The sequence below is a fragment of the Eretmochelys imbricata genome, chromosome 2, assembly GCF_965152235.1.
Source record: "Eretmochelys imbricata isolate rEreImb1 chromosome 2, rEreImb1.hap1, whole genome shotgun sequence".
Lineage (NCBI taxonomy): Eukaryota > Metazoa > Chordata > Testudines > Cheloniidae > Eretmochelys > Eretmochelys imbricata.
Window position 1 is genome coordinate 168,405,461 of NC_135573.1, and position 72,089 is coordinate 168,477,549.

Genomic DNA, 72,089 nt, shown 5'->3' on the forward strand with positions numbered 1-72,089 from the left:
TATGGCATGGGGACATGATCATGTTGCATCAAAAAATAATGTCACAGCACGTATGGAACAATGATGAAGACAAAGACAAGCAGCTCAGTAGAAAGGATGAATATTAATAATATTATGGAGGAAGACACTACAAGATTTAGGAGATTCTGGACCTGAGAGAAAAGAACAGAAAGAAGTTGAAGATAACACCCAATTACTTATGTTTTTCTACTGTGCTCATAACCATGGTATGGAAATATCTGATGTGGTAGTGATGTTGGGAGATGAGAAATCATGAGTGATAAATCCCTTTAGTCAGAGAAGAAAGCTTGGAAAGAAAATTGAGACATTCTGGTTTGGACCTATCTGACAAATCAAGCCATGGTATAATTGTCGTAACTTTAGTGGAATTATACCCAAAATGAATTTGGCCCATTGAGGACTGCTACCGGATTACCAGATAGCATCTGAAAAGCAAAACTGAAGAAGTCAGCGATATAGAGGTAGTTTTAAGAGTTATCTGCATAGAAATATTAGCTGAAATCACTGAGGTGGATGAAATCACCTGTAGAAAGTGTTTAAAGAAGTGAGATGAGGGGAATGAGCAGAGGGCAGTATACCAAGGAGGGGAAGTTGGTAGGATGAAAAGCTACCGAAGGAGGCAGTGATTAAAGTCGGGAGACCCAGAACAGAGTCACAAAATTTGGGGAAGAGAGCAAGTCGAGGAAGAAATTATCCATAAGGTTGAAAGTTCCTTCACATAAAACAAAAAAAATCAGTTGAAATCCCAAGATTTTTAATGGGACTGCTGATTGCTGATCAGATTTACATTAAAATTTTCTGATGAAAACCAGTATGTTGACTTAATTATCAGCCTAATCCTATTTAAAACAGCCAACATGCATCATTGTGAATCCCCGAATCAGCACTGACAAGGGAAACAATGACAAACCATCAACTAAAGTGACACTATTTTTTAAATACACAATTCTAACATCAGCAGAAGAGTCCTTCTTTTACCACCTTTGAAAAATGTCAACCGCATGTTAGTCATGGTGGGCAAAGAAGAGCCTTTCCTCTCTTCAACTGAGCATTATTTTGATTTTCTCTATCTTTTCAAGGTAATGGCCAGCTTTCTCTGCTTATTTTAGTTTAATCAGATGAACCAGAGCTTATTGAGAGAAAAAGGAGGAAAAATATTTCTAGCTAATATTTGCACTCTGCTGCCCCATATCTTGTTTTAAACCCTTTGTAGGCTACATTCTGATCTCAGTTACAACAGTGTTCTCTCACTGCACCTGAAGGACAAGTGATTTTCATCCCAGGAGTGTCACAAGCACCAGTACTGCCCAATGATCCAACGTGGCTTCTCTGTGTCTCCTCAAAAGCATCTAAGCGCTTTCCTTTAGAATTTGCACACTGGAAAGTGTTGATTTTTCAGCTATTTCAGTGTTAAAATGCAAGGTTCTGCTCTACTCCTCTTTTAAATCAGAAACTCAGAGGCAGAACATGAAGCGTTTGCAGCCAGCTGATCCTTATTATTCTCTAAGGCAAGAGTCGAAAGAACAGACACACTCGCTTCCACAGAAATGCAGGGGAGAAAAAAATCCCTGTGTTAAGCATTTGCCAAAACTTACCGGTTGTCTCAGCCGGCAGAGCCAGTTCTTCCAGAACAGCGCCTTGAACTGGTGAACAGAACGCCCCATATTGCTGTGTCTTTTTCCCCAGCCACTTAAAGAGTGGGTATTTAAAGACCTTTAACTCTTAGTCACCTGACCAGGGACTAGTTAATTCCAGCACCAGGAAAAGGTGCGAGAGGTGTGTCTGTTTAGGAAGAAAAGATTAGATTATGTTTCTGCCTTTTGTTCTGTATTCACCAAGGAATCTTTCTACTTGCTGCTCCATGTGATGAACAGCAAGTGGATGCTTTTATATAAATGCCTTCAGGGTGTTTTAGTATGCACTTGCTTTTACTTTCGAGAAACAGACATAACTGCAAACCATTACAATAAACAGCATACATTTAACATTAGATATTTAAGTCTCGTTTCCATTTTCATAGCTAGGTTACTTTTCCACCCCAGGCTCTGGCCACAATGGTTTGGTCTCCATTTCCCTGCTTGGGGCTTCAGGCTCTGGCCCCTAGCTCTGGAGCTTTGGCCTCCAACCCTGGTTTCCAGCACCCAGTTCTGGCTACGGGGCTTTGGGCACTGACCCCCAGCTCTGGCCGTGCGTCTCACCCACCCCCAACACTCCTGGCCTTTGCAGTTATTGCTATTTCAACTGAACAAAGAATGGTTGTTTGTGTGTGTGTGTGCGTGCTGGGGGGAGGTGTGTTATAGGAGAACAGCGGCTGAGGGAGGTGTGAGAATAATAGTGTGTAGTAACACTGGGGAGAAAGCCAGAGCAAAGGTGGACAAGCCTGTAGCTAGAGAATATATTCAGATAGATCTTTATTCATTTATTTATTTCTGTGGTTTCTCTTAATTCATTTTTCAGCACAAGCTACTACTTTGTATGTGATGTAGAATATGTAGCTGTAAACATCTAACAGTGGGTTATTCTTTCAAATGAACTTGTTATGACTGAATGTCAAACTTTCACATTCAAACCAGCACAATCTAAGTCATGACCAGAGCTAAATTAACTCTCCTCTGAGCTAGGGGCTATTAGATTTTGTGGGGCCCCTATATACAAGTCTTTTTCCTAATTTAAAACAAAATGATCACAATTATGGCATTGAGACTATTAACCTGCCAATACAGCAGGGCTCAGGCAAGCTGCCTGCCTGTCTGTCATAGCCCCACGCAGCTCCTGGAAGCGGCCGGCTGCTGGCACATCTCTGTACACCCCTGGAGGGAGGGGGAACAGTGTGTCTCCGTGCACCGCCCGCAAGCGCCACCCCTACAGCTCCCATTGGCTGGTGCTGGGAGTGGGGGCAGCACTCGGAGCTGCCTTCCCCCACCACCAGGGGCCGCAGCGACGTGCCAGCAGCCAGCCAGCCGATTCCAAGAGCGGCATGGGGCCACGGCACGCTGGCAGCCTGCCTGAGCCCTGGTGCACTGAGGCCCCAGGCTGCAGCCCCTAAAGCCCCTGTGTTAATCCGGCCCTGGTCAAAACAAGTTTAAATTTTAAAATAAAATAATTGATTGAGCCTCAGCAGCTCTTTCATTACAAATTAGATACTTCCTAAAACTAGCGTGAAGGACATACATTTACTGGGCCTTTGGGTTTTTTTCAGGAACATGAGAGCAGTTCAGGAAGAGACAACAAAAACTAATCCAAACTAAAAATGTTAGGACATTTTAAACATTTATTTCATGTCTACACAAAACAAGTATTATATTAGCCATGGACATGGACCCCAGATTTTAAAACACCTGAACTTATTTTTGAGAGAGAGAGAGAGTGTGCAAGCGAGCTGTAAAACAATGAAAATAAGGTTTGTCAGTTTACCATATTTTACATTAATTTTTTTCGTCACATTCACACAAAGAAATTATATTTGTGCATGTTCGCAGTGCTGTTTGCTCTGTCCATAGAGCCACCACCTTATCCTCCCTCAGTTCCCTCCTCAGAACTTGCTTCTACACAGGGGCATGTGCAGGAATTTAAATTCCACCGCATTTGGAGGGGCACCTTCTGTACCTCTGCTGGGGCCCCAGGACCGAAGGAGCTCGCTCTCCCCGCCTGAGCTTGGGGCTGGAGGAGCTCTCGTGCTCTCCCCACCAGGGACCTGGGGCCTGGAGGAGCTCTTGCACTCTCCCCACTGGGGCTCTGGGAACCTCTCGTGCTCTGCCCGCAAGGGCCCCTGGGAGCAGAGGAGCAATCATGCTGTCTCTGCCGGGGCCCAGAGATGCTCTGTCAGCTCCTGCCAATTATTGGGGGAGGGAGCATGCACCTGCTTCCCCTCTTGCACATGCCCCTGCTTCTGTTGCATGCACAGAACTACCATCAGATAACATTTAAGTAGATGACAAGTTGTGATCATTGTTTACGGCTGGCAAAGAATTGCACACACAGCTATCCTATTTGTTGTTATGTTATCCTTCTGTTGCAGTAGCCAGGCAAGGTACTAACAAACTTCAACAGACTTTAAAAAATAAAGTGGAAACCTCTTTTCCAAGCTGCTGCTGCTGCTGCACTCTCAGTAGCTCTCCCTCAGCCTCTTCAGCTCCTCCCCCTCCTTCCTGTTTCCTGTCTTTTCAGACACCCAACAGCCAGTGCTCCCAATTCTAATAATTACAAGCAACATCTAAACACCACATTCCCTCCTCTCTTAAGAAACTCTCCCAATTACAAAAAAAGCTTGTTCTAACCACAGGAACAAATAGGAAACAAGTCACTATACTGTTGACAGAAATATTACACTAAAAACACTGTAGATACTATATAACATAGTCTCCAGTCCAGACAGGTGATCGTCTGGGTCTGACAGGCCGTCTCTCAAGCCCCAGTTCCAGTGCAATGTCTTCTTGTGTTGATACTATGGTGAAGTCATCCAATGCAGACGAGGTGTTGGCATAATCTCCTCTTGGTGCATAAGCAGGTGCAAGACAAGAAGCATGCCATACCCGCCCATCAGAAAGTCGAGAGGTGTAAGGTCCTTTCTTCTCTATGATTTTAAGAGGAGTTGTGAATTTATGGTCCCCTTTGTGTAAAATTCCAGGTTTTCATATTCTAACGAAGGAATCACACTGAAACTTTGGTTCCTTAGCATCCCGCCACTTGTCTGTGAAAGCCTTATACTTTGCTTGGTTCTGTTCAACTGTTTTTCTCACATCATCTTCGGGTGGGGCATCAGATCGTGCCTTTAACAATCCAGCAATGTTCAGTTTAGTATTCATCTGTTTCCCATGCAGTAACTCTGCGGGTGATCTTTGCGTTGGGGCATGTCATGTAGCCTGGTATGCTTGCAAGAAATCAGTAGTAAAGGTTATCCACAGTCGCCCTTCCAGTTTAAAGAAAAGGAGTACTTGTGGCACCTTAGAGACTAACAAAGTTATTTGAGCATAAGCTTTCGTGAGCTACAGCTCACTTCATCAGATGCATGCAGTGGAAAATACAGTGGGGAGATTTTATATACACAGAGAACGTGAAGCAATGGATGTTACCATACACACTGTAACAAGAGTGATTAGGAAAGGTGAGCTATTACCTGCAGGAGAGAAAAAAAAAACCTTCTGTAGTGATAATCAAGGTGGGCCATTTCCAGCAGTTGACAAGCACATGTGAGGAACAGTGTGGTGGGGGGAAGGGGGAAAACATGGGGAAATAGTTTTGCTTTGTGTAATGACCCATCCACTCCCAGTCTTTATTCAAGCCTAATGTAATGGTGTCCAGTTTGCAAAGTAATTCCAGATCAGCAGTCTCTCATTGGAGTCTGTTTTTGAAGTTTTTTTGTTGAAGAATTGCGACTTTTAGGTCTGTAATTGAGTGACCAGAGAGGTTGAAGTTTTCTCCGACTGGTTTTTGAATGTTATAATTCTTGACGTCTGATTTGTGTCCATTTATTCTTTTATGTAGAAACTGTCCGGTTTGGCCAATGTACATGGCAGAGGGGCATTGCTGGCACATGATGGTATATATCACATTGGTAGATGTGCAGGTGAACGAGCCTCTGATAGTGTGACTGATGTGATTAGGCCCTGTGATGGTGTTCCCTGAATAGATATGTGGACACCGTTGACAACGGGCTTTGTTGCAAGGATACGTTCCTGGGTTAGTGTTTTTGATGTGTGGTGTGTGATTGCTGGTGAGTATTTGCTTCAGGTTGGGGGGCTGTCTGTAAGCAAGGACTGGCCTGTTTAGCCATTTGAAAACTCTCTTTCAAACTTCTGTTAAACTGTTCGATTTCCCCATTGGCTTGAGGGTAGTACAGGGATGACCTTCTGTGTAAAATGTTCCTCTCGGCTAGAAAAGTTTCAAACTCCAAGGAAGTAAATTGACTACCATTATCTGAAACCAGTTCTTTGGGGTTACCTTCCCTGCTAAAAACTGAAGAGAGGAACTTAATTACTGTAGCAAAGAGATTTGTGATGTAAACGCTACCTCAGACCATTTACTGAGATAGTCTATTAAAGTGATGGCACAATGGCAGTCAATTGAAGCAGTGTCAAAGGGTCCTACAATATCTATCGCCACTTTTTCCCATGCAGATTCAGGAAGCGGGAACAGGCTGTAATGAAGGGGTACATGTCACTGCTGTCTTATCATGTATTTGGCAAGTGACACACGATTTTATGAGTGCTTCAATTTGAGAGTCCATCCCTGGCCACCAATACAGATCCCACAGTCGTTTGGTTCTGACAATTCCTTGATGAGTCTCGTGTGCCAGGTGTATGAGTTTCGACTGTAATTCTTCTGGCACAAGTAGCCGGTGTGTACCTCGTAGCACACAGCCATCAAGCAAGAAAGTTTATCCCGAACTCTAAAATAAGGCAGCAAAACTGGGTCAAGGTTTTTAGGGTTACTGGGCCATCTTTGTCCGAAATTCACATAGTTTTTGTTGAATTGGACACGCTGAAGAAGCAGCTTGAAATTGTTCTCTTGTAACTGCAGTAAGAGTGCTTGTAATAAGCGCAACTACTACATCCTCATCCTCCGGTGGACCATCTGGTGAAGGCAAAGGCAGGCGAGAAAGGCAATCAGCTACCACATTTTGGTTTCTAGGCTTATATTCCAGTTCATAATTGTCATAAATATAAAGGGAAGGGTAAACCCCTTTAAAATCCCTCCTGGCCAGAGGAAAAATCCTCTCACCTGTAAAGGGTTCAGGAGCTAAAGGTAACCTCGCTGGCACCTGACCAAAATGACCAATGAGGAGACAAGATATTTTCAAAAGCTGGGAGGAGGGAGAGAAACAAAGGGTCTGTGTCTGGCTGTGTGATGCTTTTGCCGGGGACAGAACAGGAATGGAGTCTTAGAACTTAGTAAGTAATCTAGCTAGGTATGTGTCAGATTATGATTTCTTTAAATGACTGAGAAAATAGCTGTGCTGAATAGAAGTAATATTCCTGTCTGTGTGTCTTTTTTGTAACTTAAGGTTTTGCCTAGAGGGATTCTCTATGTTTTGAATCTAATTACCCTATAAGGTATTTACCATCCTGATTTTACAGAGGTGATTCTTTTTTACTTCTATTAAAAGTCTTCTTGTAAGGAAACTGAATGCTTTTTCATTGTTCTAAGATCCAAGGGTTTGGGTCTGTGGTCACCTATGCAAATTGGTGAGGATTTTTACCAGACCTTCCCCAGGAAGTGGGGTGCAAGGGTTGGGAGGATTTTGGGGGGAAAGACGTGTCCAAACTACGTTTTCTCAGGAACCCAGATAAAGTTTGATGGTGGCAGTGGAAGTCCAGGGGCAAAGGGTAAAATAGTTTGTACCTTGGGGAAGTTTTAACCTAAGCTGGTAAAAGTAAGCTCAGGAGGTTTTCATGCAGGTCCCCACATCTGTACCCTAGAGTTCAGCGTGGGGAAGGAACCTTGACAATAATTGAAAGAGTAGTCTTGCAGACCATCTAGCAATACGATATCCTGCTCTTCCCAGTCCTTTCGTGGTGAGCAATGTCGTCAAAGGGCTGTGGTCTGTGTGCAACTTGAACGTGCGGCCCCACAGGTAAATTCTCCATTTTTCAGTAGCCCAGACACAAGCAAGTGGTTTTTTTTCGACTGGAGAATATTTTCTCTCCACATTACTTCATGTCCTTGAAGCAAATGCAACAGTCCTCTCTGTGTTGTCCTCATGAAGCTGTGTGAGGACAGCCCCAAGTCCACAATCAGAAGCATCAATAGTTACAATTGTGGGCAATGCAGGACTGAATAGTGCAGGTACTGGATTATGTACAATCAGGTCTTTCACAGTTTCAAAACTAGCTTGTGCATCTGTTGTCCACACTAAGGTTGAACTTCCCCATAGTAATTCTCGTAACGGTTCAATGACAGAAGCATAATTGGGAATGAATTTTGCATACCAGGAGGTAAGACCCAAGAAGGAACGTAAGGTTTGCAAATCTGTTGGAGGAGGAGCATTTGAAATTGCCAGGATATGAGCCAGATTAGGTTTTAGTCCAGCCTGTGAAATTGTATGCCCCAGAAAGGAGAGTTCAGTTTGTCTAAACTTGCATTTGGACCTATTGAGCTCAAGGCCTGCTTTGCTGATGCAGTTTAGTACAGACTACAGGTTATTGTCATGATCCTCCGAAGTATTTCCAAACACGATAATATCATCCAGATAGCACTGAACTCCATGTTGATTCTTCAAATCAATGACATCATTTTTGGAAGGCACTTGGTGCAGATGCGAGACCGTATGGAACATGTTTAAAACGTAATAGTCCCTCGTGTAATAAATGCTGTGAGGTCTCTGCTATCTTCATGCAACATAACGTGGTGGTATGCGCTCTGCAAATCAAGAGTAGAAAACATCTTTGCTCCATGGAGTTCTGCAAATACTTCTTCTATGTGAGGAAGAGGATGGCTGTCAATCAAAATAGCTTTATTTGGCTCCCTTAAGTCCACACAAAGGCGAACGCCTCCACACTTCTTCTGCGTCACTACTATAGGTGAAACCCATACTGAGGAGTTAATCTCTTCAATAATGTCCTCTTGAACAAGTTTTCTAAGTTCCTCTGAAACAGCGTCCCTGACTGAAAATGGTAAGCGCCGTAACTTCTGTCGTACAAGTATCACATTATTCTGCATTTTAACTTTATGCAGAAACCCATAAGCACAGCTGAGTTTCTCCTCAACCTGGTGTTGGGTCCCAGCTGAAACTGGTGTGTGTACCGCAAGAGTGCTTTGTTGAGGAAGATCAATTCATCCATTAACTACCCTGAGATTTAAAGCAGCCAATAAATCTCTGCCAAGCATAGGAGTGCCTTTGTGGACAACGTAGAACGCTGCAGTTACAGAGCAATTACCAAAAGTAACTATTGCTGGCAGGCAGCCATGTCCTGGAATATGGTTTTTCAAATAGCACACCAAGTGAAGCTTGGGTTCAGTAAGAGGCACATCTCTAAAGTAATGCAAATAGATGGAATCAGGTAGTATAGATACTGCTAAGCCAGTGTCCAACATTCGCTGAATAGAGTGTGATTTCCCTGAGGGTATGGCAGAAACGTTTACAGTGCACTTTATTGGTTCTGGAATATGTGCAGTAGTGATTTTGTCCACACTCAGCACAGTAACATCTGGTATTGTAACTGCATGCACCTGTTGGTTGAACTGGCTGCTGAGACATACTTCAACAGAATGTCCAATCTTTTTGCAATGATTGCACTGAGCTACTTTTGCCAGACATCCTGTGTAGCTTGCAAGGTGTTGTGGGGATCCACAGCAAAAGCATGCTTTTACTGTATTTTGAATTTGCTGATTTGGTGGTTTTTCATTAGTTTTCTTCTTGCAATTGTTTATCTGCAGTGATAGTGAACTTTTCTGCAAAGGAGTCACAGCCTGGACTGTGCCTCCAGTATCCATGCTCATTATTTTGGCTTCACCGGTAGCTGACTCAATCTGGGTTGCAATGGTTATTGCTTTTTCTAGTGTAAGTTGTGGTTCTAGAAGTAAACTTTCTCTTACATGAAGCATGGTTGTTTTCTCAATGAGCTGGTCTCTAATCATCTCATCTGCCATATTCCCAAAGTCAAAAGTTACAATCAGATTCCTCAGGGAAGCAATATACTGCATTATAGTCTCCCCTGGTTTCTGTTCACACTGGCGAAATCTGTAGTTATTAGCTACTACATTCACTTCTGGTACAAAAAAGTTCTTTAATGCCATAAGTGCAGTCTCGTATTTATCGTCTGCAAGGGCAAAAGTGTAAAATATACGCTGCCCTTCTGTTCCAAGGCAGTGGATTAGCAGAGCACTCTTTCTTACTTCAGAAATCTCTGTAGCACTGATTGCAAGCAGATAAGTCTCAAACATATGGATCCAGGCAGTAAAAGCAATTGGATGCTCATCTGGGCTTTGTAGAAAGGGTGCAGGTGGGTTCAGAGGCAGAAGATTCATCCTCGTCACCAAAATGTTGTAGTAGCCAGGCAAGGTACTAACAAACTTCAACAGGACCTTATTTTTTAAAGTGAAAAAGCTTCTTTTCCAAGCTGCTGTTGCACCCTCAGTGGCTCTCCCTCAGCCTCTTCAACTTCTCCCCCCCCTTCCTGTTTCCTGTCCTTTCAGACACCACACCTTCACACCCCTCCTGCCCACACATGACCTTTATCTTCTTGTCTCATGCTGTTGTTACATCTTTCCTTTGAGTTTCTACGTTCTTTGGGGCTTGGAATATTATTTATATGTTTGCATAGAGCCAGAATAATCAGGTTCTGACTTATTGAGGACTGTAGACACTAGCACAACAGAAATACTAATATTTGTCAAGGTTGTGATCACACAGCTCTGCCTGTCTTGTTTGGTTGATTGCCCCAGTGCTAAGAGGCTTTGTTCATGCTGTGGGGAAAGTGCTTTACTTCTCCAGAAAAGTCCAGCAAACATATTTGTGCTGCCTACTATAGTCCTGCGTGGGACTATTTTTTTTTTTAATCCCACTCCTGTCCCACCCTGCAACTCCCACTCGCTCCCACATTCTTTGTCGAATTTTTGTCCTGCTCCTGCTATTATGGCAGCGGGATATAAATTCAACACACAATGCGGGTCAGAGTAGGAGTGGGTATTGTGGGGCAGAATGGGAGTGGGACTAAAAAATAGTCCCCCACATGCTGCAAACAAGATGAATGCCCTGGCCAGCAGCTGTCACTCTCTGGCCACCCAGCTGTGAAGGCAGTGCCGTCACCAGCAGCAGGCCCATCAAACCCAGTATCCTGTCCTCTGACAGTGGCCAATGGCAGGTGCCCCAAAGGGAATGAACAGACAAGTTATCATCAAGTAATCCATGCCCTGACACCCAATCCCTATTTCTGGCAAAGAGAGGCTAGGGACACCATTCCTACCCATCCTGGCTAATCGCATCCACTTAATGTGCAGCAGCAGTCAAAAAAGCGAAAAGAACATTGGGAATCATTAAGGGATAGATAATAAGACAGAAAATAACATTGCCTCTATATAAATAGATGGTACACCCACATCTTGAATACTGTGTGCAGATTTGGCCTCCTCATCTCAAAAAATATATTGGAACTGGAAAAGGTTCAGAAAAAGGCAACAAAAATTATTAGGGCTTCCGTATCAGGAGAGATTAATAAGACTGGAATTATTCAGCTTGGATAAGAGACAACTAAGGGGGAATATGATAGAGGTCTATAAAGTCATGACTGGTGTGGAGAAAGTAAATAAGGAAGTGTTTCACAAGAGCTAGGGGTCATGAAATGAAATTAATAGACAGCAGGTTTAAAACAAATAAAAGGAAGTATTTCTTCACACAACACACAATCTACCTGTGGAACTCTTTGCCAGAGGATGTTGTGAAGGCCAAGACAATAAGAGGGTTCAAAAAATAACTAGATAAATTCATGGAGGATAGGTCCATCAATGGCTATTAGCCAGGCTGGTCAGGGATGATCCCTAGCCTCTGTTTGCCAGAAGCTGGGAATGGGCAACAGGGAGCGTATCACTTGATGATTACCTGTTCTGTTCATTCCCTCCGGGGCACCTGGCATTGGCCACTGTCAGAAGACAGGATACTGGGCTAGATGGACCTTTGGTCTGACCCAGTATGGCCGTTCTGAAGTATGGTCCTACCTGGAAACCAAGGTCTGGCTTGAAGTAAAGGGCCATGAGGAAACGTGCCAAGTCAGCCAACAACTACCCTAGGTAGCACTGTAATCCTGGGGCAGGACTGGAGGTGGTTCAGAGAGATCCTACAGTGATGGAGCAACAGCCACCGCACAGACACAATCCCAGTTCTGAAAGTGAAGGGGCTCATGGGCTGAGAGGATACAGAGAACCTGGACAAGACCCTCAGGCCAGGCAGAGATCCCGGTGTCGCACCCTGTGGAGACCCCAGACAAGATGGGCCATGAATGGTTGACAGACAATGGTGACTTCATACAGAGCCCCTGGAATACCAGACTATAGGCTGCATTTGAGAACAAGTAGCTACCCTGGAGGAGGAGGGGAGTGGAGACCAATGGACACCACAGAGCCCCCACTTCAAGATCCAGAATGAAAGGTTATACCGAGTGACTAGAGACATCCCCAAACCCAGGAAATGTTGCAGCAACTGCTAGATCCCAAAAAGTTCAGGTGGGGACTATTATGCCTGAACTACTTGGTACGTGGGCTGGACACTTATGGAGAGAGAAGATGCTGCAACGGGTAGTCCTCAGGTTTTTTGCCCAGGCATTCATAAGTAAGTCCACAATTTCTGTGCCTCATACCCCAAGTGACAGCTTACAGGCCCCCAAAGGATACCTAAGGCACCTCTGATCCCACTTCCTGTGGTGGGGGTACTGTTTGAACAGATCGGAATGGACTTGGTGAGGCCCTTAGAGAAGAGTGTATCTGTTTTTTGTACATACTTATAAATGTAGCCCATGACACCCAGTACCCTGAGACCATCCCATTACACACAACAAAGGCACCCACTTTAGTGAGAGATTTCATGAAGGTCTAGGAAAAGGTCAGAATATCAAGAGAGATCCTAATGGACAGGGGGTCCAACTTCTTGTCTAGGTTGATGAAAGAGATGTGTGTTACTGACAATCCGGGCCCTCTAGACATCTGTCTACCATCCACAGACCAACAGTCTGAAGGAACAATTCAACAGCACCCTGAAGTTGATGCTAAAGATATTCATTAGTGTCAACCTGTGACACTGGGACAGACTGCTACCAGCATTGTTATTTGACATACATTATTCCCCAAGCCTCTGTGGGATTTTCCCATTCCGAGCTCCTTTACAGGCAACAGCCCAAGGGGATTCTGGATCTCCTCTGGGAGACTGAGGGGGAGCAAGGCTCAGTGCCATATATACTACAACTCTGGGAGTGACTCAACATGCTAGGGGGATTTGCCAGGGAGAACTTGCTGAGCACCCAATAGACCCAAGAAATCCTATACAATCAGGGAGCCCAACTATGAACATTTGATCCAGGTGACTGAATACTACTGTTACTCCTGTCCTCAGAGTCAAAGCTCCTAACCCGGTTGCAAGGATTTTTTCACATGGTCCAGAGAGTAAGGCCTGTGGCCTATGAGATCCACCTGCCAGGGTGTCAGAAAAAAATGCAGAGTTACATCAACCTCCTGAATGCTTGGAAAGCCCAAAAAGTTTTGTTGATAGCTCTGTACTCCCCAGAACCACAACTGGGACCTAAAGTGGTGGCCCCACCAGACCCTATTCTCATATCAGTAGGGCCAAAACTCATCCCAGATCAACAGGCACAACTGAGTCAACTGTCCCAGTCCTTCCCTGTGATATTCTCAGAATGCCCAGGGAAGACAATCCTGACCCGCCACCACTCCAGGATATAAGGTGTAGGCACCCTTGCCAAAGAAATTGTGGAAGATGGTCCGTGAAGAACGCGAGGTGATGCTAGACCTAGGATTGTTGAAGAATCCCAGAGTGTATGGAGGACCCCATCACCCTAGTACCTAAGATGGATGACTTGATGAGGTTCTGCATCAACTTTAGAAAAGTTAATACCATCACTCACTTCGACACCAACCCCATGCCCCAGATAGATAAGCAACTAGAAAGGCTGGGGAATGCCGAATATATATCCTCCCCAGACCTAATGAAAGGATATTGGGAAATGCCCCTGACAAGGGTATCCAGGGAGAAGACAGCTTTTTCTACACTCTACAGCCTCTACCAGTTTGTGACCATGCTGTTTGGCCTGCAGGGAGCCACTGCCACCTTCCAACAACTGAGGAACCAGCCATTATGACCACTTGGCCAGTACACAGCCACATATATGTGTTTACAGCACAAACTGGAAGGACCACCTGCACCATCTCACTGCAGTATTTTGAGCCCTCAAGAAAGCAGGATTAACTGTTATCTCAGCTAAATGCCACTTGGGGCAAAGAGATGTGACCTACCTGGGGTACACTGTTGGATGGTGACAGTTACACCCCCTCGTGGGCAAGGTCCAATCACTGAGGATTTCCCAGCCACCTCAACCAAAAAACAGATACAACAGTTTCTTGGATTGGATTGCTTTGTACCCAATTACACCACAAAAGCTGCCCCCTGCCCCTGATCTCATAGAAGGCACAAGGCCACGGAGGGTGAAATGGTCAGAAGATTGTGAAAGAGCCTTCTAGGCTTTGAAGGACCAGCTGAGCTAGGGATCCATTCTCTGCCAGCCCAGTTTTACAAAACAGTTCGTCCTCCAGATTGATATTTCTTACGGGGCCGAGCTAGGGATCTGTTCTCTGTCAGCCCAGTTTTACAAAACAGTTCGTCCTCCAGATTGATATTTCTTAGGTGGGCCTCGGGGCCGTGTTATCCCAGGAGGTGGATGGCAAGGAACATCTGATACTGTACTTGAGCCAGAAGCTGTTCCCTCGAGAAACTATTGATTCAGTGATTGAAAAGGAGGCATTGGCGATAAAGTGGGCAGTCGAGGCGTTGAATATGACCTACTGGGAAATTCCTTTCAGGTGTTCTTGGCCCGCACCCCCTTTTGCTGGCTCGATTCAATGAAAGATACCAGTGCCTGGATTATGCGATGGTATCTCTCTCCGCAGCCTTATGACTTTCAAGTACTTTACTGCCCAGGGAAGGCACATGCGAATGCCGGTTTCTTCTCATGGGTGGGAGGGGGAAGAAAAGGAGGATGGACCACCACTAGATCCTAGCCTGAGGGGGAGGTTGTGTGATATAGTGTATCAACCCCACACCAGCTATGCAAGAGTTAAGGGCTTCTCTGGATGCAGGAAGCCACGCCCCCTCACCTCTGCTAGGCATGCTCCCAGTGGCAGGAGTGTTCAAAAGGCAGCAGCTCAACTCCATCTGGGATGACGGAGGAGAGCTGTTGGACACTAAAGCCTCCTGCTGGGAAGCCACCAGGTTTCCAAGCCACCACGTTCAAACTGCGTAGCCAAGCCACTGGAACCCCATTGACCATGGGAACAGAGGGAAACAACTCACTGTTGCCAGTGGAGGAGATTCCGGAGACGGAGCAGAGGGGAACGTAGGAGGGACTCCCCATGTCCAGCCCCTGACGATGCCAGAGGGACTGAGACAACAGTGGGAAGTGATCCAAGGAGTGCATTTGCCGTTTAGAGCTATCAAGCCCTAAGTCCTGTGGAAGGGCTCTGGTTTGGAACCCAGTGGAGTAGGCAGGCCTCGGGTTCCCTTAACCCACCTGTCCCTCTTGCCAGTGGGCAACACTACTCTGAGCTATTGCCATTACGTAAGGCAGCCTTTGAACTCTCACCAGCAGAACTGACGCTCCCCCAGAATGGTAGCCACTTGGAGGAGGAGCAGCCTTTAGACTCTCACTAGTGGGCAACACTACCTCAAGCTGTAACGGCCAGAGAACGCGGCCCTTGGACTCTCACCATTAGTCATCACACCTCGGAGTACTGCCACTGGGCAGTACTGCTGGTCTGGAGCAAACACCCAACCACCGACAGCATATACTAAGTACATGCTTGAGTCTAGCATATATGTAAAACTAACTGTGTGCATAAATGTTTTGGTATGTAAGTTTGTAACTTTAAGTTGGGACTACTCACAAACTTAGAGTTATAGAATCATAGAATTGTAAGACTGGAAGGGACCTCAAGAGGTCATCTAGTTCAGTCCCCTGCACTCATGGCAAGATTAAGTATTATCTAGACCATCCCTGACAGGTGTTTGTCTAACCTGCTTTTAAAAATGTATGGTTTTAAGTCTTCTGATGGGGTGGGACCTTTGTAAATTTTGTGAGCACAAATTTTGTTCATGAGAATGTTACTGGAAAGAGAAGTGCTGTGACTATTTGTGTAACTCAGTATTTGCAGGCAAGTATTTCTGAATATGTATGGCTTAGCAAGGGTACTCTAACCAAAAGTGTTCACATGGCCGTCCTGAAAAGTCGTGTGGATTTGGAAGTTATCCAGTCAGGCAGCAGACAAAATATCATGGGATTTAGCAGGCAAATTGTCTGAGTGGCAAATTATTAATAGTGATTTATCAAAACAACAGTTATGGTAAATAACTGATAGGCTAAAATATATTCAGATAAACCATTCATCAAATAAAATTAAACAAGCAAACGTGAAAAAGCTCTTTTTGCAGGTCATTCACAAATAGAAATTTAGCTAAAATAACTTAAATTGTTTGCTGTGAATAGTTCTCCCAGCTTTGTAGAGCACACAATTTATTTAATGTGCTGTAAAACTGTGTTACTAATAGTTTTATTCTACTTAATTGTGACTGTCAAAAGGATTTCTACAAATGATTGCAGAACCTCCAAAGGTTCTCTTTGGATAGCAGGCCCTTCTATTCCTAAGATCATAAATGCCCTTGTTAGACTTTGTACACCCTCACACATGCACACACGTGCACCCCAGAAATTAGTCTAAATCGGAATATTGGATCCAAAACTTTAGAAAATTGAGACATGACTATAAAATAAATATTCTGTGAGCTATGATACAAATGTTAAAGTTAAACATCGACTCGCTGCAAAAGGATATTATGGATAACACAGTGCTATGGAATTATTCCGGAGGACTTATAGCCAAAATGCCCTTTGGTCTTTTAAATGGTCTTATTTAGATGTGGAAAAAAACAAGTGGATATAATTAACATTCTGTTAGAGTTTGGTTGTTATAAATGTTCACTGACCTAGATATTTGCATTGTAATATACTAGGCATCCACACAAGAGAAAAAACCTCATTTACTCAAGAAATCTTAGATCTTTCTTACCTTATTTTCCCGTCATATCATCGTCAGCTTAATCGTTTCATTCTTACCTAGTGAACTCTTTTCCACTAAGAGCTTTTATTTTACTGATAGACACTTACAAAGTCTCTGATGAATATGCAGCCAAGAACCACCAAAAGTCTGTAGAGAGTTGTAGGGAATTGATTCCAGGGCAGCATGTGTGACAAATTATTATAATTAATAACTGGGCAAGTTATTTATGGTACTGTAAAAATATTAGAATTAAAAATAGTATACCTAAAAGAAGCAAATGCAAATAGACATGTCTATTAAAAATTAAGCAAAAGCTTGCAGTTCAGTGTAGAAAACAAATCTGTTTTGAATTCTTTTAGCAAGAAGTTTTAAGCCATATTGCTTCTACCCCTAGGGCCTTTTAGGATGAGCTTGGTTTCATCAGCTCAACATAAGGTCAGGCAGTATATTGTGCATCTAAGAACCTTATAAATATTTTTTCCTTAGGAACTGTGAGTTAAAGGAACTCAAAAGGTTAAACCAGAGAAACATTACTCATGAGCTAAATATATTGTATAGCTACAAAGACAGCTTAGTTAAGTGACTAGAGTGAACTGGAGCATTCTAGAAACACCAGGTCATTTACAGGTCAGGAGAAGATGATGTGTTTCATCTAATGCTGCCCTTATAACTGTCTGGAATGGAAAAATAAAATCTTTAGAATCAAATCTTTATAATGAATGAAGACAAAGAAGGGGGATCTGCTCCAGTTCTTGCTGGTAGCTGCTTAATTGTCCAAGATCCTATCTAGTCTAGGATTTAAGGGTGCATTGTTAGACTGTGTAGCATGTTCTAACCAATATGTTCTAAAAGTCCAGTGTAGATAAGGCAGTGTCTTCCTTAAAACGTTCTGGTATCCTTCTTAGCTTTAAAATACAAACAGCTTAGCACATTACAGCTAATGTACCTTTTCTACACTAAACTTTTAAAACATGTTAGTTAGAATGTGTTAGCTAACACACTTTCAAATCTTAGTCTGGATGAGGGCCAATACTCACAAATGCTGTTTGGTGGGGACGAATAAGGTCTAATAGTTTGAGGTGAGGACTGGGGTTCTGGATATTTAGGTAAAAGACAATATAGACTTGAAAAGAATTATTACTATATCAGCACTAATAACTGAGATGTATTCAACAAGAAATTCTCATCCTAGTAAAGTTATCTCCCCTAACTTCAGATATTCCAAATCAAGGGAGTGCTGCCAGATATTTAGGGCATTCCTAGAGGCATAAGATGGTGATATTTTTAGTAATTATGTCATAAATCACAATTAGTTATTTGGATATTATCAGTCAATAGGCACCTTTCATCATTGTGACATGTATCTTTGGCTTTTAGGGGCAGTTTGGAAACAATTGACCTAACTTTGACCCTCCTATTGCAGGTGTCCTTAAATGCATATAAAGAAACCAAAGTTATAGTGTGATCTTGCTCATGTGGACTTCCCTTTAGCAATATTAGTAGTAAATATTTACATTTCAAATCAGAGTTCTGCATGCCAAGAGCTTGCAAGCAATCTGCATCACCTTTTCTTGGTGATACTCACCTATCTTTCCAAAAAGAACGAAAGAAAAAAGGCTACTAGTTGAAAAGGACAAGGTGAAAAAATGGGATTTTTTTTTTAAATGGGGGATGTATTCATAGGTTAAATAAACAAAATACACCCTGATTCTCACAATAGAAACAGTGATTCATTTGAACTTCAGTCAGTTCTAGGAGTGTTCTGCTTATAATTTGAAAGGTTAAGAATCGGCTTTTGAAAACTCTCACAGAGACATATTCATAACTGACAAGAAGCATCTGGGATCAGGTTTCGGTGTTGTGCAAAACTGGCTTTGCCTGACTCTTTCTGCTGCTCCTTTTCCTGTGGAGTTTCAGTAGAATCACTACCCCCATCACCGCTAGAGCGACTTCTATAATTGTACCGGAGAGTTTCAGGTTTAACATTGTTCTGTTCAGTGACCTCCTTTCTCTCCATTACACAGCAGCCATCTGACTTTATTTTAGCTGTTGTTTAATTCATTATTCCCTTTCTGTACGCTGTGGTCTTTTATTAAAGAAAAATATCTGATTGCAGTTATTTTGACTTTTCATTATTATGGACAATGAACAGGAAAGGAAGGGACTTTCAGATTAACAGAAAATGTGTCTCACAATCACTGGGCCCTAAAGACCGAGACCCTTAGAAGGGAAGAGACTATTCACATTTTGCATGAGATAGTACAAGTCTCTCCTATTTCACTGCTGTGATATATATAGTTGATGGTGGCATGCATGTCCCAGGGTTATTAGCTTACTGCATACAGTCCTGGACATGCAGCAGTAGGAATGGAACATTCACTTCAGTATCTTGCACCATGATTGGCATTGGAAATAAACCACATCACCCTTATACATGCTGGTGGGATGTTTTCTGATCCTCATGGGATTATGGAGGAAATTGTTTTCTATATAATGCATAATTAACCAGTAGAACTCACTGCCACATGATATTACTGAGACAAAGAGCCAAGGAAGACTTTTAAGAAGGATCACACATTACATTTGTACAATTTCCCCTTAATAAGATTTTTTTTTACAGGACAGATCTAAACCGTCATGCTTTAGGGTATAAGTTAAGCACAAATTGATGAGGGTTAGGAAGAAACTCTTTTGGGTGCATTATTCTACAATATTCCTGTTTGGGTTTCTTGCACCTTCCTCTGAAGTGTATACCTCTCCTGGAGCAGCGCTAGAGAATAAAAATGAGTCTATTTTCTCCCTCCTAAAAAATTCTATTATTCACCATAGGATCAAAGGATTCTCATTTGATTGTGTTCTAGAGCTGGTTATCAGTCACAGCTTGTAGAGCTTGTCCACATGAACTGGAACAACTTCTTAGCGTATGCGCAACATGCCGCACATTCAGTTATATAGTCTATGGACGCTATTTCAGGTTCTGACTGTCCTATTTTGATTTAACTTAAGTTGGCTTATTACTGACTGAAATTAAATGAAAATAGGACACTTCATCTGAAGTCAGAATGTCATGCTTATAAGAAGCACACAGGATTTTTTTTTTTTTAGGGGAAAAGGCAATATGCCGTGTTTATTGAAAATACAATTAGCATATGCATTCAATCACACCACACACACACATACTGTTCCACCAGTCAATGTTATAGTTACCAGTTTAAAGTCGGAATCAATCTAGTGGTCAGGTAGGTTGATCACAGTAGGGAGGAGCTGGGTTCTGTCGGTCGTGACACGATGCTCCGGGGAAGACTTGGCAGGACAAACCCAAAGTTTCATGGCAAGGCATCCTGTTTATATAGTGATCTTCCTTCATTGGAACCAATGAGCTTTGCACCATCATGCTGAAATTAATTGTTGTTTGACGAGTGTTTGTTTTTTTAATTGTTTTTTTATTTTTTATTTTGTTTTTTATTAAGTTTTTTAATAAGTTATTTTATGCTAGTTTTAATTACAGCTATTTTGTCCCCATTAATAGGTGCCTTTTTTATTTTTAAAGTTATTAACTTGCCCTTCTTTAACATTTCAATAGGGGTGTGTTGCAGCCTTTTGGCGCCCTTGCCTCCGTTTCCAGTTCCTCCCTAAACCATCTGGTTTAGAAATGGCCTTAACATTTATTTTTTAACCCACACATTTTTATTTATACATAAAACAATTTACACAAAACATTTTAAACAAAAACATTAAATTGCAATGCAAAAAAACCCAATCATAATATTCTTTTACTTATTTTAAAATGCTAAACCTACAACAAATTGGTAACCCTTAAAGAATTTGTTACTGCTTTAAAATCAGTCCAATCACAAATTCTAGCTAATGTATTTTTACCAATTGCCCGTTAGGCCATTCCTTTTTGCTATTTAAAAAGAATGGCTAGTAAAATATAATTAAATCATACATCAGTACATTTAATACACGCTACATTATTATTTATTTTAAATTATATAAAATACAAACAAAATCCTACTACTACAAGAGTGACAACACACAGATATGCTCTGAAATAACATTTCAGTGAAAACAGATATAGCTATTTTGGTTCCAATTTGTGCGTAGACAATTCCTTAGTTTATTGATTTCTGAAATAATACTGGCTAATTCTTATGCAATGCTTCCATCTAGCGATCAGGTGAAAAAATATACAGGTCATATAACCTCTAGGATTTTAACAAATCTTGTACTTTCAAGGACCAAGCAATAGCAAAAAGAAACAAACACCTTATTTAGGAAACGGAATATTTGGAGTTAAAAGCCAGAATATAGACTAAAACCATGAAAAATGAAGATACTTAACCTCATCTCAGTAAGGCAGAGTGCTAGGTAGAAAACCCTGAATCAACAGTGGTCACAGGAGCTCCAATCAGGCACAGCAAATGGGAGCTAATGAGGCAGACCTGTGCCTAATTTGTGCTTGGGGAAGGACAGAAAGGCTAATTGATCCATTAGCCCAAGCCCTCAAATAGGCACAGGAAGGAAGTAAAAACAGGGGAAGCAGGCAGTAGAAGGAAGTGAGAGCTTACACTTACCCTGCTTATATAGGTATGCTGTGAAAGTGGTGGGACTCAATTATAAATAAACTGCACAGGGTGTTGAACCAGCACAAAGGTCTCTGCATGGTTTTGTAGACTGAGACAAAAGCAGGATGGAGGAAGCCTGTTATATGGGGGGGCTTATCTGGGATCTGAGCCAGCATGAGGGTGTGGTGGCGCGGGCAATGGAGAAGACCTTTCAGTGGCTGGTAAAACAACAAGAGTCAATGCAGAAGGCCCTATAAAGCTTTCAACAATCTCACCACATAGAGAGACAGGCTTTGCTTACCTGGCAGAAAAGCCTCCAGGACTTCATAAGTAGGGTTGCCAATTTTCTACTCACACAAAACTGAACACGCTTGCCCTACCTCACTCATCCTTTAAGGCCTTGCTCCTGACCTGCCCCTTTTCCAAGGTCCTTTGCCCCCCACACACACTCACTCCATCCCCCCACCCTCACTCGCTCATTTTCACTTGGCTGGCTCAGGGGGTTGGGGTGCAGGAGGGGGTATTGGCTCTGGGCTGGGGGTGTGGGTTCTGGGGTGGGGCCAGAAATGAGGGGTTCATGGTGTGGGAGTGGGCTCTCAGCTGGGGCAGAGGTTTGGGGTGTGGGGGAATAAGGGCTCTGGGCTGGGGATGAGGGATTTGGGGTACAGGAGGGTGCTACCAGTTGGGATCAAAGGGTTTGGGGGTTAGGAGGGGGATCAGGGCCCCCGCAGCTCCCATTGGCTGCAGTTCCTGGCCAATGGGAGTTGCAGAGATGGCGCTTGGGACGGGGGCAGCATGCAGTGTGCAGAGCCTCCTGGCTGCCCCTATGCATAAGAGCTGGAGGGAGCACATGTTGCTGCTTCTGGGAGCTGCACGGAGCCATGTCAGGCAGGGAGCCTGCCTTAGCCCCACTGAGCCATTGACCGGACTTTTAACAGCCCAGGCAGCGGTGCTGACTGGAGCTACCATGGTCCCTTTTTGATAGGGCAACCTAGCAACCCTATTCATAAGGGAACAAGCCAGCATCCAGCAGCAGCTCCTACAGAAGGTGGTAAGTCCCGTGGTGGGGGATGGTGCTTGAACACAGAGCCTAGGACCATGTAAAATGAGCTCTGCAGATGACCCAGATGCATTCGTGGGTACTTTTGAAAGGGTAACCATGGGTGCTGGATAGGATAGGGCAACCTGGGCCCTGCAGTTGTCTCCCTATCTGTCAGGAGAATCCCAAGCAGCCTATATGGGCCTGAGTGAGGAGCAGGCCAGAAAATATGAGACGGTAAGGGCAGCCATCCTGGATTGGGTTGGGCTGTCTACTGAGAAGTACTGTCAAAAGTTCAGATCAGCAAGGTGGATAGGAGGTTTACAGCCCTGGCCATTTGCCCAAAAGGTTGATGGACTGGGACACCCACTGGCTGAGACCAGATATGCAAATAGCGGCAGAAAATAATGGATGCTCTGATATTAGAACAGTTCCTTCAGGGCCTCCCCAAGAACATATGAGGGTGGGTCAGGCAACATCAACTGGGCACGTTGGATGCTGACGTAAAACTGACAGGGTAGTATGCAGAAGCAGACTTTCCCGGGAAAAAGGGGTGACCATATAAGGGTCCATAGGTGGGGAGGAAGATCGGAGAACCCACAGCAGAAAGGGGCATGGACAGGAAGAAGGAAGAACCCCAAGCAGTTCTGGCTGGGGCTCAACCCATTATTTACTACCAATGTGGACACAAGAAAGGGGACTGCCCCACCTGGATTGTGGCTTTGCCGAGTTTTCTGGCTGGGCCAGGGCTGGAGGGAAGGAAAAGGGGGCAAAAACTGTCCACCATTTCTGTGAGGGTGGGGAGGAAACTCCACAGAGGCCTTATGGATATGGCCTCGGCTTCCTCACTTGTCCAGAGGGAGCTGGTGAAGCCTCACTCGATGATTCCAGAAGCAACAATGGCCTTACAGTGTGTCCCTGGGGATAAGAGGCATTCCCCCAAAGCCCAGGTGCCCGAGAAGGTCCGGGAAAGGTTTCGGTGGAAACAGGTTGGGGTAATTGAGGGGATGCTTTATCCAATTGACTTCGGCATGGACTGGAGTCCCTTCCCCATTGGGAAGTGAGGCGGTGGGAGGAATCCCCTGTTAAGTAAAGGAAAACCAGGGGAAAAGAGAGGAGGAGCTCCAAAAAAGAAGCAGGAGAGACCCCTGGACGACAAAGCCTGAGTCAGGAGGACAAGAGCTGTCCCCAGGGAAGGAAAGAAGGAAGGAAGGAGGCGCAGGGGAGACAGGCAGCCCAAACTCCTTGGCAGAGGTCAGGGGGCCAAGGGAGCTCCCTGCAACACAACCCCCAGGAGAAGAAACCCAGGCACAGTTTGGCAACTTGAGGGGCCCTGGGTGATCCAGGGAATGAAGGGAGTAACCCTCAAATACCCTGCCAGATGCAATGAGAGAGAAGGAGAGGAGTAACTCCCCGGGATGGGCTGCTACAGAGCTATGGGGATGCCTGCCCCCCACACTGCCCCCAAGGGAGTTCGGGAGGGGCGGGGGGGGGATGAGCAAACCCCACAAGGGAAACCCGGGTGACGGCCCTGGAGATTGAGAGAGGTTCCCACAGGCTGGCCCCTCCGGTAAGGGTGGGAAAGCCCAGGGAAAGAAGAACCTTGCAGTTAAATAGGGGTGGAGGTGTGTGACAGAGTGCTAGGTAGGAAACGCTGGGTCAACACTCTATTCACAGGTTTCAGAGTAACAGCCGTGTTAGTCTGTATTCGCAAAAAGAAAAGGAGTACTTGTGGCACCTTAGAGACTAACCAATTTATCTGAGCATAAGCTTTCGTGAGCTACAGCTCACTTCATCGGATGCATGAATTCTCTATTCACATGAGCATGAATGCTCTATTCACAGCAGCTCTAAGCGGGTATAGCAGATTGGAGCTGACGAGGCAGACCAGTGCCTAATTTGTGAGTGGGAGCAGTGCAGAAAGGCCAATTAAGCCATTAGCCTGAGCCCACAAATAGGCACCGGCGGGAAGTAAAAAAGGGGGAAGCAGGCAGTGAGAGAACAAGATCTCCCCCTCTTTGAGGTGCTAGGTATGCCGTGAAGGTGGTGGGACTCTGTTATAAATAAACTGCACAGGCTGTTGAACCAGCACACGGGTCTCTGCGTGGTTTTGTAGACTGAGACAGAAGTAGGGCTGAGGAAGCCTGTTACACTCAACAATAAAACTTTCATATATTTACATCACTTCTGTTTAAAGGGTTTAATGCAATGGAAATGCCGCAAACATAATACAAAAGAAAAGTTGATACCATCCCTGAGTACGAACACAGTTTTCAAATGATTTAGACTCCTAAGTGCTTAAATCCCTTTTGAAAATGAATGTTAGGCTCTTAAATGGGTTTAGGCCCTGCAATTCTAAGCACAGCAATACCTCAATACCTCTGAAAGTCTGGTCCTTAGTAATTTTAGAAAATGAGACTTAGCAACCTCAGAAAATGGTTGGGAGGGAGGCAAGGGCGGGATACAATGGCAGTTCCCCCACTCCAGCACTTGGAAGTTGAATCCCCTTCTGAGTAGTCAGGGGAAAGGCTGGTATGTTTGTGTACTTAGTTGTGGTTAAAATCTGAAACTGAAATAGCTACAAAAAAGGGAAGGTGGCTTAAAGCAGAAATTAGAGAGCAAGTAGAACAGCGTTGTTTCAATCATCATCCTGAAGCCAGTCTCCTAACTTCTTGGTTACCCAAACTGGCAATATTGCTAGTACCCACTTTGGGTACTCTGGCATTATGGCTGAAAAGGGTGGCAAAGTAAATTTGTAGTTGCAATTATAGTTTAAAGGCACAGGTGATGCATGAACTCTTGTACGTAGAAATCCAACAGATGCGTGTTTGCAGCAACACCGTAGGTTGTAAGAGCAACGGCTGCTTACAAGCGACGTTTCCCCTGGGAACACTTTCCCTACCATGAATTGTCCACTCGGTAACAGCAACAGAGCTGCCACATAAGAGCAACATTTGCGATGTCACAGCCAGGGCTAGAGATTTGGGAGACGTGGGGGTGTTGCTTCCCCCCTCCTCACCCCCCAAACGGCATCTTTTCACTCCCCTCCTGACCCTGGCCCTTCAGCGCAGTTCCAGGGCCCTGCCTGACAGAGCCTGCATGGAGAGCATGTTTGGAGGGAGGGTCTGGAAGACAGGGGCAAGTTGGGGTCCCGGGAACAGCAGAGGCACAGTTGGAGGTTTCCTCCTCCCTTCCTCAGCATCGGGCTGGCGGGCAATGGGGGGGGGAAGGGTTGCTATTTTGCAGTGAGGGATCAGGGATCCCCCTCCCTAGGGCACTGATCTACCCCCTTTTCCCCCTCCCATCTCTGCTGTCTGTGCTAGGAGCCACCCAGCCCTCCATTGCAGGGTGCATATGGTACCCTCCCCAGCCATCAATCCCTCCTCATGGTGGGGCATAAAGCTACCAGTGGGAGCACCCTCAGCCTGCCCTGGCAGCCAGGCTCTCTCAGATGCTTTGCTGACTGGGGGTTCCCCTGCCAAACCCAGGGTTCCCTGACCCATTTCCCCCAAACTTGGGGTTCCCCGCACTCACCCCAACTCCCCATCCACAACCTGGCTGCCCCACCCCTTCCGAAACACCCTTAACTCTTCATACGCCTTTGGTCAGACGACACTCCCCATAACAACAACAGCTGCTTAGGACATAGCAAAAGGCCACTGATTTGTTGCTAGGAAGGAGCATCTACTCTACTGTAACCGGTTTTGTGTAAAGGACATTTTTTCAGTAAGATTTTGGCAGCTGCCACCTAGTGGACATTTATGTATTTTTCACTTAAACTCCCTCAAACACAATTTTGCCTATCAGACACTAAACCATATTCAAAACTCCTGTAGAATGCAGTGTCAACACTTGTTTGTGTCCTCTTTTTGATTTTTTTCAGTAAAATGTGGGTTTTTTTGGCTGGTTTTTCATATGTTTGGTAGGAACAACAGATTCTCATGCCTTGTTCCCATTCCCCACTCATCCCACAAGCACCACACCAGTGTTTGATTATATAATATTTTGCCACTAATCTGTGTTCATTAAAACTTGAAATTGTGTCTCCCATCATTTTATTCTTCCCCAGAAAACTTTCTTCACTCATTTTCCCCTTTCTTATCTGTCTATCCCTTTTCCTCTGTCTGTGTTTCTTGCAGATCGCTTTCATTCACATTGCCCCTCCAAATCGCTTCTCTTCCATCTCACTCACTCTTGATTGACCTCACTTTTCTCTGAGCCCTCATCTCATTTTATATTTGTTCCTTTGCTTACTTTCTCTTGTTCAATCTAATCCCTGATCCTGATCCTCCATTGGCTTGACTCTTGAGTTGGCTTTTACACCTGTGCTAAGTGGGTGTGAAGTGTTACCAGATCAGAATTCTTCACTCACTCATAGTGACTGGCTGACTACACAATGTGCAAAGTAGTGGAAAATAGGAAACACCCCCCCAACCCTTTCTATCCTTTTAAGTGTCTTCCTGCTTGCACCCAGTCCCATGTTCTTTCATTTTTCCCCTGACTTCCCTACCCTTTGTCTTGTTCTTTGCCCTAGGGCCTCCCATGTGCTCCCAGGAAACCCATCCTCACAGCCATTCCCATCCCATTAATTTTTTGTCTCCCAAGACCCCACCAATCAGTTGATCATTTGACATCGCCCCCTCCTCATTCCTTTATTCAACTGATCCTCTAAGCCAGACCTTCTACCAGCCAGTGTATCCCCTGCCTCCTCCAGCATACTGATTCTGTGCCTCCTTCCTGTAGGGAGTATCTGCCATTGTTGTGTGAGGGTGTGGCTGCAGAGACCAAGGCCATCCTCCAATTTGGAAGGAGGGCTGTGGGCTGCAGAGGGCCAAGCAAACTGCCATCAGCTCACAGCAGGATCTTGCTGCTGTGGCATGTGAATTAACTTTACTGGTAAGTACAAGCTCCCCGGGCCTTTAAGAACAGACCTCACCCTCGATACTGCTCCTCTGCAACTGCAGCAAATTGATACAGCATGTGGTAGAGAATGTGGAAGCCTAAGGGATGGATCTGTTAGAAGGGGAGTTTAAAAATAACAGTATGTTGAGTACATTGGCTCAATGAAGGGCTTTAATGTGTAAAACCTAGGGGGAAGATAACGAGGGAGACTTTGACGGCAGGGTCAGGTGCATGCTGCAGCATGACTTCTTCCTTCCACTGTCCAGTCAGCTTCATAAGCAGAGACTGGGTAGTTCTTATCCTTGGAAAATGTTTTTAGAACCAGGAGCAAACACAGCTGTTGTTGGATTTCAGGTTAGATCATGGGAGAGAAATAGCAGGTAAGCCTTGTAAGTCATATGTATAATGTTCTGTAGCACCCTCTTGTGTTCGCAATGCAGTATTGCAAGGAAAGTTCTATTGCAGCTTCCCATGGAAAAGTGAGGAATGGTGAGAAGTTTGGTTTGCCTTACTCTGGCTTGTAATTTTTGGTTTGTTTACTGATGTGGCTCCTTGCTTGCTCTGGACCTGAGGAAGCAAGATGGAGAAATACTTTAATAGAGGAAAAAAATAAGCACATGAAAATAAGTGTGAGAAGGGACACACCTTGGAGGAAGTTTAATGGCTAAAATCTACAAGGGGTGGAGCCCAGGAACAATTAAGCAGCTCTCCAGTATTACAGTGAGAAAGTAAAGCCACTACAGGAAAGACTGAGGTAGGGCCTTAGACCTGGTTAGAACATAGTACTTGTTAGACTTCAGTGTGACAATATCAGCTAGATGCTTTCTTGTCCTTGAAGGTAAATTGTATGAAGAGATGACTACTTCATATCATTGTTAATATGAGAACTTTATAAGTTAAACTGATATTGTTATGGGATCTTAAATAAAAGTCCTTTATTTTTTATATCTAAAGTAGCCTCCAGATTCTTGCTGCCCATTCCTCTTTACTGTTTTCTTAAGCATAGAACTCATTTTCTGTGCTACAACTGCAGTGTGATAGTGTTCCCTGATGCATATAGTCTTCCTCCCTGGAAACAGATATTGTGCCACTTCCTCACAATCAGAGAGTGTCTTTCTCCTTGCTGTTATCAGCTGACTTGATTTTACAGGGGGATTTCAATTTGAGTGACGTATGCTGGAGGTCTCATGCTGCCAGTACTAAAACATCCTTGGAATTTCTAAACATCATAGATGACGATTTCTTAACTCAGAAAGCATTGCAGCCAACATGAGGAAATTCTGTATTAGACCTTGTCCTAACAGATAAGGAGGAACTGATCACATAACTAAAAGTTAATGGTAGTTTATCTATAAGTAATCAGGACTTGATCACATTTATAATGTTCAAGCAGAATAAAGTGTCATCCTATAATAAAAAATATATATATTTTTGATGCTTTAATAGGGCTAATTTCAGAAAACTGAACATAATTATGAGCCAAATCATCTGGGAGGAAAAATTTTATCAAAAAATATGAATGATCATTGGGAGTAATTTAAGGACACCTTATTAGATGACCAAGAAGCCACAATTGAGGAAGAAGGCTGTGATGAGTTTTGTTTTGTTTTTTTAATCTCATTTAGAGAGGAAGTGAAGGCAGCTATAAAAAAAATAAAAAGTAATATACAACAAATGGAAGAAAGAGGAAGTTGATGGGGATTGTAGAAAATTCATAAGCGAAGCTTAAGGACCCAAGGATAAATCTATGGCCAGTTGAATTAAAGACAATAAGAAGGAGTTGTTAAAATATACAAGGAACAAAAAGAATCCTGGCAGTGGTATTGATTCATATCTAGATGGAAACAGCAGAATTATCCATAATAATGCAGAAAAGGCAGAAGTGTTAAATAAATATTTCTATTCCATATTTGGGGAAAAACAGATGATATAGTCTCATCATATAGTGATAACACACACTCTCTTCCACTAGTATTTCTGGTGGATGTTAAACAGAAGGTAGACATTTTAAAATCAGTAGGTCCAGATAACTTGCATCCAAGAGTTTTAAAAGAAAGAGCTTGCTGGACCATTAATGTTGATTTTCAGTAAGTTTTGGAGCACTTCGGAAGTTCCAGAAGACTAGAAGAAAGCTAATGTTGTGCCAATTCTTAAAAAGGGTAAATGGGATGACCCAGGTAATTATAGGCCTGTCAGCCTTGACATCAATCTCAGGCAAGATATGGAGTGGCTAATACAGGACTCAATTAATAAAGAACTAAAGGAAGGTAATGTAATTAATGCAAATCAACATGGGCTTATGGAAAATACATCTTGTCAAGCTAATTTAATTTTTTTTATGAGATTACAAGTTTTGTTGATAATGGTAATAGCATTGACATTATATATTTAAACTTCTGTAAGGTGCTTAACTTGGGACCACACAACGTCTTGATTAAAAACCTAGAACAACATAAAACTCACGGGGCACACATTAAATAGATTAAAAACTGCCTAACTGATAGGTCTCAAAATGTAACTGTAAACAGGGAATTGTCATGGAACAGTTCTGTTTCCAGTGGGGACCCACCAGGGGTAGGTTTTTGTCCCCTTGCTATTTAACATTTTTATCAATGACCTGGAAGAAAACATAAAATCATCATTGATAAAATTTGCAGATGACACAAAAATTGGGGGAGTGGTAAATAACAAAGAGGACAGGTAACCGATTCAGAATGATCTAGATTGCTTGGTAAACTGGGTGCAAGCAAACAAACAATATGTGTTTTAATATGACTACATGTAAATATATACATCTAGGAACAAAAAATGTAGCCATACTTACAGGATGGTGGACTCTATCCTGGGAAGCAGTGACTCTGAAAAAGTCTCTTTTGAGATGGGGTGACCAGATCTGCACACAGTATCCAAGATGTGGGCATACCATGGATTTATATAGAGGCAATATGATATTTTCTGTTGTATTATCTATCCCTTTCCTAATGATTCCAACATTCTGTTAGGTTTTTTGAATGCCACTGCACATTGAGTGAATGTTTTCAGAGAACTATCCCCAATGACTTCAAGATCTCTTTCTTGAGTGGTAAATGCTAATTTAGACCACATCATTTTATATGTATAGCTGGGATTATGTTTTCCAGTGTGTGTTACTTTGTATTTATCAACACTGAATTTCATCTGCCATTTTATTGCCCAGTCACCCAGTTTTGTGAGATCCTTTTGTAACTCTTCATAGTCAGTTTTAGACTTAACTATCTCGACTAGTTCTGTATCGTCTGCAAATGTTGCCACCTTACTTTTCACCCCCTTTCCCAGATCATTTATGAATATGAATAGGACTGGGCCCAGTACAGACCCCCTGGGGGACACCACTATTTACCTCTCTCCATTCTTAAGTATTACTCCTGTCCCATTTGCACCATCCATTGCAGGACAGTCAGTTTTTCTTAGAGTTATCCAGAGTCCATAGTTGTAAAAAGAGCAATTTTAAAAAGAGCCATTATAAGACCCAGGGTGATGGTAATGGAGGAACTCAGAGATGCTCTTTGGAGACATCAGATGTGGATTTGTTTCAATAGCTGAAGGCATTCCAGAATTCTCCAAAAGAACCACGAATGACTGTAGGAGTGACTGCCATCCCCTGAGGATGTGGAGGTGAAGGTAAGTTAAGAAGAAAGGTGGTGACTGTTAAATAATCAGGAGACAGAAAACATGTCACCTGTCACCAATCTTGAGTATAGTGTATATCTCCTGTGAGTGCCTTCAATTCTCACTGAAGTCCTTTGATTAATCAAAGCACTTAGGCACATGATTAATTTAAGATATGGGACTTACAAGCAAGCTTAAGTGCTTTTCTGAATATGTGTGGATTTAAGCACATGTTTAAAGTCAAGTACAAATGGCCTTGTTGAATCATGGCTTGGGAGCTGAGGAATGGTTTGGAAATTCAGTCCCAGGCTTTTTTTTACTGAATTTTTTACTGAAATGAAAATAATGCAGTTTACTCAAAGATTACTAAATATGAAACAGAGTAAGGATTTACAGTGGACCTTGTTTTTGCCAGATCAGTTGTGTGAAATAAGAGTATAAAAGGCAGTGAAAACTATTTACATGGCATTTTGATACAATGAATTTAGCTCTTCTTCTTTTGAAGCTAGTTTTAATGTTTGGCTTTGCAAACACTTAGCATGTTATTCTCGCAAGAATGAATAAATAAAGCTTTTTTATATATATTACCATAGTCTAATCCTGCACATTAGGGCTAATTTCTAATACAGTAACTCCTCACTTAATGTGATCCTGGTTAACATTGTTTCGTTGTTATGTTGCTGATCAATTAGGGAACATGCTCGTTAAAAGTTGTGCAGTGCTCCCTTATAACGCTGTTTGGCAGCCGCCTGCTTTGTCCACTGCTTGCAGGAAGAGCAGCCCATTGCAGCTAGCTGGTGGGGGCTTGGAACCAGGGTGGACTGGCAGCCCTCCTCTCAGCTCCATGCTCCCCTAAGTTCCCTGTGCAGCAGCCTCTCAGCAGGCTATCAACTGCCAGGCAGCTCAGCTGCTCCTCCCCCCACTGCCATGTGCTGCTCCGGCCCTCTGCCTTAGAGCTGCTCCCAGGAGCCTCCTGCTAACTCTGTGTGTGTGGTGGTGGGGAAGAGCGAGGTACTAATGTCAGGGTGTCCCCCTCCCCCAGCTCCAGCCTCCTGTTTCTGTACCTCATCTCCACAGAGCAGGGGGACACACTACAGGGCTCAGGACTGAGGGAGTTTGCTGGCTGCTGTCTCAACTTGCTGATCTACTTTAAAAGGCAGTGTATTTAGAGTGGGGTCAGTGTACTTAAAGGGGCAATGAGCGACTCTCTCACTCACACTCACGCACGGTGTGTCTGTCTCTCAGTCTCTCTCTGCAATGCTGTGTCTCCTCCCTCCATTCGTGTTGCCTTGTAGAGTGTGAGGCTACATTAACAATAACGTGTTAACCCTTGAAGGCTCAGCCAAGTGCTAGTTCATCATTAGCAGTAAGGCATTCCCTGGGAAATATCCCACCCTCTTCCACCCTCTGACTCCACCACCTCAACCAAGCTTCACAATCATCATTGCTGTGTACAGTATTAAATTGTTTGTTTAAAATTTATACTGTGCGTGTGTGTGTGGTGAAAAAAATTTCCCTGGAACCTAACCCCTCCAATTTCCATTAATTCTTATGGGGAAACTGGATTCGTTTAACATGGTTTCACTTAAAATAGCATTTTTCAGGATCATAACTACAATGTTAAGCGAGGAGTTACTGTATATAGAAAAGTGTAAAACCTTATGTCTTCTGATATACAAATAAATAAGATATTCAGCATGTTCTGCTACTGAAACATACAGCTACTAATGATTAGCTTTAGTGCATTTTGGTTGGTGTAAGCTATCATGAGGTAAAAAAGATTTTATAGGCATTTATAGTTATGAGCATTGTTTCAAGTCAGAAGAAATACTAGCCTTCTGCTAATAATCAGCAAAGGGTGGGTACATCACTCTTTCCCAAGGCACTTCTTAATAAAGTGTCCCACTAATTTCAGCGGTCTCTGCTGATACTCCACAAGTACATCATGCGAGCTGCTAATCTGATCCCCTTCAAGTCGATTCAGAAGTGTGACACACACCACAGCAGCTAGAGATAAAAGAAATAGCGTTTGTTAGAAATGACATTTAGGTAACTTTCACCGTGAGAAAGCTTGAGAGCATCTTCTATTTGTACACCCGCGTTTGAGGTATCAAAACGGATAAGAGGAGATAAAGCCAAGAAAACTAATAGTTTCAGTGATGGGTTTGAGCAGTTGACAATGGAAATCACACTTTATAATAAATAACTGGATTAAGTACCTATCTCACTTTAGATATTGTTTAAAAATTACTAATAGTTTGAAGCAATCTATCAAGCCATTAGTAAAGTCAATGGAGCTGCTCCAACATATGGTCACATTCAGATCATTCATAATCATTGCATCATTAGAACCTTTTTCTGAATGGGATTTTTTTTTCAAGAAGTGTGTCAAGAAGTCAGATTGATAAAATTGCATCAGAGAATAAGGGTATGTCTACACAGCAAAAGCTGTGCGTGGACTAACAGACCTGAGCTAGCTTGAATCCAACTACTGTGGGTAACAACAGTGATGAAGAGGGCAGGTGCAGTGTGAGCTTCCCGAGGAGGGAAAAATGGGAGAAAAAGAGGTGGTAAACTCCTCACGACAAGTCATGCTCTCGTATCTCAGACCAGTTAGAAAAGAAAGACTTTGTGCCTTAGAACATGGACACAGCAAATGGGAGAGTAACTTAAAATGACTATTCTAAAGTTGTATGTGATCAGCTTTCATTAGGTCACCTACCTAAACTTTAACTACCTCATAACTAAAGTTCACAAGAGTGTATACTTTTGTAATTGGGAACCACATTATTCACCAGGCAACTGAAAACCCTTCTTAATTGTTTCAGAATTGCAAATGCAAATCTAGTTATTCTCTCTCTTGATATTTCATTTTGATATGCAAGTAAAGAAAGTGACTATAGTTTCATGTACATAGAGACTACCTGACTGATTAAAGTTACTGCAGTTTCCTATTTGACTTTAAGACAGTTACATTAGTCCCTTCCGCAGGTCAAAGTAAGCTGGTATGGTACGGTATGGCGTACCGGTAAGAGCCGGTACACAGCTGATCGTACCAGTGGCGGCCGGGAGCCCTGGGGCTCTGGCAGCAATTTAAAGGGCCCTTGAAATCACTGCCGGAGCCCTGGGGAAGCGCTAGTGGCGGCGGTGGCCAGGAGCCCCGGGCCCTCTAAATCAGGGGTCTCAAAGTCACGGCCCGTGGGCCATCTGCGGCCCGAGAACTGCAGCACACAGAAACTTTTTTAAAAGTTCTTTCATCTGGCGCTCATGGCTGCCAGCCGAAGAGCGGGGCGGGAGGGGAGCAGGCAGAAGGGATTCACATGCCCCTTTCCCCAACGTTGCTCCATCCTGCTGCTCCTGGGACCCTCCCAGGGCTTCCACTCGGCAAAGTGTCATTCATCTCCGGTAGCTCGGTTCCCTGCAAGCGGTTTTCTATCCCTGCTGTTGCCGGCGGAGCTGCAGAGAAGAGACCCAGGCAGCCACACTGCTAGCTCTCTCCTGCAGGCGCCAACCCCCCCCCATCCCCGCAGCTCCCATTGGCTGGGGGAGAGGGACAGAGATACCATCACTAGTCGCCGGGCAAAGTCAGCCATGGAGGCAGCATCACTAGTTGCCGGGCAGAGTCAGCCATGGAGGCAGCATCACTGGACAGAGTCAGCTGGGGCGGCATGAGACCAAGGGAGTGAGCGAAAAGGGCAGGAAACGGGCTGGGAGGTGGAGTGAACACCATCTTCAGTGACATTATTGGCCCACTGGGAAGATTTAAGGACTGGCACTGGCCCTAAGGTAAATTGAGTTGGAGACCCCTGCTTTAAATCACTGCCGGGCCATTCTGAAGGGCTGGCTGGGGAAGTCTGGCCTCAGCCCCGTCTCTTCTGCCCAAGGCCCCACCCCTTCTGGTTGAGCCCCTCCCCCCCAGGACCCTGGCCGCCCTGCGTACTGGTAAGTCTGTTCAGTTACTTTCACCCCTGGTCCCTTCGGATACCTTGATACTTGAATGGTTACTTCTCAGTGCAAGGCAAGAGCTGGAACAGCAACTGATCAGGACTAAACTGAATCAGAGCTTTGTGTGAGGGGCTTTACATAGACCTGGCGCACACACACACTGCAAAGTTCTAGCAAATCATACTAAAATAAACTTAACAGCATCTATACATATTTATAATCATATATGCAAATAGTGCAGTATCATAACTTTCCACTGCAATGAATTTAATGCTCTGAAACTCTGTACACTGTACGTTTTATGCAACACAGCTGATTCAGTCTAAATAAAATGCTATATATCCAATTACCTCTGACACCACTAAGATTACAAATAGCAGCAAAAACTGAAGATTCCATCTCAATGTTTCGGACTCCAGCATCATAAGCTGCCTTCAAATACTGCAATTTCTCTTCTTCAGTATATAAGCAGATTGCACCATCCAGACGGGCTTGGCCTATAAAGCATATAAATATAGATTTTTTTGTGTGTGTGCTGATGAAAGTACAGGGGGAGTTTCAGTCTCTGAGGGACACAAGATTTTTACAATTTCTAATATACCCTTCCTAATTTTTATCACTGCACTAAACTCAGTTTTTACTTAAAAGGCACTCTATAAATGTAATTTATTAGTTTATTATTTGAATTTAGGATCAAGGTAATTAGATATGAAAAGACCAACTAAATTATCAAATTCATAAACTGGAAAATGTAGACTATAGTCCCTCAGATGAATTAAGTGTCAAATTTTAATGGTGACATTTCCTCTTGGCTAGTTTGATGTACTGATTATGTTTGAGTTTAACAGTCCCCTAAAAAAGCATCCAGCTCTGCTAATGCCTTTCTGATGCAGTGAGAGAAGGAATAATCTCAGCCCTTTTGATGCTTAGAAGACTTTTTAACATAAGGAGAAATCAAGAGTTTTTTTTTTAAAATTGGACATTATTGGTGCCTATTTTTAGGAAAGAGTTAGCTTATTCCAGCTCTTTGGGGTTCAGCCCCAAAGAAATAGATTTTTTTTATTAAGCAGTGTTAGACTGCATACAGCCAAAATAAACTTTACAGTTCTTTAGTTGTCATATTTTTTGTTTTTGGGAACTGAATTCCCAAAGCTGAGGTTCTCTGCCTGTTTGCAAGTTTTGTAGTAGATTTGGTAGCATCTGTAGGAAACCTGTTGGTGTGCTTTTAGGACCCACTGACTGGATCACGGACTCATTATCCTTCCTAACAGTGCCTGAAAAAAGCCACATATTGACATTGTTCTGCTTGAGATCTGCCTTAAGCACTGCTAGAACCATGGATTGTGTGTCCTCCAAGCAATGCTCTTCTTGCAGTATATCCAGCCACAACTAGAGGCAGAAGTGCCAGATATTTGGGGAGAAAGCTTGTTCTCACAAGATTTCCAGCTCGGTTTGTAGACCTGGGAGGTTCAGAGAAACATCTGAAATTGTGGGTGCTTATCTAAATCAATCCCAAATTTAAATCCGTGATGTTTGCCCATCCCAAATTTGGCACGATTGATGTAACATCCAATTATCCAATTAATGATTAATTAAGGATGAATCAGCAACTTTTTCCAGGGCTGCTTATAGAGAATTTCTTCTAGACACATGAACAATTAAAAGAAAAAAACAACCAATAACTCTCATTATCAAATTCCATAGGGCACTAATGGCGATTATAGCAACTCCACTAAATAAATACCCTGATAATTCAGTAATCAAAAGATATACAATTTATGAGCTGTCAGTCACTGTCAACTCTTTTTTTAGATAATCACTGGGAGCGGGGGAAACACCACAAAATTACACCCCAGTACAGCAAAGATTAACTGGACTACTCATCTCATTAAAGTTAAGCATATATTTAAGTGCTTTGCTGGATTGGGGCCTAAATCCCCTAACCCAGTTTGATTTGTATATGTTACTGCTTACTAATTTACTTCTATTGTTCTATTGCTAGCCTTACCTTCATAGAAATCCAAAGTGCACATAGTATTTCCAATGACTGTATTGAATTGATTTATCTCCTTACTGCACTGCATCAGTTCCTTGGCTAGTTGGTCATCTAGGTTAGTACTACGAATTATAGTCTTTCCTAGGATAACCTGTTCAAATTGAGGCTTGAAGGTAGCATCTACTGATTGACTGGTTATTACCACTGAGCCTGGCTCCAGACCTGTTGTAAAAAAATATATATAGTGAGTTGTTCAGCCACTCTGCTGGTATGTAAACAAGGTACATTATAGCCCAATCCTGCTCCTACTGAAATCAATGAGAGTTGCCACTAAATTCAATGGGAGAATATTAGGATCTATATGCATGTTTGTAGTTTATTCCAAATGCTCTAAAATAACTCTATAGAGAAGACACAATATACTGCCAATTAAAAAGGACAATACAAAGAGCCGTAAAGTAATCTTAATGGTCTGACAAATCCCAACTGTTAAGGGAATGTTTCACATAGGGCATGAATGATCTTTTCTCCAGCTTGCTGCAGATCTCTTCACTCAAGCACATTTTCCTGTCATTTATTATAAAATCATATAAATCAAAGAATCCTTTATCTGATGGGTAATTAGGTCTAAGGAAAAATAAGAGTACTGTGTATGACTGAAAACCTGAACATTCTCTCTCTCTCTTTTTCTCATGATCCAGAATTCTGAACTATGGCATGAAAGATAGAAACTCATGTGTCCTATAGCAGAACTAAGATCCACTCACTGGGACTGTACCAGTATTTTAAAGATGATCTTAAAATTGTAAAAAGGGGTGTGTTTTTTTTAAATATTGGACTTGCATTCTTTTTCATTTCTCTATGATGCCTTGAAGAAGCGTTGAAAGGAATTTCTTCTGCTTTTCTTAATATTAGAACAAAACAGGAATGTCAATTTCGGTGCTCCCTTATTTGGATGGAGGACTTCTCTGGGATGTATAATATTAGCTTTGACACCTTAATTTAAGAGAGATTATTGCTGAATCTTGAATCTAGTCCCCCTTTATTCAAAATGTTTAATTATTTGAATCAAATAGATATTAACAAAAACAAGCGAAAATTTTACACAGTCTGATTAAAACTCTCTTTCAGTTGTTCAGCTTTCACTCTCTTGACTCTTGTGTCAGCATTTCACTAGTTCTCCAGTTATCAGAGAAACATTCAGGCTAGACAGGAACAGAATTGTTAATGTAAAAACCAAGCAAAGTATTTAAAAAAAATCTTCAGGACTTCTTTGTACATCATAAAGAAGGAAAAGAGGGAACAAATCCAATTTATTTTCCTTTGCAAGTCACCTTTTAATCTCTGCTTTATCTGTAAAGTGTGGGTGTTAATATTTACCTAATAAATATTCACCAAACTGTCATGAGCATTAATTAATTTGTAAAGCCCTCTGAAAATGAAGTAAGTGTTAGATATTATCATTATTATGACTTTGTTTTATAAACCTTTAACTACAGAGATGCTTTAATTTAAAGAAAAGAGAAATATCAAGGGGAAATACCTATTCCACCAGAGGTGCCAATGCGAATAATGGTTATGTTGGAACACTTGGAGTGATACAACAGCTTCATCAACTCATGTAACATGATTGCAATAGAGGGAATGCCCATACCATGCTGAAATGAAATCAGAAAGTTACACTGAACATTCATATACATTATTAACAGAAGAGTTGGGAACTAGAGCAGATCTCTTTAATGAATTACTATGAAAAATACATGCAAAAGTATTCTTGTACAAACCTAACCTATCGGGCAGGGCAGAAGTTTATTGTGGTCAATGGAAAGACTCCTATTGACTTCAATGGACTTTGGATCAGGTCCATTGTTCCCTAATACCATGGGTTATGTTAATTTTAAAAATGTTATATTCTCTATATTCTAAACGTGAGTCCCATTCTAATCTTTTACAGTTACATGCCCTCACAAAGCTTCTACACGGCCCAAGAGCAATGTTCAGACTAGTTCTTAATGACCTGAAACACTGGTGATTCCAGCTGAGCTAAAATATTACAAATTGCGGAGGCTGTGGTATAGTCACAAAGTTCACAAGGCTGAGTCTGCTCCAGCTTACACCATGATGTGACAATTCACACCTTCAGGGAAAGAAAGCACAATAGGGCTACAGCTGTGGAGTTGATGCTATGGGCTAGGGGTAGGTTTTCAAAAGTGCTTTTTGGTATGTCCACGCTGCAATAAAAAACCCGTGGCACCCAGTCTCAGAACCCGGGTCAACTAATTTGAGCTCACGGGGCTTGGGCTGCAAGGCTAAAAATTGCAGTAGACGTTTGGTCTTGTTCTGGAGCCCAGGCTTGCAGTGGTCTCAGAGCCCATGCTCCAGTCTGAGTCCAAACATCTGCGCATCAATTTTTAGCCCGCAGCTCGAGCCCCACAAGTCCAAGTCCCCTGACCAAGCCAGCTGCAACTATGCCATGAGTCTTTTATTGCAGTGGAGACATAATCTATGTGACTTAGCAGCACAAGTCCCATAGACTTTCACTGGTACTTGTACTCCTAAGCTACTAAGTACCTTTTGAAAATCTAACCCTGGATCCTCAGCCATAGCTAAGAAACAGCCACCTTTGTTCCTTCCCCATCTGTACTGAGTGTAAGCAGTCTCTGTGTTGTCCCTAGCATAGGACCAATAGGGTAGAAAACATGCTACTCATGATTACAAAAGGTTGTTGTGGCAGCCAGGAATCACTGGGAATATGCCAGCCATGGCCCCTTTCTCCTTGGAAAGCCTTACTACCCTGGGATCCGGAAGGAGAGGTGGCATAAAGCCATTGCATCTGTGTGACTCAGTGGTTACTCTTACATGGGGGGAATTATGAAGGAGCTGGCTGAGCCAGCTTTCCAGCTACTTTGCACCACTGAAGTAGACCTGAAAATTTGGATGTATATCCTCTAAAGAAATATTTAAAAGAAATATGCATTCATGTCCCATTTAAAATGTGCTTAAATTGTTGATTCAGTTGCAACTACTGCCTTGTATATTGAAAAAAACATTCTGTACTTCTATTTCAGGAACACTGGAGCCCAGGCTTGCAGTGGTCTCAGAGCCCATGCTCCAGTCTGAGTCCAAACATCTGCGCGTCAATTTTTAGCCCGCAGCTCGAGCCCCACAAGTCCAAGTCCCCTGACCAAGCCAGCTGCAACTATGCCATGAGTCTTTTATTGCAGTGGAGACATAATCTATGTGACTTAGCAGCACAAGTCCCATAGACTTTCATTGGTACTCCTGACTAGTCCTTGTCCTTTTCTTTAGAAGCACTGACAAATCTAATTCCTCCCCCGCTTCCCTTAATGCTTAATACTTACACTGACTGATAACACAGGTCCTACTTTGTACATCGCGTAACGGTCAGTTCCTTCACAGATGTTGGGATAGTCAGCACCAACGCTCCCAAGTCCAAGCTCTTCAGCTATGTAGGCGATAAAACCTTTCATCCGTGAAGGGCTTCCTCCAACACATACAAACTAGCATGGACAGAATTCAACAAACCACAACAATTGTGCAGCTGACTACATGATGCAGCATATTCAAGAACAGGGAAAGGTAAATATGATAATGCAAAAGGTTTAATCCGAATTATTCCCAACTACATTATTTTTATTATTACATTCCTTGTAGAGGTCTGTAAAGATAAATGTTTGAAAATAAGGCTTAAATGATCTCACAAGTTCTTTGTCATTGCCTGACAATGAAATTTCATTGGTATAGTACAAAATGTAGAACTCGCACTACATACATTTAAAATGGCATTTTGTATTGGGGTGTGTTTTTAATAATAGCTACCAGAGGCAGACTGGATGTGAAGGAGAAATGATCTGAATATGCCGAGGGAGGGAGGGCTCCATAACTGTATTGGCATATAGAGAACTCGCTAGGAATGAACCCTGAGGCTGAGATAGCACTTCCCATTTGGAATATACTGGTATTGCCAAACCCAAGAGTTCAAACAGCAAGCCTAAATAAGACCATGAGATTTATTTCTGATACAGTATCCACATAGAACCCATTTCCAGGGCACACACATTGTAACACAGTGGTGGGCAACCTGCAGCCCACAGGCCGCACACGGCCCGTCAGGGTAATCCGCTGGCAGGCCGCAAGACAGTGTTTACATTGACTGTCCACAGGTATGGCCGCCTACAGCTCCCAGTGGCCGCAGTTCGCTGTTCTCGGCCAATGGAAGCTGCAAGGAGTGGTGTGGGCTGCAGGGATGTGCTGGCCACCACTTTCCGCAGCTTTCATTGGCCGGGAACAGCAAACCGCGACCACTGGGAGATTCGGGTGGCCGTGCCTGCAGACGCTCAATGTAAATACTGTCTTGCGGCCTGCCAGCGGATTACCCTGATGGGCCGCAGGTTGCCCACCACTGCTGTAATGCTTTGACTAGTAGCATTGTGTCCTAAAAAAGAAAGGCAGTTAATGTATAAAATATACCTTAAAAATGGGGCTTGCAAATGAGGCACTTTCTGTCACCTCAGGAGTGTTATTTCAGGTATGGGGTTTTTGTTTGTAATGGATTGGGCAACTCATCTCACTTCATATAAACCTTGTACAAGAAGCTACCACAGTAGATGCAAAAGCAGGACAAAATGCTGGTGTACTCAGTAAATGCAATATGGGCCAAAGCCTCCGTACCCACTCAGTCCTTACCCATATAAAACGTCAACTAGGCCGCTAAGACCTTGAACCTGCTCCCACTGAAATGAGTGAAAGTTTGGTATTGACTTCAGTGGGAACAGAGTAAGGCCTCACAAGGGAGATTTGCCTGACTGAAGTCTGAGTAGGGACTTCAGCATTTGGCCCAATAACCACAAAAGGAGACTGATAGCTCTGGTAAGTCTAAAAATTGTATGATCATACCAGCATTCCCACTGAGAAGGTCTTACCTTCTTTCCATGCATTTCTCAAACTGATTCATGCCACTGTCTTTAATCTCATCCTGGACACAATTAAATTTTAGCGGGAGTTGCACAGTCTGCTGACATGTTTAAACTTCCAGAATGAAAGCAAGGTTCTTACCTTTACATCTCCAAACAAGGCAGGAAAATCATGGGTGCTAGTCCCAAGAGCAAAATGGTACAGGATATCGTCTTTCATTTTCTCAAGGTGAGGATTGGAGAGATGAATTAAGTTGTTTCTGTCATGGAAATGGAAAATATATATTAAACTAAAAAAAAACTATGTTAAAATAACATTATTAAGGTTGTAAAAGTCTAGTGCTCAAAAGTTAGAAAAAGCCAGAATTAAGGTTGCCTGTGCATCTTGAACTTAACCCCTTGTGTGTATGCATTATGAGACAGTTTTTAATGACATGATCACATGCTGTTTTTTTCCAATAGACCCCTGCCTCATTCAGTGTACAGGATGGACTGTGCTCATTAAATGAGCAGCTATTCAATTTTTTGTTTTATGTTTTTTGTTTTGTTTTATCCTCAATGTGTGGCCCCAGGCCTTATTTACTGCACAATATTCAAACCTTGTTTAAAACACAGAATTATGAATTTCCCCATGGGTTTTTCTATGGTCCTCATCACTATAGAAACTGAGTACTTCATAAACATTCATTTATTTTCACAGCCTCTCTGTGAGATGAAAGGGTGGTATTATCCCCCATTTTACAGATGGGAACTGAAACACACTAGTTTTGGGTGCAAAATTTGGGACTCCTAGAATCTGAGGTTTTGTAGCATGTAGCATTATATAGCCCTTTATATGTTCAAAGCACATCTCTCATTGACTTCAAGGTATCTGTAAGCACTCAGCACTTCTGCAAATCAGACCTCAGCCTCTCAAAATGGGCAGCCAGAAAATGAGGAACACACAATTAGAGACCATCTGTGAAAAATTTAGTTTAAGTGACTTGCCCGCCATAACACAGGAACTTTGTGGCATAGAAACCTTAACATGAGATCGTCCTGTGTCTTCCTGCAACTCTCTTTTTCATTCACCTTCCAACTTCTTCAGTTAATGAGGCAGGGGTCCTACAGACAACAGCCTCCTTAACTACACAACCCTGATTCATCCCCAGAGCAGGTCCAATCTGTGCACTGAATTAAATGAGGCAGGAGTCCTGTGGAAAAAACACTACATGATTATACAGTTAAAGACTGCATCATCATGCATAGACTACTCCTGGGGGAATTCTGTGCCACTGTGCATGTGCAGAATTCATGTCTGGCACAGAATTTTTTTCTCTCGCAGAAAATACATTCTGCCCAAGAAGTGCTGCTGTTCCACCTTTCACCCACCAATGGCCGCTGTGGCACCAGAACGGCCAGCATCATGAACACAGCCAGCTGTTCTGGTGACACAGTGGCCTCTGGTGAGCAAAAGGCAGAACTGCAGCACTGGGACAGAATGTATTTTCTGTGGGGAAAAAAATTCTGTGCATGCTCAGTGGCGTAGAATTCCCCCAGGAGTAGAAGTTCATCACAGCACCCTGCCTGCAGAGCCAGGTTAGGACAGACTGAATAGGGCACATGGGGTTGCTGGAGGGTCATAGACTGGGGGTTCAGAATGGTTAATGGGGGGAATTGGGATGCAGGCTCAGGAGCTAGTGGGGTGACAATGTTAAGCCAGGGGCTGAATGGGAGTGGGGCTTCAAGGCTACATGGGGATGGGGACTGCAGGGACACATCGGGATGGGGGAGGAGGCTGCAGAAGCCCATAGGGATGGGGGGTGCGGAGACAGGGGCAGATGTGCCTGATTGAATGGAAGACACTTGGGATAGTCAGGGTCTGCACGGGGGAGGCTTCTCAATTCCCAAACAATCCTGTCCCACAAAAAACCTGTTCCATACTTCTCCCACCCACACCCAACAACCTTGCAGGTTCACTCCAGGCTCTTTCCCTTTCCCTCAGCTCCTCCATTACCCCTGACTCCCCCAAGCTTCTGGTGTATGCAGGAAATGCAGTTCTGTATTGTAATTTAAATGAATTACTCAACATTCTCTATTAATATGCCTAATAAGAAATTTATTTGTAAAAAAATATATATATGTGTGTATATATATACATATACCAGAATCTTTTTTTTGTCTGTATTGTTACAGACATACTTGCTAACAGGTATTTTGAAATAAAATTACCAAAATTATTGAAACTGGAAAGAGTATATTATTTTGAGAAATAAAATATGCAGAATTTTAAAATACTGTGCTCAGAATTTTTAATTTTTAGTGCAGAATTCCCCAGGAGTAATACACACATGGGGGGCCAAATGAAGGGTTGTACAGACAATCTTAATATTGGCATTTTATAAACTTCTGAGTGCTTGACTTTACAACTTTACTAATGTTCTTTTAATGCAGGTTGTGAGTGTGTGTGTGTGCAATTTTCTGGTTTGTTTGTTTTTTTTAAAGCAAACTGAAAAAAACAAATTTCATCATGTGGCATCATACTGATATGATATGATATATGTGGTTCAGCAGCAGAGTGTAAGTCTTAGATTCCCCATGCAGACCCGAACCTCTTAAGAGTAATGATAGTAGTAGTAGTAGGTTGTCATTTTCTATGTGGACCAGCATGAGAGTGAGATGAGACACACATCTTTCCTGTGGGTTTCATAGATATTTGCTGACAGCAGAAGAATAGTGAGATTATGGAATCTAGAGTTCCATTCTACACTCTGGAGAGGAGTGTTCCCTTTAATGGTTACAAACAGTGATGAGCTGCCAAAATCTTAACAACGGGTTCCCTCCTCACCCCACGAGGGGGTTGTTGCCCACCCCGCCCCCCAGGACTCCTGCCCCATCCAACCAGCCACATTCCTTGACGCGCCCTCCCCCCCCCGGACCCCGCCCCATCCACCCCTGTCACCTGACTGCCCCCAGAACTGGGCAGGAGGGTCTCATGGGCCACCGTAGTGGGTACCCACCCCACCCCTAAGAGCCAGAGGGACCCGCCGGGGGGTGAGGTGGGGAGTCCTGACAGTGCTAATCTGGGGCAGCTCCCAGGAAGCATCCGGCAGGTCCCTCTGGCTCCTAGGGGTGGGGTAGTGTAGCTAGGCAGGGAGCAGGGGGAGCGGCTGCTCCCCCAACTGATCACGTCAAAAGTGGCTCTGGGGCTGGGGAGCAGTTCCCCTGCGTGCCCCCCATCCTGGGTTACCTGTTGCGGTGCAGGCGGCCCTTGTTGCGCCCCCCTGCCCTAGCTCACCTCTGCCTCCCTGTGCCTGAGTGTGAAGCCGCCGCCTGCTTCTCAGCCCGCCCTGGCTTCCTGCGCTAACAGCTGATTTGCGGAAAGCCGGGGGGGGTGCGGGGGGGAGGCGGAGAAGCAGAGCGGGGCGGTGCTTTCAGGGGAGGAGGCGGAGCAGAGGTGAGCTGGGGCCAGGGGCGGGGAGCTGCTAGTGAGTGCTTTGCACCCACCAAATTTTCCCCAGGGGTGCTCCAGGGCTGGAACACCCTTGCAGAACAACCGGTTCTAAAAGGGCTTCTAAATTTAACAACCAGCTCTAGCAAACCGGTGCAAACTGGATCCAGCTCACCACTGGTTACAGACACTTCTCTCTGTCCCTCCACCCTAATCCAAGTCTGACCGCTCCAACCTGTTCCTCTCCCAGTCCTCCCCACCCCGGCCCTTTATCCCAGTACCATTTTTCTTGGCCAGCCAATCCTAGTCTCCCCCTCGCAGCTTCCTGTCCAAATTCCAGTTCCACACCCAATTCCCAGTCCCAAGCTCTTCGTCCAGCCAGTTCCAGTTCCCCCAACCCTAATTTTTTGTCTCCAGTCTTTTTACCCAGCCAGTCTCAGTTCTGCTTTGCACTCCAGCTCCTCATCAGACCTATCTGGCATCTGTCCCCATTCCTCTACCCACTGGTTCCCAGTCCCAGTGTCCTTGTCCAGCCAGTTCCAGTCTCCTCCCTTCCCTTCAGACCCGCTTCCCCCATCCCACGCTGTTTCTGTCACTAGTTCCCACTCCAGTCTCTGAGAACAACCAGTCCCCATCTCCCCTCCAAGCTAGCTCCCAGTCACCTTGCCCAATAAATTCAAGCCTCCCCATCACATCCTCTTCCCCAGCTCCCAGTCTCCTGACCCAACCAGTCTCAGTCTTCTCTTTCTCTCTCCTTCCCAGTCCTCCTGCACTGAACTCTGTGACAGTTTCTCTCTTTCCTCTAATTTTAGTACCAGTCTCACCAAGCTTCTTGATCCAATCTATTCCTTTCCTTCCCCTCCCAGTCCTCCCTGATTCTGCTCTCCAACCTCTCTGCATTCAAGTTATGTGGCTTCCTCCTTCACACTGCCTGGACACCTGATATGGGGGTTGCGAGTCATTGAAAGCACAAGAGACAGGCTCCCTGCTTTCAATTCAGGTGCCCAGCCATGTGGGGATGGTGCATGCCCAGTCCAGACACGTGTATGAGCTGTGAGGGGATGGAGCATGCTTAGTGAGCACAGAATCTTTGGAGAATTTAGCAGCAAAATTCTATGACATTCTACTGAGCATATGTGAACTATGAAGTTTCAAAGACTTACAACTTTGTCAAATTTGAGCATATTTTTAGGGGACCAAAGGTACATCCCTGACACCCAGACCTCCTCATGCAAAATTTCAAGCCCCTGCTCCAAAGCATGGAAGTGCTAAAGCTTCTCAAAGAAGAAGTTGGAAGAATGTTAACATTGCAAACCAGTGTATTTTCCCTAACAGCCTGCATGGAAAATTTCAGCCCTAATGGCTGAAGTTTGAAAGTTATAAGGAGCTGAAAATGGGATCTTATAATGGCTCGTGTTAGGCAATCTTAGTCCTGGTCTACACTATGAGTTTAGGTTGAATTTAGTAGCGTTAGATCGATTTAACCCTGCACCCGTCGAAGCCATTTTTGTCAACTTAATGGGCTCTTAAAATCGATTTCTGTACTCCTCCCCGATGAGGGGATTAGCGCTGAAATTGACATCGCCGGGTCAAATTTGGGGTAGTGTGGACGCAATTCGACAGTATTGGCCTCCGGGAGCTATCCCACAGTGCTCCATTGTGACTGCTATGGACAGCACTCTCAACTCGGATGCACTGGCCAGTGCATCCAGGAAAAGCCACGCAAACTTTTGGATTTCATTTCCTGTTTGGCCACCATGGCAAGCTGATCAGCACAGGTGACCGTGCAGATCTCATCAGCAGAGGTGATCATAGAGTCCCAGAATCACAAAAGAGCTCCAGCATGGACTGAACGGGAGGTACTGGATCTGATCGCTGTATGGGGAGATGAATCCGTGCTATCAGAACTCCGTTCCAAAAGACGAAATGCCAAAATATTTGAAAAAATCTCCAAGGGCATGAAGGACAGAGGCTATAACAGGGACCCACAGCAGTGCTGCATGAAACTTAAGGAGCTCAGGCAAGCCTACCAAAAAACCCAAGAGGCAAACGCCCGCTCGGGGTCAGAGCCCCAGACATGCCGCTTCTATGATGAGATGCATGCAATTCTAAGGGGTGCCCCTACAACTACCCCACACCTGTATGTGGACTCCTGCAAGGGAGTCTCACGCAACAGGGATGAGGATTCTGGGGACAAGGACGATGAGGAGAAGGGGGAGGTTAAAGATAGCGCACACCAGGCAAGCGGAGAAATGGTTCTCCCCAACAGCCAGGAACTGTTTATCACCCTGGAGCTAATACCCTCCCATCCCGGGCTCCCGGACCTTGAAGGTGAAGAAGGCGAGTGAGTGTACCTTTGTAAATATAATACACAGTTTAAAAGCAAGTGTGTTTAAATGATTAATTTGCCCTGAAGACTTGGGATGCATTCGTGCCCAGTACAGCTAGTGGAAAAGTCTGTTAACATGTCTGGGGATGGAGCAGAAATCCTCCAGGGACATCTCAATGAACCTCTCCTGGAGGTACTCCCAAAGACCTTGCAAAAGGTTTCTGGGGAGGGCAGCCTTATTGCATCCTCCATGGTAGGACACTTTACCACAGCAGGCCAGTAGCATGTAGTCTGGAATCATTGCATAAGAAAGCATGGTAGCGTGTGGTCCAGGTGTTTGCTGGCATTCAAGCAACATCCGTTCTTTATCTCTCTGTGTTATCCTCAGGAGACTGATATCATTCATGGTCACCTGGTTGAAATAGGGGAATTTTATTAAGGGGACATTCAGAGGTGGCTGTTCCTGCTGAGCTGTTTGCCTGTGGCTCAAAAGAAATCATCCCTGCTGTTAGCCACGTGGTGGGGGGAGGGGTGAAGCGCTCATCCGAGAGAATCGGGTGTGTGGAGGCTTTAGCTGGGTTTGTGCTGCACATTAACCTAAAAACATCAGCCCCTCCTTTTAAATGGCCAGTGTGTCTTTTTCAGTTTTACTCTCCCTTTTTTGCGCCCGCAGCTGCAAATGTTTCAATGCTGCCACTAGCATCTCCATCCCAGAGGCTAGCACAGATAAGATGATGAAAAAAACGCACTCGCAATCAAATGTTCTCTGAGCTCAATCAGTCCTCCCACACTGAAAGAACCCAGCAGATTGCATGGAGGCAGACAATGTCAGAGTCCAGGAAAGCACAAAATGAACGCGAGGACAGGAGGGGTGCGCGAAGGATAGATGGCTGGAGCAACAGGAGAGGTGGTGGCAACCGTGATGAGAGGAGGCAGGATGCAAGGCTGATGCTACTGGAGGATCAAACTGATATGCTCCGGCGTATGGTTGAGGTGCAGGAAAGGCACAGACCGCCACTGCAGCCCCTGTGTAATCAACCGCCCTCCTCCCTAGGTTCCATAGCCTCCTCACCCAGACGCCCAAGAAAGCGAGGGGGGCGCTCCAGGCACCCAACCACTCCACCCCAGAGGACTGCCCAAGCAAAAGAAGACTGGCATTCAAGAAGTTTTGAAGTGCAGTGTGGCCTTGTCCTTCCCTCCTCCCCTACCCCTCCCAGGCTACCTTGGCAGTTATTCCCCTATTTGTGTGATGAATTAATAAAGAATGCATGAATTTGAAAAACAATGACTTTATTGCCTCTGCAAGCAGTGATCGAAGGGGGGAGGGGATGGCGGTTGGCTTACAGGGAAGTAAAGTGAACCAAGGGGGAGGGTTTTCATCAAGGAGAAACAAACAGAAGTGTCACACAGTAACCTGGCCAGTCATGAAACTGGTTTTCAAAGCTACTCTGATGCGCACCGCGCCCTGCTGTGCTTTTATAATCGCCTTGGTGTCTGGCTGCGCGTAATCAGCGGCCAGGGGATTTGCCTCAACTTCCCACCCCGCCATAAACGTCTCCCCCTTACTCTCACAGATATTGTGTAGCACACAGCAAGCAGTAATAACAATGGGAATATTGGTTTCTCTGAGGTCTAATCGACTCAGTAAACTTTGCCAGAGAGCTTTTAAACGTCCAAATACACATTCTACCACCATTCTGCACTTGCTCAGGCTGTAGTTGAACAGCTCCTGACTACTGTCCACGGTGCCCATATATGGCTTCATGGGCCATGTCATTAAGGGGTAGGCTGGGTCCCCAAGGATAACTATAGGCATTTCAACATCCCTAACTGTTATTTTCTGGTCTGGAAAGTAAGTCCCTTGCTGCAGCTGTTCAGACAGACCAGAGTTCCTGAAGATGGGAGCGTCATGTACCTTTCCTGGCCATCCCATGTTGATGTTGGTGAAACGTTACTTGTGATCCACCAGTGCTTGCAGCACCATTGAAAAGTACCCCTTGCGGTTTATGTACTGGCTGCCTTGGTGGTCCGGTCCCAAGAAAGGTATATGCTATATCCCCACCACAGTCAGGGAATCCCATTGCAGCAAAGCCATCCATTATGACCTGCACATTTCCCAGAGTCACTACCCTTGATAGCAGCAGCTCAGTGATTGTGCTGGCTACTTGCATCACAGCAGCCCCCACAGTAGATTTGCCCATTCCAAACTGATTCCCGACTGACCGGTAGCTGTCTGGTTTTGCAAGCTTCCAGAAGGCTATCGCCACTCGCTTGTGAACTGTGAGGGCTGCTCTCATCTTGGTATTCTTGTGCTTCAGGGCAAGGGAAAGCAAGTCACAAAGTTCCATGAAAGTTTCGTAGCCACTGGGAATCATCCCAGACCCGCAACACTATGCGGTCCCACCAGTCTGTGCTCGTTTCCCAGGCCCAGAATCGGTGTTCCATGGCATGAGCCTGCCCCATTGCCACCAGGATGGCCAAATTGCTGGGGCCCATGCTTTGAGAGAAGTCTATGTCCATGTCCTCATCACTCTCGTCACCGCGCTGCCATCGCCTCCTCGCCTGCTTCTGGAGGTTCTGGTTCTGCATATACTGCATGATAATGTGCGAGGTGTTAACAATGCTCATAACTGCTGCTGTGATCTGAGCGGGCTCCATGCTTGCCGTGGTATGGCATCTGCAGGAGAGCAGAGTTGCAGGGGAAGCAGTAGTTGGATGACAAGTTTTGCAGACCTACTGCACCATCTGCTGCCAGGACACAACAGCTGAGCGGGCTGCACGCTTGCCGTGGTAAGGCAAGACAAGAGCAGCCGAGCAGAGTTGCAGCGGATGACGAAGGTCATTTTGAGGACCTGTGAGACCACCAGGAGAGCAGAGTGGCAGTGGAAGTGGTGGATGATGATGGTCATATAGAGGACCTGCGAGGTAGATTCATAGCACCAGGAGAGCAGAGTGGAAGCAGAAATGGTTGTTCAATGACAATAGTTTGCAGCCCTACTGCACCGTCTGCTGAAAGCAGTATGACGCGCGCACGGAAAAAAGGCACAAAACGATTGTCTGCCATTGCTTTCACGGAGGGAGGGGCAACTGACGACACGTACCCAAAACCACCTGCTACAATGTTTTTGCCCCATCAGGCATTGGGAGCTCAACCTAGAATTCCAAGGGGCGGTGGAGACTGCGGGAACTGTGGGATAGCTACCCACAGTGCAATGCTCCGAAAGTCGACGCTAGCCACGGTACTGTGGACGCACTCCGCCGACTTAATGCGATTAGTGGGGACACACACAATTGACTATATAAAATCACTTTCTAAAAAATCCACTTCTATAAATTCGACCTAATTTCGTAGTGTAGACATGTAATAGGGAGTGCTACCAGCCTTGCCTAAAATAATTTCATAATAAGCAGTGAAACTGGTTGTGGAGCCTGCAAGGCTAGGGAGGAGGTGAGGATGGGGGTGTGGTAGGCAGGTACAATGTGCATCACACCCTCCTGCCACATGAAGAAACTGCAGCAAAGTTCATATGGCATGAGGCTGTATTATATTTCAACCAGCCCTCCCACCTTCTTGAGGATTTGAGGGGCAGTCCCTGTGGGAATCCCAGGCAGAGTGGATCCATTGGAGCCATGCACCCAGACCATAGTGGGAGGAAAGCAATGACAGAATTTGAGTAGGGGCTGGCGAGATTGGTGACAACACAAATGGGGATCTGAAAGAGGAGATAAGAGAGACAATGTGGAAGAAGTGGAAATCAGAGACAACATAGTAGGGAGAAAAATACTGAAGAGTAAGAGAAAACAGAGAATAGAGTGTAAAAAAGAACAGAAAGGGAAGAAAAGACATAAATAAAGACTGGTTTCAGAGTGGTAGCCATGTTCGTCTGTATCAGCAAAAACAACAAGGAGTCCTTGTGGCACCTAGTCTCTAAGGTGCCACAAGGACTCCTTGTTGTTGTTTTTTTAAATAAAGACTGATAAACCATTTGTCTAGAAACAGCTCCTCTGACTAGTTAGTGAAAAGAGGTGGTGCATCCAGAAAAACCTGACTGAGGAACTAGAATATGCCAAGAGCAATGGGAAAATATCAAATCCTTGACACTTTGATACCCTCACATTAAGTTGAATGCAGACCAGATAGAGGAAAATTATATATGCAAATTCTGTATTAGGCCATGGAAACTTTGCAAAAGTCACCTTACAAAGTGAAGCCATAGCAGGTTGGAAACTCTAACTATTAGCCAGAAACTGGTGTAGACTCTTGGTGTACCCCTCAAAGTACTTTGTGATTACGGATGCCAATTTTGGTTGGTCGAATTCCTGGAGATATCATCACATGACATAATCTTTTATTAAAGATTAATCTTTCATTCTTGGAGACTCCAGACCAATCCTGGAGGGTTGGCAATCCTATTTATGATACATGAGGCCAAAGGCCCAGTGCCTTCTGCACCCAGAATCATGAACTAATAGCTTAGGCTTTGTCTACACTTGAAAGTTATATCTACATAGTTACGTCAGTCGGGTATGAAAAAAACACAGCTCTGACCAATGTAGCTATGCCAACATAGCATCGAGTGAAGACGCAGCTATGTGGACAGAAGAATGCTTCTGTTGAGGTAGCTATCATTGTTCAGGGAGCTGGTGTTCCTACAATGACAGAAAAAAAACCCTTCTGTCAGCGTAGGCTGAGTCTACTCTACAGGGGTATGCTGACATAGTCTCTGCAGCGCACACATATCCTCAGTAATGCATACCCTGGAGTGGCTCATTTCTGTTGGGAATATGGCTTAGTAAATTTAGGTTTAATCTTTAAAAAAAACAACAAGTCAGTTTTATGGAGGTTTATGTAACATATCCTTCCAGTACGGAAATTAGTTCCCAGTGAAAGAATTGGAGAAAATAGGGAAATGTTATAAACATTTTTACCCTAACAATTTGAATATATGAATAGTTTAATTTTTTCCTAACAATTTCTCTCTAAGATTCCCTGGGCTATGTAGTCCCCTTCTCCCCCTCCCATCCTCTCTGCAGAGAGTCAGATCTGTGAGGTTGTGGAAGGGAGCTGAAGGAGATTTTAACCAGTAGTGTAGTCAAGGGTAAACGGAGTTGCCCACTTCTCATTTGGGGAATATGGAGTTTAGTTTAGGTTAGTTTACCTACTTCTTTTTTTACTCCTACACCACTGTTTTAAACTGACCCATCCCACACAATGTGACAAATCACCCTTTCAAAATCAATTCACTGTCTTTTAGAAAAACTAAATGTTCATTAAGCAACAGTTTTTCATTTGGCTTTAACAAGAGACAATGGCTGAAAAAGCAGATTGGCATTTTGGACAGTTTAGCCATGCGCTCTCCCCACATCTCATTGATTCTAACTGTCCTCAGAAAGTACTTGGGTTACCTTTGTTCTCCTATTATCCCTCCCCGTATTTAACACACTTGGTGTAGGGATGATGAGGTTGTAGCCATGCCCCAGAGAGTGCTGATGATCAGCTATGACATCATCAGAAAGGCCCAGCTGGCCCTGCAGATTGTGGCTTTGGACAATCAGTGTCCCCAGACCAATACTCCACAGTATCACTCAGAAGTATTTCTGCCAGATTACATGGGACTTAACCTCTTTGTACCAATAATACAGAGCAATTACTTGACTATGGTGATATTTGCTGGAGTCACTGCAAGATTCAAACAGGATGTGTTTTAGAATCATTCAACAGTTTGTTTTTGCACATGCAGAAAACACTTTTTTTTTATTTGGACACCAGCCCCTTTGTGATAAAAGTGCAACCCAAGACACAATGAAGTAAACTGTAATACACTAATCTCTCTCTCTCTATCTCTCTCTCTCTAGATATATGTTAGGGCTTTTGATTAATCACAGTTAACTCACGCGATTAACTCAAAAATATTAATCACGATTAAAAAAATAATCGCAATTAATTGCAGTTTTAATCGCAGTGTTAATAGAATACCAATTGAAATTTATTAAATATTTTGGATGTTTTTCTAAATTTTCATATATATTGTATTTTGTGTTTTAATTGAAATCAAAATGTGTGTATTATTTTTTATTTTAAATATTTGCACTGTAAAAATGATAAACAAAAGAAATAGTATTTTTCAATTCACCTCATACAAGTACTGTAGTACAACCTGTGTCATGAAATTGCAATTTACAAATGTAGATTTTTGTTTTGTTACATAACTGCACTTAAAAACAAAACAAAGTAAAACTTCAGAGCCTACAAGTCCACTCAGTCCTACTTCTTGTTCAGCCAATCGCTAAGACAAACAAGTTTGTTTACATTTATAGGCAATAATGTTGCCCTCTTCTTATTTAGACTGTCACCAGAAAGTGACAACAGGCATTTATATGGCACTTTTGTAGCCGGCATTGCAAGGTATTTACATGCCAGATGTGCTAAACATTTGTATGCCCCTTCATGCTTTGGCATGTGTTGTAATTGAAATCAAGATATCTGATAATGTAGAAAATATCCAAAAATAAATGGCATTCTATTATAATTTAACAGTGCAATTAATCCCGCAATAATCGTGATTAATAAAATTAATCATGAGATTAATCACACTGTTAACAATAATACAATACCATTTATTTAAATAGTTTTGAAAAATACTATTTCTTTCATTTATCATTTTTACAGTGCAAATATTTGTAATAATAATATACACTTTGATTTCAATTACAACACAGAATACAATATATATATGAAAATGTAGAAAGACATCCAAAATATTTAATAAATTTCAATTGGTATTCTATTGTTTAACAGTGGGATTAAAACTGTGATTAATTGCGATTAATTTTTTTAATCACGATTAATTTTTTTGAGTTACTCACATGAGTTAACTGTGATTAATCAACAATCCTAATATATATATATATAAAAATCCACAAATATTGTCAAATTCACAAGGCATGTTTCAACACCACTGTCTTCATGATTGGCTTTAATACTGTGTCCCTCCCTCCTTGTGTCTGCATTTTGTCCTTATAGGGCCACACCCTTTAATCAGATGCATACAGACGGACCCCTGCACCCACAGACACCTAGGGCCTTGGGCTCCAATCTTGCAAACACTTACGTACGTGATTAACTTTACTTCAACAAGTAGTGCCATGAGTTTACGATAGTAAAGTTTTTGGAGCACTGAAGCATTACATGGTAAGCTCTTCAGAGCAGAGAACTTTTCCTCTTGCATCTGTGTGAAGTGCCTCCCACATTTTAGGTGCCAGCTAAGTAAATAAAAAATATCTGAGGGCTAACCATTAATCTTTGACACTCAGTTTCTTATACCAACACAAATCTAAAGAAAGAATGAGATAATTGGATTGAAATATTTGTTCAAAATTCCAAAATACATGGGATGAAATTCTGGCACCATTCAAGTCAATGGTAAAGCTCTCATTGACTTCAGTTGAGTCAGGGTTTCATGCACAGTCTACATCGATTTTCCAGTATAAGTATACTGGTATAAAGAAAAGGAGGACTTGTGGCACCTGAGAGACTAACAAATTTATTTGAGCAACAGCTTTCGTGAGCTACAGCTCACTTCATTGTAGCTCACGAAAGCTTATGCTCAAATAAATTTGTTAGTCTCTCAGGTGCCACAAGTCTTCCTTTTCTTTTTGCGGATACAGACTAACACGGTTGCTACTCTGAAACCTGTCTTTATACTGGTATAGTTATTCTGGCAAACCCTTCTAAATTAGACACAGCTTATACTTCAAGAGTGCTGGTGTCTGAACTAAATAAAACTATACTTGCCAACGCACTTTTTTGCCAGTATAACTGAGTCCACACTAAGGCTTTTCCCAGGACAAAAATGTTGGAAAGAAATCACGTGCCTAAGTGATATTACAATAGCAGTGAAAGTTTTGAGCTTAGACCTGGCCACAGTCCACATATGTGCTGTAGAGTTTTACTATTTAAAACATTAGGTTGTGAAATGAAAAACATGCTATTTGGGAGGAGTTAAAAGTGGTACATTTATATACCTTCAAAGTAGATACTGAAATTAGTTTTGGTTCTTACTTTGATGACTGTTCATCCTCAGTCTTCTTCTCAGCTGTTATACCAGGTGCCATTCTATACAGTTAGACCTGAAGGAAGAAAACAGTGTATGGTACTTCAGTGACAAAATAAGGCCCTGATCCTAAAAAGATCTACATGCATGCTTAATTTTACACACTGCTTAGTCCCATTTTAAAATTATTTTCATTAATTGTAACGCAGATGTTGCATCTAGTCTACATAGTCATTACTCTTAACTCTAAAACATTAAATAAATACATTAATAATAAGGTCCACACATAATACAGCTCCTTCAAAAATGGTGAAATTTCAACAATGTGAACATCTGACTATTAGATTTTTTAAAATATGCATTTATCCAAAATTAAAATGGACAATTTTACAGCTGATGCCAGTGGGTTAAATATCTCTGCATCAAAACTTGAACTACACAAAGACATTTTTTGTCATTCTTATGCAAAACACATTCTGTATGACTAAGACAAATTATAAAATGTCGTAAAGGAAGTTCTGCATCATTGCTGAGCCCAAATGAGTACACAAATAAATGGGAGGTGAACACTATTGAGTCAAATCTCTTCCTTAAAGAAACACTCAACCTAATGACTGCAATAGAAGGAAAGAGTCAGATTTTGCAACAAAATTACAAAATATTTTTTTTCTGAGAAAGAAACACAGAAGATCTGATGAAAAAAGCCCGAATATTTACATGTGGGAAAAGAGAATTGTGTTGCCCCTTTTTGACCCCAGTGGCTAGTTAAAAGTTTGAGGCCCTGGGGATGCTCCAGTTGGAAGCAGAAATTGATTGTCTAGTATTTTTCTTGATGCAGCCTGTTTACTTACAAGGAATGAGCAAAGTCCCTATGTCTTTGAATATGGAAGGAACCAAGAACAAAAGGGGCAATTTCTTAGGCTATGTCTACACTATGGACCTTACAATGACACAGATGTACTGCTGCAGCTGTGCCACTGTAAGGTCTCCTGTGTAACTGCTCTATGCCAGCGGGAGAGAGCTCTCCTGTCGAAATAATTAAACCACCCCCAATGAGTAGTGGTAGCTTTGTCAGCGGGAGAGCATCTCCCACTCACATAGCACGCAGCTTTTGTCAGTGAAACATGTCGGTTGGGATAAAAACTTTGCCAACAGAAGTACTAGTGAAGACAAAGACCTAGTCTACACCCCCCACGCTACGTGAGCCAACACCAGACCCCAAAGTGCTCTCTCTAACTTTTTTTCCCAGGGTCACACTGTGATTAGTGGCTTGGAGCTCCTACTTGGCTTTCTTGCCTCTCCCTCTGTCTGTCCTCAGTTTGTATGTGATCTCTAGACACACACACACACATACACATCTGTCCTCACTTTGTCTGTGATCTCTTTCTCTACACACACACACACAACCTACCCATAAAAATATTCAGACAAAAGTTCCCGGGCAGGTTCACACAGGGCAGGTTGTTTTAGGCGGGGGCTTATGTTCACAGTTATGTTAACTGGGGTTTTAACTCAACTTATAACAAGTTTTACCCCGCTCATAACAAATTATTGAGTATTGGGAATGTGTTGATGCTTAGAGGAAGGGTTTTTCCTTTATTTAGGGTAATCAGCTTTATCAAAAGAAACTATATTAAAATGTATAGAGACATTGCAGTAAACTATAAGAGTACTGGGTCAAATTTCATCACCAGTTACACTGATCCAACCCCATGGACTTACCTCTGTTATTATAGTCAGGCATCATTACAAGTGCTTAACAGAGGAAGATATCACTGTTAAATGGGTTAATATTTGCATAAAGTCATGCTACACTTTTAGGCAATTATTGATCCAAGTATGTGAGAGAACTGGAATTGTATTATTTCCAATAATAAGAATGTATAATTGTATAACTAATATATTATACTTATGTATCTAGGCTACATTTGATCCCAGATGGAGAAGAAGACTTTCACATTCTGTTTAGTGCCTAAACTGATGAATGAATAAATGATTTTTGAAGTAAATTTACAACAATTTAAATTATTTTCAGGACTTTTAATTTTGGATCTTTAATCCTCTTTACTAATGGAATCAATATTCACTTCAATACGCTAGTGTGTTATAGATCGCTAGATGCATAGATTAATACAAGCTACTAAAATAGAAAATATTACTTAAAAGAAAAATTTTCATTTAAGATAGCCATGGAAACTATTTTAACAATCTTCCTTTTCTATGATACAATTTACATTAGATAGGTGTTAAGAAATTATTGTTTTCTGAAGAAGGTACACAGTATATAGTACAAAACAGGTGCAAATTTCAAACCTAGAAGTAGATTCCCTATTTTAATCAGTGTTCAGATTTGATGATTAACATTTTACAACTATGCAAAGCCCATAATTTTTACTGTGGCTTTCTTTGATTAATGTCTTATCAGTACTTTTTTAAAATAGGAGCTAACTCTCAGGTTCTGCTCTATCTCCTGTTAAACTCATTGGAATGACTCCTGCTGACATTAACAGGAGTTGGTTAAGCCCTCAATTTTCAGTGTGAGCATATTTTTTCCTCATCCTTAAGTGATTGCTTCCATTATATAGCACTTCTGCAATAGGCTTTCCGTTCATATTGTATGTCTACTTCTGTATCACTCAGATAATGACAGTTCAGTATGGGTTTCTTCACATGAGGAACCCCTAGCTGATCTGTTAGCCTGATTGTGAAACACGGGTATACTTTGCTCCAAAGAAAAACTACCTCCCCGGCCAAACAGCTGACCCCATAAAGCTCTCTCTACCAGTACCAGCACAAATTCTGGCATTTCATAAAACAGTACAGTGCTGTTGGTTTTAAGATTCATCTCCTCATCAGCAAGGGAAGGGACAAAGAAATGAAATCCCAGTTCCCACAAGGGGCTTCCAGTACCGGATTTTTAACTAGGAATGATGAATATTGGGCACAATAGCAATCGACACAGTAGGCATCTCTCCGCCCAGTTAAAGGGGGCATTGCTTGGCTTCCCTTGCACCAGCTGTAACCTACCTTGCGGGGAAGGAGAAGCTGAACTCCAGCGGCTGCCCAATTCTAGCGGCTCTCAACGGTATCTGAATGGCACCAGCTATTGCGCCGGTTTCCAAGCTGGGAAAGAAACAGGGGAGTCAGGTCTCTGGCAGAGGTGGGTGCCGCTGCTGGACCAAGCTCCGGGACGAGGGAGCGGCAGGAAGTGGGCGAGCAGCATATGCCCTTAGCAACGGCACGGCTCCTTTTCACTCCTCCCTCGCTCCGGAAAGCGAGTGCCGTGAGTAAGCACCTTGCTCTGTGCCCTCAGTGCCCCTTCCTGGCACCGCCCCAACCCGCCGCCGCCGCCGCTCGGGCTCCCCCTGGCCCCCGGGAAGGGCACGTAGCCCCGCCCCAGCGCCGCGGCAGCGGCTCTTGCCTGGCCCCCTCTCGCAGCCCGAGCCGTGCGGAGAAGGGGTTTCCTCCGTGCCCCGCGCTCACCTGCGGCAGGTGAGGGAGCCGGCGGCGGCTGCTGCGGTGCCTCTCGGGTCGCTACCGGCTGGGGGCTCCGGTCTCCCTGCGTCCCCGTCGCCGCTGCCTTCTCCGGCTGCTGCTGCTGGGCGGGCTGTTCCCACGGTCACCGGGCTGCCGCCGCCGCGGGGGACACTGCACGGCGCGGCGGCGGTGTCTGGGGAGAGGCGGGTCGGGCTGAGCTGGCTGTTTCTCCCGCCCAGGCTGAGCAATGCTGGAAAAGCCGGGCCGGAGACGTGAGAGAGTGACAGGGTGTGGAGGGTTTCAGCCGGTGGTTCCCAGGACGTCTCTGTGACGCGTGTGTGTGCGTGCAACAAAGAGTGTGTCGTGTGTGTGTGTAAAGCAGGACAGTTGCGTGTTTCATTCTCTGTGCATGCTGCAACTGTGGGTAACCATGCTTGTGCAAGTAACTGTGGGTCACAGAAAGTGTGTGAGTCTGTGTGGACTTGGGAGTGTTAATTACGTATGTGATAAGATGGGTATATATTCAATTTATTAAAAAGAAAAGGAGGACTTGTGGCACCTTAGAGACTAACCAATTTATTTGAGCATGAGCTTTCGTGAGCCACAGCTCACTTCATCAGATGCATACCGTGGAAACTGCAGCAGACTTTATATATACACAGAGAATATGAAACAATACCTATATGAAAACAATGTTTCATATTCTCTGTGTATATATAAAGTCTGCTGCAGTTTCCACGGTATGCATCTGATGAAGTGAGCTGTAGCTCACGAAAGCTCATGCTCAAATAAATTGGTTAGTCTCTAAGGTGCCACAAGTACTCCTTTTCTTTTTGCGAATACAGACTAACACGGCTGTTACTCTGAAACCATTCAATTTATTGTGTAACAGGAAGCATGTGTGTTTACAAGTGTATATAAGTATGTGTTTAAAACTGTATATACCCCACTACACATACAATCACACAGGTGTAACAAATTGTGTGTATTTGGCCTTGTGTATATTAGGACATGTTACCTGTGGGGGGAACTGGATGTATGTGACTGTCTCTGTGTGCGCACAATGGGATGTGTGTTTACTTTTGTTTCGGACAAGGTGGGGGAGGTAATATCTTTTATTGGACCAACTTCTGTTATTCTGTTATTGATCCAGTAAAAGATATTACAGCCCCCAGCTTGTCTCTCTAGTATGCTGGGGCAGACATGGCTAGAACAGCACTGAATCATTTTATGTTTAACGGGATGTGCAGATGTGTGTGTACTGTGAAAATCTGCACAGTATGTGTATACAATAGTACAAATTCAGGTCCCTTTGAAGTCATTAAGGGATTTGCCATGTAACCAATATTTTCAATGGGATCAGGCTCTGAGCCAGCATGTATGTGTATGGAATGAGTGTAAGCATACCTGTCAATGTCTTTCTAGAATTTGCATACAGTATATAAACTAGATTTGATGGCATATGTGCCACCATGTGTCTAAACAGTATGACCTTGAGCCACAAAGGGACTTAGTGCAACACTGAACATCACAGCACCTCTTAGGCACCGAAAAAAGTCACAAAAGCACTGCAGTACACAAAACCTGTGTTAGGTGCTCAGGTTCCCTATGCAATGAATGGGGAGAGATAGGAAAACAATCCACAAAAGCCAGCATGCTTGGAGGGAAGCTGCCTAATCTATCCGATGGGAAATGCTGATCAGAGGGGCCTGCAACCTTGTGCATGGCCTTGTAGCATCATTCAGGCTTGGGCCAGCCAACCTCCACCATAACAGAGGGGTGGCTAGGGCAACTCTGAGTGAGTAGTGCTGTGACTTAGTGCATAGGGTCACAGCACCACTCAGGTTTGGCCTGGCACCTTCATGTTAGAGGGGTGGCTGGTCCAAACCTGAGTGGCACTGTGACCTGCACAAGGTTGCAATTCCTAAAGCAGGGAACCAGGCTCCCTCCCCTGGGGTAAGTGCTGGAACTAACTCACTCTCCAACACCCTGTTCCCCATCCCAAGGCGCCTTCACTTTGCATCAGGCTAAGACAAACGTATGTTTGCCTAGGCCAGGACCCAGTGATGGGTCAGTCCAGCCTGACAACCCATCTAGAACTTCCTTGTGACTCGCTGGTGGGTTGGGACCCACGGTTTGGCAAATACTACTCTAACCACTGGGCTAAAAGTTAAAAAGTGGGCATACTACCATCTCCTCCTCCAGTTAGATTTTGAATGGGATCCAATCTGGTAGGCAGCCTCTGTGTTTGCCCACTGAATAGGGCCCCACATGTGATGTAGGCAGCTAAACACCTGCCTTCTCCCAGTTTGTGAATTGCTCTGGGGCCCATGCAGGAGATAGGCAGCTGATTCCCAAGAGGGAGGCAGAAGTGCATGTGTGCACAGGCAGAACCTTAGGTACTGAGGGAACATCTTGACTGAAGACTTAGGCACCAAGTAAGTTTAGGTGCCTACAGGTTCTCCAGGAGTTTTGTGGACTGCAGTAGAGCATAAGCCTTAGGTGCCTATGGGATTGAGCGTAGGAAACAATGGTGTGCATGGTATGTGTTTCATACGTGCAGGGTGTGTATGGGAAGTTTGTATGCAAACTTTATTGCAAAAGTGCAACCCAGTATGGTAAAGATGTGCAAATATATTTAAAACTAGACTAGACAGAGCATTACAGGATATACTGCCAGGTGGAATCCTGTATTAGCAACAGGATGATAGGTGAAATGACCTTTCTAATTTCTATGATTAAGAGGTTAGCTCACTCAGGGCGAGAATTTTACCAACAATGTATATATGATATCATAATACCAAATAAATGGGAACCAATAGGAATTGAATAAGGAGGAAAGTTCTAGAAAGGTGGTGACCCTTACCTTCTGCATAACTAATGAAAAGTAGCCCTGTGTTCAGGTATCTTCTGAGTTGATTCTTTCTAAAACCTAGCTATTTTTTCCTTATGCCATACCCAAAATTTTCTTAAGCCACATGAGCACAATTATTGTGTCTCTATGAATTTCTGAACAAAATATAAATATTACCTAATGGACCTTTCACATTGCGGTTTTGAAAAAGCAAAATAGCTTAGTGAGAGAATTTGATACTGTTTAGTTATTCTACAACAAATATTGTGTGATTAATAGATAATAAGACTTAGGCAAATCATTAGTGTTATGTTTTTATACGATTGTTAAGGCTTTATTATTGCAAATTAAGTGATATAGTTATGTAATACCAAGTCTGATCTTGAAGCTTAACTTCCCTCCCTGCTTAGGCAAAAAAGTGGATGTGTTATCAATAGGAAACAAAGGAGGTGAAGCAGGATAATTTAAAACGTTAGCAATCTTAATCCATATTGACCCACGTATGGCAGGAGAATGGGTTGTTTAAAAGACATACATATCAGATTTGGAAATAATTGGAGGATCAGTTTTTCCCCTTTAAAATGGTGAATTGTTTAATTTCCAAGCAATGTTGTGTTGCATGTCACCACAGAACCAGATTTTTAGTTCTCTGGCATATGTTTAGATAAGCATTCAGGCACTCCCCATGGTGATGAGCACCATAAAAATATCTATAAATAGGCTGCATATGACATGGATGTCAGATTTGATATTTGGGAAAATGGAACAATGAGGAATGCAGTTGAGCCTCTCTACAAATAAGATTTTTGTAGGATGGATTTTATTTCATTGAATGGTTCTTACTCACTTACCATTGGCATTGCTCCAGAATCATTTCCTTTAATACATGGGTTCTTGCAGACAGGAAGCTCAGGATTTCCCTAAACATATTTCTCTTATTAATTGATTGGCACAGCAGGAAAGTGGGTGAGAAGAAAAAAATTCCGATGGCTCCTGCTGTCTCCACATTTTGCTTCCTTCCTGTCTTATTAAGAACTGAGTTAGTCACAGGCATGCCTAAATCGCTGCAGAGTATGTCTACACTGCACCAGAGAGTGAGCCTCTCCCCCGCCCCCACGTAGACTGACTAGCACTTGTGGGGCTTGGCTTGAGCTAGCCCATTCAAAATAGACCTTGGGGCTTGGGTTCTCAAGCCTACAGGGAACAAGCTGCAGCTGGAGTCACAACATCCACTTGGATATTCAGGGGTGGCACCAGGGGCTGAGATGGGCCAGACAGAAAATTCAGGGGGGGCTGCACTCCCCACGCCATGAGACCTCACCCTGTCCAGGGCCCCTCCCCCTGCCCAGGTTGGAGGCTGGAAGCTGGAGTGAGGCAGCACAGGGCGCTGACTGCTCGCAGCTGATAAGACCTGCCTGGGTAGGGGGACCTGGGTCCAGGGCCAGCAGAGCCCTCGGGGAGCAGCAACCATGGGGGGAGGGCCCAGTAGCCTGGGTCAGAGTGGGTCAGTCCAGGCCACTGTGGGGAGTCCGGGACCCACCACCCACCCTGGGCGATGCACCCTGGCAGGCGGGGACACAGGCTGGGGGCTGCTCTTGCGCACCCCAGCCTCCTGGCCAGGCATACTTCACCGCTGCTGCTGGAGGTGGGCACCCGGTCAGCAGCCACCGCTTTCTCTGCTCTACCTTCAGAGTTGGGTAGCTGCAGAACAGCAGCTGCTACAGGGTGGCAATGGAGGGGCTAAGGCAAATTTTGGGGTGACTATAGCTCTCAGTAGCCTCCCTCAGTGCTGCCCCTGCTGATATTTTTAGTGTGCCCACTCGAGCACTGCTAGTATGAGTCTATCTACTTGGGCTGGGGGGCGTGCTCCAAGCTGCGGTATAGACATAGGCTAAAGGAAATTGACCACCACTATTGGGGGCTTCTTTGTAAATATCAAAACTCAGGACTAAGGAATCAGGGGCCCAACAGCCTCCCTCAGGGAAGACATACTGAAGATGTGTGAGCTTCTTAGCTTCCTTAAGTTCCCCCTCAGAGTTGTGGATGGGAAGCAAGCTACTGCCAAGCAGTCTCTTACTGAAGTTAATTCCATTTGTAAACCCCATATGACCCACCGTCAACAGAGCATCCAGTGTCCAGAACAAACAGAACTGTATACTGGTGGGCAGTTTCACCAGCCAGGGAAGGGAAGCAAATACCATGCCCAAGTCTTTTTAAAGCCCTTGCCCCAGGGCATGATTTATTGTTTGAAACAAAGGACTTAACCAGCAACATAATAAAACAACACAACTCAGGGATTGTCTTCACTCCAAAGTTAACTTGAGTATTGCCCCAATTTGCACCCCATCCACACACAGACAAACTCTGAACTGGAGGATGTTTAAACTAAAGCTCAAGTTAGCACAGCTCATCAGCAGCTAACATGACCACTCTGCAATATGGACACAAGCTAACTCCACTCTAGTGCCTCTAGGACTCCAATCCCATCCCACAATTCCTACCATCTGCCCAGAAAGGACAGACACATTCTCCCACAATTCCCTTGGGAAATAATTCATAAAGTTGCTCCACTTACTGCAGTGCGAAGAACCCTGGGACAAGCCCCCAGAAACACTAGCAGCACGCACAAGAGGGTGCAGCACCAGTATGGACACCACAGCTTTCGCATTATTTTGCAACGTAGCTATTCTCACTGGAGTTAGGCAACTGGAGCATAGGTATCGCCAGTTAACTGCAACAAAGAGAAACTCTGACAAATGCTGACTATGCTCCCCAGAGGCACAGTATCCCTCCACCTGTAAAGAAAAAGAGGACACACCCTTCTGCTTAGCTTTCTTTTTCTTATATACCCCACCCAGCTACATGATAGGCTGGGACCCGATAAACCTTTGAAGGCTGCTGCCTGACCTTGTCACAAGAACATTCAGACAGGAATCTCAGGCACATAAACAGATCAAATAGCTCTCCAGGCTACTTTCTACTGGAAACTAATGAAAGGTTAGAAAAATATGCACTTAGTAGAACCAAATGGAGGAACATATTCAATTTACAGTTCTTCTCTTACAGCTCTCTAAAAATGTGAGCTTAAAAAGTTAATTAGAAAGTATTCTTTAACATTATAATTTGAAAGATCCATCTTAAAAATGTCCTTAAAGCTCATTTATTCTTCAACTACAATACTGCCTGCTATTCTGTTCTGTGTTAAGTATTCTATATAATATCAGGTTGTGACCCAATGTAAGCCCTTTGGGGCTGGGAACCAGTTACTTGATTGCACAGATCACCAATTCAGCAAGTCTGTGTACACCAGTAGTGCAATAAGAATATGTATTTTGGTAGAAATTAAACTGTTATCTGTAATATGCATATTATACTTACAGTCTAGGTATTAAAAGTGTGCTACATTCTTAAAATAAATATTAATTACACAACCGTATTTTGCAGGAAAAAAATAGCTGATGCATTACCTGGAGAAGGAGCAGGGACTTTGCTTTGAGGTGTTGGGAGAAAATGTAGGGTACTGAAAAGAAATTATATATATATATATATATATTTAGTCATCCAGTGTAAAATAATGAGGATGTGGATTCAGGAGATTTCCCTGTGTTGCTACAGACTTCCTATGTGACCTAAGTACTTAGACCCATATCTAAGACCCAAATTACAAAGGAGTATACGTTTAAAAAAAAATCAAATGAATAATGTGATTGCTATTGAGAAAATACACAGTATGTTTAAAGTAAAAGGAATGTAAGAATGATTGGGATAGCAAAGACAAAGACACAAAAATAAACAAGAAAAAAATTCCCAAGTATTTAAAGAACAAGAGGTCAGTGAGAGAGACTTCAGGCCCTTTATGACACAAAGGAGAACATGACACGTTGCTGAGAAGCTAAACATTTTCTTTATCTCAATAAGGAGAATGATAAAAATGTGGTAGGAGTGGAGATATATATATTTCCCAGGGGCAGGAAGTTTAGGGCCCAATCCCTCACTCTTCACTCAGACAAAACTCTCATTGACTGTAAGGAATGCAGGACAGGGACCTAAAAATGACCTGTGAGCTTGACAAAAGGTAAAAAGTAGATTAGAACAAAGGTTTTCCAAACTATGACCTAAGAGACATTGCTTGGAGAAGGTTCTACCATGAGGCACCTCTAGATGGCGGAAAATCTTAAGTGTGAATATGCAGAACCACTTGAAGAACTACAAATACTTTTTTGATGGACAAGCACAATAAATAATGCCTCTCCCAGACTCACCTGCACCTGGACCCCACCCAAATGAACCCCACCTCCCCTGCACCTATACCCCCCCTGCAGAGCCCCAAACACATTCACCTGGATCCCCTGTAGAGTCCCATTGCCCTGCATCTGGAACCCCGCAATGAGCTTCTGTGCATCCAGATCTCCCACTGAGCCGCCTGCACCCAGATTGCCCCACAGAGAACTCTCTTACCCCCACCTGGATCCCTCTGCACTAAGTCCCTCTGTACTTAGAGGATTTGGCCAAAAGAAATCTGATGAAGTTCAACAAGGACAAGTGCAGAGTCCTGCACTTAGGACGGAAGAATCCCATGCACCGCTACAGACTAGGGACTGAATGGCTCAGCAGCAGTTCTGCAGAAAAGGACCTAGGACTTACAGTGGACGAGAAGCAGGATATGAGTCAACAGTGTGCCCTTGTTGCCAAGAAGGCCAATGGCATTTTGGGATGTATACGTAGGGGCATTGCCAGCAGATCGAGGGACATGATCGTTCCCCTCTATTCAACATTGGCGAGGCCTCATCTGGAGTACTGTGTCCAGTTTTGGGCCCCACACTACAAGAAGGATGTGGAAAAATTGGAAAACGTCCAGCGGAGGGCAACAAAAATGATTAAGGGACTGGAACACAGGACTTATGAGGAGAGGCTGAGGGAACTGGGATTGTTTAGTCTGCAGAAGAGAAGAATCAGGGGGGATTTGATAGCTGCTTTCAACTTCCTGAAGGGGGTTTCCAAAGAGGATGGCTCTAGACTGTTCTCAGTGGTAGCAGATGACAGAACGAGGAGTAATGGTCTCAAGTTGCAGTGGGGGAGGTTTAGGTTGGATATTGAGAAAAACTTTTTCACCAGGAGGGTGGTGAAACACTGGAATGCATTATCTAGGGAGGTGGTGGAACCTCCTTCCTTAGAAGTTTTTAAGGTCAGGCTTGATAAAGCCCTGGCTGGGATGATTTAGTTGGGGATTGGTCCTGCTTTGAGCAAGGGGTTGGACTAGTTGACCTCCTGAGGTCCCTTCCAACCCTGATATTCTATGATACTTGGATCCTGCTGCCGGGCTGAGCCTGCTCACCCACACCTGGTACGCCTTGCACAGGGGGACAGGGCCTCAGGGTGTTTCTGGAACAGGCCTGGCCATTACACTGTGTCAGGGTCAGGTGAAGCCTCACTGCCGAGTCCCTGTCCTGGGGTGGGGTGAGGCTGCAGGGTAATCTCCCACCTCCATGCAACCAGTGGCCTGTGTTCCCCACTGCCATGTTGGAGCCTCCACATGTATTTATTGACAAATAAAATTTGCAGAATTTTAGAATATTGTGCGCAGAATTTTTAATTTTTTGGTGCAGAATCCCCTCAGGAATATGGGGTGCTGTGCAGCTGTGATGGTGGGACTGTGAGGAAGGTGGTGGGCAATGGGAAGGTCTATGGGCAGGGGGCGCTGGACAAGTGATGTGGTGTGCAGGGTACTGTGCAGTTGTGGTGGGAGGCCAGTGGGGGAGGTCTCTGGGCGGGGCGGGGTTGGGCATAGAGATCTGTGGTGGAGGTCTCTGGGCAAGGGGGTGCTGGATATAAGGGTGGGGCACTGGGCAGGGAGCGGTATGATGTGGGCCTGCCCTCAAGGGGAAGGAGCATGCTGGCAGCACAGGGCTGGGCAGGCCAGTGTGCATCTGGCAGTTGCAGGTTCGTAAACAGTGCCTTCCTGCTGGGCTGCACAGAGTGGGGCTGCTCCTGCCACGCTGTGCCTCATTGCCCCCAGCCCGCCCTTCATGCTGAAGACTGACCATCCCGCTCCCCTGCCCCGTGGGCGCCCACAAATATGTTTGGCTCCGGGCCCACAAAAAGTTAATTCGGACCTGGCTACACGGATGTTAAGCAATTGTTTTATACCCTCCTATTTACATTCTCTCTATTCAAATGTAGTCTACACACTGAAAAAGTTTGAGAGCTCCTGATGTAACTGCTTTTAAGTGAGTTAAATAGGACAGAGTGAGGTCAGAGGGATTCAGTGGCCAAGTCAGGAACAGACTGGTGAAGCCTGACTTCCATTCCCCTGCTACAATCTCTACACAAAATTGTTAGGTAAGAATCCTATCAGAGAGGTAAATTTCAAGGAAGCGGATATATGTACCCGAGCCTGGATTTTTAAATTAATTTGGGAAATTTTGGATAGAGCTGTGTGAGGAGGGAGGAGGAAATATTACAGCTGTGAAACAGAAAGAGCAATACAGAAAAGGAAGGCCTAACCAGACTCTTCTGCTTTGCTTATAATTCCCCTGTCCAAGTCAACAGTATTAAATAGATTACCATATTCTCTGTAGCAGTTCCTTTAAACAATAGATTTTTTTGGCAGTGCATGTACCTTTAAGTCTGTATCAGAGGCTACAAACAAATAATTTGATTAATTTCAGAACATTTTTCTAAGAAAAGATTCAAATAAGTTGTTTCCCACTCATTATTTACTCAATTCCACTATATATGTTCTTGAAGGGAACTCCTTGAAAAGAAATTAAACAGGCTGTTAGTGCCCTGTCAAACAGACTGAAAGAAGTTCAATATCTATCTTAAGTATTTAGGTCACAAATCACCATAGTACATAGGAGTACAACCCCCCCCACAACATTAATAAGAAACAATATAAAGGATTTAAAAGTGGACTTTGCTCATAGCCATCCTTTAGATGGACTGCTTAAATTTGAAGAATTATTTCCACTTCCTCCCTTTTCTGACTCTCATTCCCTCTTCCTCTTGTTTTCCATCACTAAAGCCCATGACAGTGAGCATTGAAGAACATCCCACTTAACACAGGAGGGGTTTCTTTTACAGTGAAAAAGAGAGATTAAGATGGCAATATTACTTCTTACAATTTAAGTAATATAAGTTGTCATAAATATAAAGGGAAGGGTAAACCCCTTTAAAATCCCTCCTGGCCAGAGGAAAAATCCTCTCACCTGTAAAGGGTTCAGAAGCTAAAGGTAACCTCGCTGGCACCTGACCAAAATGACCAATGAGGAGACGATACTTTCAAAAGCTGGGAGGAGGGAGAGAAACAAAGGGTCTGTGTCTGTCTGTATGCATGCTGCTTTTACCAGGGACAGAACAGGAATGGAGTCTTAGAACTTTTAATAAGTAATCTAGCTAGGTATGTGTTAGATTATGATTTCTTTAAATGGCTGAGAAAAGAACTGTGCTGAATAGAATGACTATTCCTGTCTGTGTGTCTTTTTTGTAACTTAAGGTTTTGCCTAGAGGGATTCTCTATGTTTTGAATCTAATTACCCTGTAAGGTATCTACCATCCTGATTCTACAGAGGTGATTCCTTTACTTCTATTTACTTCTATTTCTATTAAAAGTCTTCTTGTAAGACAACTGAATGCTTTTTTCATTGCCCTAAGATCCAAGGGTTTGGGTCTGTGGTCACCTATGCAAATTGGTGAGGATTTTTACCAAACCTTCCCCAGGAAGTGGGGTGCAAGGGTTGGGAGGATTTTGGGGAGGAAAGACGTGTCCAAACTATGTTTCCCAGTAAACCCAGTTAAAGTTTGGTGGTGGCAGTGGAAACTCCAAGGGCAAAGGGTAAAATTAATTTGTACCTTGGGGAAGTTTTAACCTAAACTGGTAAAAGTAAGCTTAGGAGGTTTTCATGCAGGTCCCCACATCTGTACCCTAGAGTTCAGAGTGGGGAAGGAACCTTGACGTAAGTATTCCGAGGCTTTTATGAATGACATTGATCTTATGATCATAGGTCATCATTGTTAGAAATGTACAATTAGAACTATCTATTGTACTGGAAGGTAGTCATTCTTTTCAGACACTAACAATAGATGTAATCCTGTCAGCAGGCATACAGTTTACAGTGCTGTTTCAGCTGACAAATGCTGAATTCCCAGGATGTGGCTTGGAGAAATTTATATGAGTGTATGGTTCTACAAGATTTTTATAAAGCTACATAGAGTACTTATTCTCCTGAATGCTTTGTGGAGCTACAGGTAGGTTGTACAAGAAGTATGGCATTTTGTAATTGACCATATCATCTGTCCATTATAAAGCAGGAGCTCTTATACAAAATATATACCTTATTATATTACCTTTTTGAAATCCTGATACAGAACTGTCCACAATCTGCCTGCTAAACGTAAACAATTTCCACACACAAATTCCCTTTCTCCCAAAGACACGAATCATTATGGAGAGGCAGTAGCCTCTGCATGGTTCAGGTTGTAACAAACTTTCATTATAAAGTCTTATTTTAACATCCCTATAATTTTGGGGATGTGTTTGGGCCCAAAGTTTCCACATTTACTCTTAAGGCAAAAGAATTCTGCAAAGCAGGAAGAAAATGTGTCAACTATTTTTGATTTACAGGTCGCAAAGAAATTGCCCTGAATTTGAAATTCTGACTTTCAGCTGACATTCTTTGTCTTCCTCTTTCTGAGAAATAGCTTGTTACTACATTTTCAAATAGTTAAATCTCTTGGGAAAATTCATGCATTTCTTTATGCTTAATAGGAATGTGTTTGCTTATTTGCGAACATTGTAAGATTTATTTAAGCACTTGGGTTTTGTAAATAATGTGATAAGTACAATGTTTGCCATTTATTTAGAAACCTGAACCGGTGTTTGAAATGACAAGTGAAGTCTTGATCCCACTGGCCTGAATGGCAAAACTCCCACTGTCTTCAATAAGGTCAGGATTTCTCCCTAAGTTTTTTGGTTTTGAATTAGTAATAGGCCCACTTTCATAATAGTGTCTAACCAATTTTCATACCAAACTAATTTAAAAGTATTGCTAAATCAATGCAAACTAATTCAGAAAACACTGTATTCAGACAGATGCTTTTTTGGTAATATGACTTAAAACTTTTAATTTTGGATTAACAGATGTACAATGAATGGTGAGTATATTCTGAAAAGGAAATAACCAAATTAACATTTCAATTGTAACAATTTTTGGTTTTTTTTTTCCCCACAGTATAAAAAGAAATTTCTTAATAAACCAAATCTAAAATTATGTCCATTCTCTAGTGGAATCTACTCAAACAGATTCAATGTTTGTATGGTTTATGGGATTCAAGGGACAAACACTAATTCAAACAGACAAAAGTAAATGTGAAAATGCAGTACTGAAGATTGTTAATACATCCCAGCTTTCAGAGTAACATCTTTACCATTAATATGCATTGCTATTTCAAAAATATAACCTTTTTTTGCTTAATATGAACCAACAACACAGAATTCTAGCATTAAATAGAATTTTCTTGACCCAGTCAAAATTACAAGATGTACAAAATTATTAAGACTTTAAAGGCTTTAAGTGCAGACAGCATACATTGCTCAGATCAGTCTCATTGTTTGCGCTATTGAACCACTTCCAGTGATGCAAAACATGCAAAACTATGACACATGATGCTACAGGATCTGCTGAGTTGGTCCTGTTCCTGCAGCAATGCCACTGATCAACCAATTCTTATGTAGCAGGTGCAGCGCCGCAGTACTGTAAGAAAGCCGTAAACCTGGTCTAAGAGTTTTTGTACCAGTATAACTTTTCAGTTGGGAGTGTGAGATTTTATCTAAGTAGTTATACCAGTACAATCTTTAGTGTAGACATGTTTACATCAGTATACTTTCCCTTCCTTAATGGCATAACTGTGTCCACAGTACAGGGGATTGTACTACTTTAACTATACTGGTACAGTATTTGTGTGTAGACAAAACCTTAGTGAAAGGCAAATTTGATGGTAATGATGTAGTACTAGTCTGGTGGAACCAGTGATAATATAGGCTTCAATTTGTATGCTGACATGACATTAAAACCAGACCTAGAAGTATACTGCAGTAGCTATTGCCTATACTGTAGAACTTGC

General features: G+C 43.5%; 1 protein-coding gene across 1 annotated transcript; it reads right to left on the bottom strand.

Annotated features, from left to right (window-relative positions):
- Nucleotides 1-32,806: 32,806 nt before the first annotated feature.
- Nucleotides 32,807-58,720, bottom strand: UPP1 (uridine phosphorylase 1). Its single transcript, XM_077809210.1, has 8 exons — nt 58,664-58,720; nt 55,645-55,712; nt 41,966-42,083; nt 40,252-40,410; nt 38,433-38,547; nt 36,902-37,111; nt 35,244-35,390; nt 32,807-32,955 (listed from the first exon to the last, which is right to left on the bottom strand). Exons 2-8 carry the CDS (start codon nt 55,695-55,697, stop codon nt 32,816-32,818), a joined length of 942 nt encoding a protein of 313 aa, XP_077665336.1. The 5' UTR covers nt 55,698-55,712; nt 58,664-58,720; the 3' UTR covers nt 32,807-32,815.
- Between the last annotated feature and the right edge of the window lie 13,369 nt (nt 58,721-72,089).

Coding starts and splice junctions, on each gene's coding strand:
- UPP1 (XM_077809210.1), bottom strand. CDS start 55,697: ATGGCACCTGGTATAACAGCTGAGAAGAAGACTGAGGATGAACAGTCA. Junction 42,084..55,644: donor GAGGATGAACAGTCATCAAA/GTAAGAACCAAA, acceptor TTTCCATGACAG/AAACAACTTAATTCATCTCT. Junction 37,112..38,432: donor TGGCACCTCTGGTGGAATAG/GTATTTCCCCTT, acceptor TTTTTACAACAG/GTCTGGAGCCAGGCTCAGTG.